Below are 55,597 nucleotides of genomic sequence, written 5' to 3'. Positions count from 1 at the left end.
ACCTCTTGGTCCTGCCCCTGCCATGAGGAGAAGGCAGATAGGGCAGAGATCCAGACAGAAGGGAGACAGCCAGCCCAGGGAGGATGGCAATGGAGTCTGTGGATGCAAAGGAAGTTTCCAGAGTAGGAGAGAGCTTTTAAGGGAGTCCAGACCTCCTGGGAAGGTACAGGGAGTAGCTTCAAGTGAATTCCTTTATGGGTCCATCTCTCCCTTCTCCTCCTTAAGTGGCGGGGGACCCTCCCCCAAAACCTTGCACCAGAAACATTTTTTCTGTGCCTCTCAGAGAGGCATGTGATGTACAGGGGAAATAATAATGGGACATAAAACACATCAAGCAGAAAATTTCTTATACTTCAGCTTCAGTGGAGTGTTGTATCTATGTTAATGGGGAAGTTGAACCCCAGGCTAAAAAGAATTGTGCAGAGTTGCTCCTGGAGAAAATGTAGAGAGGTGGGGGATGTGGTAGGGGGGACCCCTGCTTCCCCGGAATAAGGGAGGATTTTCCAACAGGCCCCACTCCTTGGTTTTCTTTTCAGATAGGGGTAAAGGAGGAGATGAGCGCCCGTGAGTTGATGTGGGATACAATTCTGGTGCCAGTGTTTCAGTTTGGTATAAACTAGAAGATTTTGAGAATCATTAATACACTGCATAGCAAAAAAAGAAAGAACCAGATTGATATAACTTGAGAGAAATAAATTGTTGGGGGGGGCAGGAATTGTGGGGAGAAAGTATTTAGTTAGACACCAGGGATGCTCAGATAGTTTGGTTTAAACTGTAGGTAGAGTTCTTTTCCCAGATGGTACTGATTCCTGATCTCCGAAGGTTCATCATACTCCCATGCTCCAAGCCTTATAACACTAAGAACCATCTCCTTCACAGATACGTATCAGATACTGAAGAAGCATTTTCTTTGCTCCAAGACCCACACTATTAATATTCATTTGATTGGCAGTGTACTCCTACCAAACTATTCTCAAGCTCTCCTGAGCTAAATATAACTCTAAGAGATCTGGGAACACTCCCATGCCACGTATTCCCAAATTCCACTAGCTGTTTACATGCGTGACACTGAAGTGGGAAGCTTGCTGCACACAACTTCTCTGCCTCTGTCCTGAGGGTATGACTGCTGACCAGCAGGTGTGGACGGTGTGTCTGTCCACTGCACAGCCAGCAGGGGCTGGGGACTATTGTGAAGCCATTCTGAGTTCCGCACTCTGGCCAGCTCCACTCGTTAGGGGCTTAAATCGTGTTGACCCCATCTTTACCCATGTTGATCTTTAGAACAGCTAAATCACAGAACTGAAACAAACCACTTACACTGCAAAGCTGCCTTTGAGACAACTCTCCAGATTGCCCGAATGATTTTCAGTTGCCTCAAGGCAATCCCCACCGAACCCCTACCAGCTGTGTTTTTAAAGACTCAGAGCAGGGACAGACCGGCCCTCAATGAGATAAGTGAGGAGGGAGGCTTGCAGAGGTGACTTGGGGGAGGGAGGCGGGGCTCGGCCTCCAAGTCCAGGGAGGCCTCTGGGAAGGATAGGTGAGAAACAGAAATACCCATTCAAGATCCTCTTAGTAAAAGCCAGCAATGGGTATCTGGCATTTCTGTTAAAAAGGACTTGCAGCTGCGAAAGGTAGGCAGGTCAGCTAGTGAACGCACCACCTCTTCAGGGACTTCTGCCGAGAGTAGGGGAAGGCTGCGCTTCACCATCTCTACTATAGTCCTTCATCCTTGTCTTAAAATGAAATTGAAATGAAGCAGAGCGCACACACACACACACACACACACACACACACACACACACACAGAGAAGGGAGCCATTTTGAGTATTGACTCCAGCACTCTGGTACTGGGTTGGCTGAATGGTTTTCTGATGCGTCTGTGTTTAGTTAACAAGTTGCTCCGCCAGCCACTCAGAGTGAATTAAAAGAACTGGAAAAAGGTCCGGAAGACTAGAAAACTGGGCAGCGTTAGCCTAGCAGAGATGGCACAGCCCATACAAGGGCAAGTAGAGTCAGCTCATATCTACACCCTGAAAGGCTTGGTTGCCTCATCAGCATGGGTCGTGTTTTAGCAGCTCCTGTCTCCATCCAAGGAGAGAACACTCTGGGTGTGTGTGTGTGTGTGTGTGTGTGTGTGTTTCCTGTGCGCAGCAGCATAAAGTTAGGAGATGATGAGTCTGGAATCATCTCACCCACTGTGAAGGTCATGGCACCACACAGTACAGAGTGAAGATGGGCGGGAGCCTGAGCCGTAGATGCTTCCTCTCCATGCACAGACAGGGTTCACATTATTGCTAATGCCTGCGACGTGCTCAGGGAAGATAAAATATATTCCAGAGGTTTATTTTCCCTCCACTGAATTGATTCCAATCTACGGTGCTGACCCTGCTTTTGGCTCCTATGGGGAGCCAAACTCTATAAAAACTCTCAAATAAAATATGTCGGCTTCCTCTGCTAAGACAGCTATGTGAATGACATGCTAAGTATTTCAGTTGAAACCAAATTAGTATCAACTCAAAACTTTTTTTCCTTTCTGTTGCTGGAGCAAGGTTTTTTTGGGGGAAAGAAAATGTGAGAAACTTCTGCAAACAACATCGCCATGCCCGGACAGTATTCTCTGCTGGCTCAAACCAGCTCTTTGGCCATGCCCGGAGGGCTAGAGAAGGAAGTGTTGTTAAGCAGCGTCATTCAAACACTTAATGCCACAGTGTGTCTACAGTATCTATAATTACTTCTGCTCTGTCGGTGGCTACCGATTGACAGGAAGCAGATAAGCATAATTGTTTCCCCATTAACCACCCAGATCTCATGGACTTTGCCTGCATTTGAATCTCTCAGAGGGGGAGAGTTTTTGCTTCTCCCCTTTGGCCATTTTAGCCGGTTTCTGCGGACCTGATCCAGGGGTGCATTTTCTCTCTGATGCACCCCAGCTCCTCCCCACCCCCCACTACCTCCCTCCCGCTCACCTCCCCCATCCTCACCATGAGCTTCCCCAGGCTCCTCCTCCACCTGACCACGTGAGGAACGATGTTCTCTCAGTTCTCTCAGCTGTGACCAATTTGGGGGTACAGCTGAGAGTGAGGCACTGCCAGGGCTGAAATGGTGCACAGTACTCCATGCTCTGGGGCAGTGAGGAGCATGGCAGCCAGCGGCTTGGAGCCTAACTTACACTGGGGTTTTGCAACCTTTCTGATGGAGCCTGTCAAAACCATCAGTAATTAGTCAACCTGCACACTCTAGCATGACTAATTGCCACTGTGTCAGAGCAATGTGGGAGAAGGAAAACATACACAAATGAGAGTGTTGGGATGTGCTGGGCAAAAACTCCAAGTGAAGTTTGGAACATGTAACAAGTTAGGGTCTTGGCTTCTTTGTAGGGGAGCTGGAGGGACGATGGGGGTCAGGTCAGGAAGATGCAAGATTTCCCACAGACAGGGCTAGACCTTGCCAAACCGTTCACACTTTACTTCCAACCCTGCAGTTCTAAGCTCCTTCCACAAAACGTAATCATGTCCCCAAGGCAGATCAACCTCAACGTCCCACTGGTTTTGGAGGGGTTCCATGCAGAGCTTTAAACACCAAGAGAGAGGTGAGCCAGGCTCTCAGGAGCTGGATTTCTTTCTTCAGTGCTCTTGGGGGAAGTCTGCTCTTCATGAATGTTTAAACAAGATAATTTTCATGCGATTTCTTAATATATAAATTCATGTATAATACGACCTGCGTCTATAGGTAGCAAACGTGTATAACTCCTTGCACAGACGTGAAATGGATGCAGACTCGTCCCTAATTTGCCTTGTAAACGTCAAATAAAGGTCTGTCATTACTGTGTCCCTTGTGCTCTTCCTTTGGGAGAGGAGGTTTTTTGCAACGTCAACCCAGGTGACGGATGGTGCAGTGGGAAAACACAAAAGATGCCGTTTCCAGCCCAAGGGGGGGAAAAAGCCCTTGCTCATTACTGATTTTCATCTTCAGAGCACTTACCAAGTACTAATTTATCCATCGCAGCCTTTATACAGGGACTGCACTGCCATTTCATTAGAGAAGTTGGGTGGTCGAGTGGCCTAAACAATGACTGGCCGCCAAATGGACGTGTATTTTAATTCCCCTCATTCATTTGATCTCCCCTGTCTAAATGAACTCAGTCCATTAAATCCATTTTTTCCAAAATGTCATAAAAGCACAAGCCTGTGTGCAGAGCAGCCACAGAATCTGAATGGAGCTGCTGTTTAGAGATTCATCTTCAGAAAAAGGAACTTTCCTCCAATTTAAATGGTCTCTCGCTCTCCAGGTTTGGAACTCACTCTCCTAGCAGAGCAGAGCAGAGGGATTGTGGATTCTCCTACTTCCTCCACCACGGCAGCTGCCCTTGCTTGCAGATCCACGTGCTTATCTGAAGGGTTCCCTAAATGACCTCTTCTCTAGACGAGTGTTGGCGTTTGTCTCTTTCAAACCCAATAATTCTTCCTCCTGAGAGCAAACAACAAATACAGCCAGCTCCTGGTATTTGCATCTTGGCTGGTCTGACCAGTCTTGCTTTTGACTTCATTCACTCGCCTCTCCCTGTCCTGACTCCACCACTCAGCAGCAGGAATAAGATGGAGCTCAGAGCTTTCTCTCCCTACCCCGATACCCAGGGAAAGACCTGCCCAAACCAAGAATGATCAGCAGGTTGGTAGGATGTGGAAACCAGACAGATGCAACCTCAGGAAAAGAGGGTGCACTCTGGCCCAACAGGTTGTAACCTCAGGCTGAACAAGGGATAAGGGCAGCTTCCTGCTCTGCTGAAATTCTTGGCTTCCAGACTCACTTGTGTTCATATGTAACATAGAGCCACGTTCCAGAAGCTGATGCCCCACAGATGCGGGATAACTGACCCCCCAGCCCCAACCCCACCAAATCTCTCACCATCCTTTCAAAAGCCTGAGCCTTAAACACGAGCAGTTCAGTGCCTTTCAATACCTCTCTCTCTCTCTCTCTCTCTCTCTCTCACACACACACACACACACTAAGGAGAATACCGAAAATGGTCTCCCTTACCAGAAATAGTGGGGAGAAAGCCCCAGCAGTGCAAACTGGAATAGAAAACAATATAGGCAGAACGTTGGAGAAGATGGAAAAACAGACCCAATATTGGGACAAGGAAGAAGTAGAAACTGAGTGTCTCCAAAGGTGAGGAGGGGTAGATGGGAAACATGATGAGGCCAGAACCTAAGAAAAGTAAATAAGGAAAAATAATACACCGTGTAAATGTGGGAAGGAGCAGTAGTAAGACACAAGGAAACTGCAGAGGTGGGGAAAAAAAAAGGGAGTTGCCAGTGACAAGCCATAGGGAGCCAAGTTAGGAGACTCATCTGTAGCCAGTGATTATTAACCCCTACTTCTATAAATCTGAGCTCTTTCACTGAAGAGGTCTCTAATCCTAGACTGTGATAGAATCTTTTCTTTGGTCCTAAGGCTCATTTTAACGAACGTAATGATTTTAGAAAGTGAAAACGATCACAGCCTAGAGTAAATCCAACCATTTTTTTCTTCCCACTGGTACAGCGCACTAGTGTTAGAATGAATTACTGTGACTCCTCCTCATGTAGGACCAATAGACCAGAGGATTTATCTGTGTTGCAACCTTCCAGAATAAAATCAATAGGTGAGGATTATAAATACTGAGCAGTCCCATGCCACGAGATGGACTGCTCTGGTGCTGAAGCAGTCGGGTAACACCTGGAGGAGATTTACAAGCAACTTTTTTTTTTTTTAACTTTCCATATCTCTAGAGTGAAAGAGCAAGGACTTGAAATAATACATAATGTTTACAGAGACTTTTCAGTTCCAATGACCTAAGGTAGAATCAGAAACAGAGCTCAGGACTTGTGCACGTTAACGACACACATTAAATAGCTACAACAAAGCAGCCACGGTTACTGTACCTGTTAGGTCCAATCTTCAACATTCTCTAACCATTTATGTGCATTTCTGTACAAAAGAGGCAAGTGTTTTATCACCATATATTCTGCCCTCCAGAAAGCTTCAGAACTTTAAAAAATGACTAGGAAATGAAATTTACAGTTTTACAGAAGCTCAACTGGTATCCACCCATTAGATGGCACTTTACAATGAAACCACCCAGAAGTCCATTCACTTTTCAAGTCCTGGTATGGGAAGCGGAGACTGGAGAACCAACATACAGGAGACACAGACTAAAGACATCTCACTGTGACGAAGCTAAGCCAACGTCCTTCCAAGAGCGTCCTTTGGAAAGGTACAGTAAAAAATCAGATGAAAAGACATGTATACTGGGGCACCTGGCGGGCTCAGTTGGTAGAGCATGCAACTCTTGACTTAAAGGGTGTGAGTTCAAGCCCCACATTGGGTGTGGAGCCTACTTAAAAAAATACAATTAAAATTAAAAAAAAAAAGACGTGTACACTCATATAAAAGAAATCAGGCTACCATACAAATTATATTGTGTTGGAATATTCTTAGTAATCAAGAGAAACTTCCATAACACCATACGTTACATAAGGTATTTACAAAAACACCTTCTCAGAAAACGGTAAAGATCACGAAGCCTGCCAACCAAGGCATGATGGGGCCACAACCACAGAAAAGATGTCATATCCATGGAGTCTTGGCATCAGCTGCAACCACATTCTCGCACATTCTCCGGGTCCGGAACTCCACCTGCTTCTCAGATACAGCCCTTCTTTGCCTCTCAGTTTCCTTCATGGACTTAGTCTTGGTCTTCACTCCTCACATAAGAAATGCAACAGTTCATGAGAATACCAGAGACTCTGAGGGTATGCCAAGCCACCTGAAACCCAGCAATGCCCCCAAATTGGAGTCATCCCCATAATGGCATGTGGGGCTCAGGCAGCCTCTGTTCCAGCAGCCCACATGAACAGACCTTCTTCACCTGCTCTCAGAACGTTGCACTGGTGTAGATTTCTAAAGGCTGCAGCAACGAGATCATGCACACCCTGTGTAGACTTTTTGGAATCCAACCACTTTCTCCTCCTTGGGGCTGGATCCCCCAAAGCTGTCATGTCCTAACATCAATTTCCCATTTGGTCAATCTCTCTGTAAGAAATGTCCTCCCAATTACCCTACTCATCCTGCATTTGCCTGCCTTTTATGAGGCATGAGGCTTCCTCTGCTTCTCGGAAATGTACAGATGTCAGGAAATTCTCCTCTTTCCATAAAGAGTTCTTTGAAAATCACAGATAGGAGCAGAACCTGGTCTCACCTGCTAGAAGTGTCAGATTAGTTAAAGACATTACTTTCTCACTGATGAGAATCTAGAACAAAGCAATTCTTTCATATGACTCTGTGCCGCTTCACCACGTGAAACAAGTAGCACTGCTGAAGTCAGTCTAAATCTCGGGGGAAAGTCATTAGAAGAAGCGTGATTAAAACCAACTCTGCATAACAAATCCATTTGTGTCCATAGAGACGGTCCGCTGTAAATCAACGGCTAAATGTATAAAAAATGCTCTGCCTATAAATTCATATGCTTTTCCCTAGGAATCATCAAAATATGACCCATATCATTAGCAAAGCAGTGGGATGAAGTATTCACCATAGGAGAGAGGTAGGAAGGGACATGGACACATAGGGGAGGAGTGTTGTCTGTACAGGGGGGTCAGGGGAGGCCTTTTGGGTGATGCGACATCAGAGAGGCCTGACTGGAGTAAGGAACAAATCCAGGCTCATCCAGGGGAAGTGAGTTCGAAGCAAAGGGAACAGCTCGCACAAAGAATGCGAGCGCAGAGGCTGCTTCTGTGTGTTGGAGGAGGGGTCAGCAAACTATGGCTCACTGCTCAGTTTTATAAACAAAGTTTTATTGGCATTCTCATCTGTCCACATATTGTCTCCCATGGCTGCTTTTGCTCTTTGATGGCAAAGTTGAGTCATTGTGACAAAGATGGTATGTACACTCAACAAAACTATTTACTGTCCAGCCCTGTCCAGAGGAAGGCCAAACCTTTTTTTTTTTTTTTTTGCTAACCCCGTGTCTGATGAACATGAAGGAAGTGAGTATAACTGGGAGAGGCACGTAGGGGCCAGATCACCTAGGGCCTGGTAGGATAAAACCAATAAACCACCAACCAACCACCACACGAAAGATGTGTCCCCCAGGGACAGGAGTTCAGACATCTCTTTGCCAGCTCACTCCAGCGTGCCTGTCTGAACTCTGCCTCCTTGCTGGTCTGTAGGTTCTCGGCTGTTTTCCCCCGGTTGGCAACATGCACATCTGGCAGTCTCCCATGGCCACACCCCCGCTAGGCCCAGGCGAGCCAGCAGGTGTAAAACACAGGGTCTCCTTGCAGACACCTTAATAAAATGGCAAAATGAACATTCATGAATCACAGTAACTTCCTAATATTTTAAATGCGTCACAGGGCACAATGAGAACCACTGCTACGGAGTATGTTTTCTAGCATTTTTTTTTTCATTTGAGCAAAACTCCAGACACAAAGCGTATTCAAAGACCTTGCTACTCAAAGTATGGTCTGAAGACCCATAGCATCAGCAGCCCCTTGGAACTTATTTGAAATGCAGAATCTTAGGCCTTGCTCCAGACCTATAGAATCAGAATCTTCATTTTAACAAGATTCCCAGGAGATCTGAATGGTCACTAGGGTTTGAGACCACTATCATGATTGGTCTCTAATTATTCTTTTTTTTTTAAAGATTTTATTTTATCTTATTTTTACAGAGAGAGAGATGTGTTACAAGTAGGCAGAGAGGCAGGCAGAGACGGGAGGGGGAAGCAGGCACCCTGCTGAGCAGAGAGCCTGATGTGGGACTTGATCCTACAACCCTGAGATCATGACCCAAAGGCAGACACTTAGCTCACTGAGTCACCCAGGCACCCCTCTAATTACTCTTTTCTAAGTGTCTGAGATATGGTTTTAAATTTCAAAGAGGTTAGCTTATTTATACTATTCATACTAGTAAACACTGGCTACAAATTAATGGTTAATAATAATTAAGGATTGGCTAAATAAATAATGATACATTTATCTATACAGAAGTATTAGCGGCTGGCAAAGTCAATATTGTAGAAGGACGTGGGAATTTTTTACAGCTTATCATGAAGTTAAAAAAATATCAATTATAGGCAGGACTGAGACTAAAACAAATGTATACATGATAATTAAAGAACAAAATGTGGCTCTTATTAATCTAAACAATATAGTAATGATATAACTAATAAAATCAAAGAAAAATGGGTGATAGGTGTACAGCGGTGTTGTTATGCTAATTCCCTCATCTTTCATAGCCATAGGTAGCAATCTGTGATTTAAGGCTAATAAATAAGTAATAAGTTATAATTATATTTAAAAATGGGAAGTCGATTAACCAATCAGTCAACAGGATTGAGTATTGAGGAAATGGAGAGAAGTAGGGAGAAGGTGGAAATACTAACTTTTTACACTTGTTTTTTACATGATATGAACAAATACTGGCTAAAAATCCAAAGGATTAAGTAATAAAAGTGTAAAAAAAAAACCTTTGGAACAGAAATCTAAGTTTTCTAAATCATCAAAAGAAACACACACACAAAGGGGAAAGGGGAAAACAAAACAAGGAACAGAGACCAAGTAGTAAAATTACCAATATAAACAGAAAGCGTAACGTGTGATGAGATAAACAAGACTCAATAAATAAAAATGAGCTAAACTCACCTATTAAAAGAAAAATGGTCCCCTAATGTATTACAGAGTAAAATTCAATTATTCCCTACATACAAGCAACACACCTGACCAAAAGGGCTCAGGCTGAAAACTACAGTGTGCACAGAGGCGTGCTTGACAAATTCAAACAAAAAGCAAGCAGGGGTCCCAATCTTAACATCAGATAAGGACGAATTCAGGCAAAAATTAATGAAGAACACAAATATGGCTTTTTATAATGATGAAAGTGGGACAATCTGTAATGAAAAATAGGCTTTTATATATTCCCAAACCTGAGAAATACTAAAAAAATACTATCACCTCATGAAAATGATTGATTAAAAATGGCAAGAGTCTATCAGCACATTACAAGAACAGTCCTTTAAAATCAAGAGTCATTTATTCCAGGAATAAAAGGATGGTTTAATGTAAGTAAATATATAAACTGATCGCATTAATTGGTCAAAGAGAAAAATCACATAATTTATCTCCGCTACACTGAAGGAGATTTTGTGAAATGCAACATCCATTCTGAATTTAAGAAGAAAAAAGCCTTTTAATAACATAAATACAGATGATAATTAGCCATCCACTTACCACAGAGCCAGCAACACGCTTAGTGGGAAAATACTAAAACATGCTCATTAAGGTCAAGAACAAGACAAAGACATCATTGACTATCATTCTGATTTAACATTTTTCTAGATGTTCTAGCCGCTGTTATTAGGTAAAGAGAAAAAACAAGGGCATAAAAGCTGGAAAAAGAGGAGTTAAATTTTACTTTACTGGAAAAGAAAAAAAATCTATGTGGAAAATCCAGGAGAATCAAGTGAAACACCACTATAATTAGTAAAAAAAAATTCAATAAAGGACAAGATCTATAACAAAATTAACATGCTGAAATCAATAGTTTCCATATATATATATGTGTGTGTGTGTGTGTGTGTATATATATTTATATATATATATATATGGAACAACCAGTTGGAAGAAGTAATATAAGTCCTCAGAATACATCACTTTTTCCCAAGCACCCTAGTCTCCCTCTTGTCACCTTTTTCCTAGGTGGTTTCCTGTGACTGAAAGGCTATCTCTTTGCCCCCGCCTCTTTTTCTGGGGAGTACAAGATGCTCCTTCAAACTCAATACAATGTCACCTTTAGGTGACTTTGGCCCTTCCCAACCCCTGAGTGTTCTGATCCCCTTCTCTATGCTCTGATCCACATTTAGCCATCACACCGTCATAGCGCTTACCACAGTAACTATCTGATTATTGGCTGCCTCTCCCATTTGACTGTGAGCTCCTTGAGAAAAGGGACCTTGTCTATGTTCTCTGTGTGCTCAGAGCCCAGCACCAGGTCTGGCAAAGATTAGTTGCTCCATCAACCTGCACAGTAGATACTCTGTTAGGTTTCTGATTCTATTCACAAGAAATGGCCCAAACCTGAAGACAGGACAGACCAACAGATCAATGGATAAAGATGGGCAGATAGATACGGAGAGATATGATATAGTCATAGAAGTTTAAAAAGCAAGTGCTGGTTCATAGATTATTATGTCTCATTTGGTCACATTTACGGATTATAATTCTTTCATTGATGAATGAATTTAGTAAAAAAATTTATTCAGTAAAATGCTGTTAAATTGATGAATGCACAAATGTATTTGTTTTGGAAATAAATGGTTACAGATTTTACTTGGTTCTTTTTCTAAAATATTTGTAATTTTTATTGTGTTGACTTGTAGGATATTTCAATTTAGTTTTTAATTATCATTAATATTATTGGTTTCCCCAAATTTAAACCTTCCACTTTAACATAAAAAATAGAATGTATAAATATACTTCATAATTCAATAATTTTGCCATACTGTCAATATCTGTTAAGAAAAATCTTAAAAGCTAGCTGAATAAAAACATGCGAACATTTTCACGCATGGGAACAAAAAGATCAGGTGCTCCATAAATGAATGGATGAATGGATGGGGTGGGTGGGTGGATGGACAGATGGACGAATGAAGGCAACGGAGAATCCACTTGCCACATGACAGTCCAGGTGATCTCTTAAAAATGAAAGTTGGATCATGTCATTCTCTTACATAAAAATGTTAGGTGCATGTAAATAAAGCCCAAAACCTAAGAGAAAAAAGAAAGCAAAGGGCAGGATGGCGTGCATAGTGTGCTATCATTTGTGGGCTGGACAGAGCACAGCAGGACGTGGGGGAGGGAGATTCTAGTCCAGCATATCTTCTGTGTCTCTTGAACTCTGACATATATGCATGTGAGTACAAAAATAAAAATATTCTTTTCTATAGTTCCAACATGTTTTAAAATGAGCACATACTTCTTTTTGTAATAATTATTTACAAAGAAAGCTTCAAAAATAACACATCTTTATCTTATAGTCTTTGGAGCTAGTTCCTCAGTAGTTTAAAGCCAGGCAGGGGGTTCTTTTTCTCTGTGTGTTCCAGGTGAACAGTTTGAAAAATGGCAAACCTTGTTACCCCTTTTTAAAATACATACCCATCTTTCTTTGCTTGGATCTAATACACACTGTTTCCTTCCTATTTTAACATTTGTAATTAAAAAAAAAATACTTTATTTGACAGAGAGAGAGAGAGAGGGAACACAAGCAGGGGGAGAGGCAGAGGGAGAGGGAGAAGCAGGCTCCCCGCAGGGCTCGATCCCAGGACGCTGGGATCATGGCCTGAGCCAAAGGCAGACGCTTAATGACTGAGCCACCCAGGCGCCCCAACATTTGTGATTTATGTAGTGGCTCTTGATCTTTGGTGAACTGGAGCTTGCCCAAAGGAGGCTGTTAAAATGCAGATTCTCAGGGCACTACTGCCATACATTCTCAGGCAGTGGGGTCTAGGCAGGGCCCTGGAATCTGCATTTGAGCATCATTACAAGAGTTTCTAAAGCAGTTGGTCCACAGTCCATACTTTTCAAAATATTCATCTATGGCTTGTTAAGGAAATAGTATTTTCATTTGAAAGTGACAATCCTATGTAGTCTACAATTTAGATTTGAACATGATCTCTCCTTCTCATAACTCCTCCCCTAACACACACACACTTAGACCTTTAGACCTTTATAAACATCTGTATTATGTTATATGCCTTATAATGTGGTTCTCTGTGTCCTTTGTCTTCTCTCTCAGCTTTCTGAGAGATCCAGATCTTTATCTGGCTTTATCAATGTTCCAATGTTGCAAAATAAAAAAGCATGTGACAAAAGCCAGAGCATAGAGTTCAGATTTTACTTTCTTTGGCTTGGGGGTCAAGTTTCTCTGCCAGCTTGTACGTTTCTAGTATCCCCCTTTCCCCAACCCCACCCCCCTACAAAGCTCTGGTATAAACAAGCACAGTGCTAACCCCAAGTGCCATGCTGCCTCCTAAGTCTAGAGACTGGCTGTTGTTTTATTTTAAAATATCGGTATAAATCACTTCTGGTAGCTTTCTGTGCCTTTCCCAGGACCTCTGATGAGCCCTTTCCTCTGTGAATCTTGAAGTGAAAAGAACTCTTAAAAAGGCAGCACAAGTGGTTCAGATAAACATCCCAGTGGGTTTTCCACATTACATAAATTACCAAGTGTTGGGAAGGGACCAGGATGTATAGCAGCAGCTCTATGCTACCCCCTGGTGGCAAGACGCTCCATGGCATCCCAGCCCCACCAGGTATCCTGGCTCTCAGACCAACTGGCCAAGCTCACTTACTGGTTCCCCAGCAGCGTCAAGCCTAAATACAAATTATTTGCTGGTAGATAGCTAACAGTGTGACTGGCAGGAAACAAAACATGCAGTCAGAATTTTACTTTTTTCTGCCCAGCTGAAGATCATCGTTCTGCCAATTGTATAACTTCCTTTTTAAAAAAATTTTAGCACAAAGCTTAAGAGCCTAATCTTAATGACGAGATCAGTCAAAAGGCAAATGTGGAAGACCTCTCACACTCAAAGTACATCCCTAATAGCATAAGATATATATACGTAAACCATCACCGGTGAAACTCTAGAGCTTTCGAGAAAAGTCACTCACTGCACCCACCAACTGGGACATTGACCCCTGCCCTGACCTCACAGGAAGGAGGCTGGAACCTCACAGCAGGTTGGGGCTAACTTGAAATTGATTGTCCGAGAGATACAACGTGGACAATTTAGCCTGAAGGACAGGGAGGATTGAGAGAGAATAGAGTAACAGTCCACTGGTTGGAAGGATGCTCTGTGTCCCCTGAGATTAGATAAGAAATAATGTGGGTGGCTTAAGTTCTTTCAGTAAAGAATTTCCTAAAAAGTGCCTACATCTTGTACCTGGATTCTTCTTAGAGGGTCACTAGGAAAACAAAAAGAAACTGTCAGGAATAAAGTGCCCAAGGTGAGGGGGATGCATTTGGTGGCATTTTGGGGTTCCTTCCAGCCCTACAAGTAGAGGTTCATTTCAAAGTCTCTGTGAATAGACAAGACAGGATAATGTGAATAAAAGCAAAAACCAATTTTCTTGTAAGATTCGGACAGAAATGACCTCACCCGTGCACACAGCAATCATAGGGACAGAATGCATCTCTGGGATTTCAAGTTCCCTGGTGACAGAGGCGGCCTTTAATGGAAGCTGCTTGCTGAGCTAATGGTAGGGCCCTGAGCAGAAATTCTGAGATCAATAGGCCTTTCTAAATTCAGGAAATCAAGACTTCACCTAAAGCTTAATGGTCTGGTAAGAACAGCAAATACATACACTGTCCCTTCCTCTCTTCCCTGCCATGCATTTAATTGGTTCACACCCCACTTTTCCTAGAAGTTAATGCTGTCATTACATGCAACCTTTGGCAAGAGGTGAGGAAAGAGAGGTGACAGCTTGTGCACAGAAAATCCCAGGAAAGACAGGTTTATGGCAATCAAGCTGTACCTCATTATAAATAGCTACATTTTCAAAGAATGCTAGTGTGATCCTCTCCTAAGTTGAGTCTCTGCTTTGCTTAAGCGAAGTCTCTAGTTTGCTGAGATTGCTAATTGGATCAAATGTTCCCCATTCAGAGTTACAGGCACTTTGTTTTAGGTAAAAATTTGAATCACATTTTTTAAAATGAAAATTCTTCCTGAGAACAAGGCTTACTGAATTGGGCATTGGAGTGTGTCTTTGAGCAGCGATATTTCCTCCTTGTATTTGACTTTCATGAAATGTAAAAGCCCAAATAAAATAGCAGAGAAATGAAGACAGCCTGAAGAAAATAAGTCAGGAAACAATACCAGATATCCTTAAATACAATAAAAACTTGTCGGTTTCATAAAGATTCATGTGTTTCCCACACTTAGATAGAAGTCAAGAAAGAAAAGACTTGTTCATGAGCTAAAGGAAACGTGTGCTTAAGTGTGTCCCTCCGAGGGACAGCTAAACTCCCAGTCAGCAGAGGGAGAGATGATCAGCAGATGAGAAGAATGTTCAACAAGGACTGAAACACATGGGTTAGTTAGCCACAAAGTGTGATTCACGAGAATATCCCCTCTAAATTCTTCCTACTACTGAAACTTATCTCACTCTATTATTTTTTAAATTATTTATTTAGTTTAACTAATCTGTATGCCCAACATGGGCCCTGAATTCATGACCCCAAGACCAAGAGTCATATGCCCTTCCAACTGAGCCAGCAAGGCGCCCCACCTGACTCTGTTATTGATATTGCTTGCTTTACTTTGTCCAGCACCCCACTCCCAGCTGGACCATATGCTCAGAGCAATGAGTGTATGTCTGCTTTTTTCATTATCCTATTTCAAGCACCTACCAGAGTGCTGGCACTCAGTGAATACAAGTTAAATTTAAATTGAGCTACGGTTTTGCTATAATAAGCAAATTAGGCAAGAATGAAACAAGAATTTAGCAACAAGCACCCATTGTTTAGTAACATCTCATAAATACTAAAGTTACTGTCATAATATAAGAATGACTGAATTCTGAAGTTGAAAACCTATTGAGGAATCATTAATTTCTTAAAATCTTAAGTTAAGAAAAAACTATGGCTTTAAAACAAGACTCTTCTTACTTATCAGTGCCAACCATGACAAAGATATTTGATGGTTTGCTTTGCCCAATTTTAATGAATCCAAACTCTAACTTTGTACTGGAAAAGGAAGGACGACTGAATCATGTCTGGTTACCACTTTTTATATAATTTCTCACCTGAGGCCACAGGCGACAGGACTGCTTACTCTACAGCTCTTGGAATGTAAGAAACACATGGAGCAGCCAATAAGTCTGGAGTTCCACTTCCACAGCTCTTATTTGAACACACTCAAGAATTTCTCTCTTGCTGAATTTACCATGAATAACCACTTACCAAATCAACCAATACTGACTTTGTGAAATGCCCCCCCCACACCTGTCACTTAGGACTCTGTCTTCTCATATCTTTCATCATTGAGTGCGTGCAGAATAACTGAGAAGAGTGGAAGACGGTGATGGGCAGTGGGGATCTGTTTCTGAAAAGCAGGTGTTTTAAAGATATTTTATTTTTCAATACCATTAACGACCAAGAAAAGCAAGATTTAAAGCAGGAAGGAAAAAACAAAAACCACAAAACAATGAAAAAACAAACATCATCATCAACAACAAAAAAACCCAAAAATAAAAAGCGAAACTTACAACTTAAACTTTTGGGGTGGAGGGGGAAGTGCTATAAATATGAAAAGACTTTTAAAGAGAACACTTATTTAATACACAGTCCTGATGTACCTCCCCATTCTTTCAAACCATCTCCTTCTCCTCAGTGCCCTTCTAATGCTCTGAAAACCACCTTTCTCAAATAATGAGACAAACATTTCTTTCCTGAGTACGTAACTTTTATAAATTGCATCAGATCCACAGTGAGTGTCTTTCAGAGGGTTTCACCAAAACCAAAGAAAAGTTCAGAGATAAAACTGCAGTAAAAGATCTGGGAAAAAATGTAGAACTTCACAGTCACAGAACTAACCTGCAAGCTGTCCTTAGTCGTGGGCACCTGAAATCAAACCCACAAGCCCACGTCCAAGGGCGAGGAGGACCACGTGGGAGGCCAGCCGCACAACAAGAGAGTTGGACCTATCTCCCCTCCAGGGGTCTGAACTGTAACTCGCGTTCAAACTGCTCTGCAGTCAGGGTGCCCTGGATGGCTTCGCAGCCTGGGTTGAATACAGAGTAGGCACTCTTCTCTCCCTCTCTCTTCTCTTCAGGGCCTCGTGTCCCGACATACATCCAGTAGAACAAGGACAGGACAAAATAGGCCAGGCCAAATTCCAGTTCCACAAACAGTCCCAGCAGGACCAACCAGAGAAGAACCTTCAGGAAGGTGACATTGGTCAGGAAAGACTGGTCCCGGGGTGCTGGCAGAGGAATGGCTGTATTCTGTGGTGGCTGTGATGTGCTGGTCCCAGGCCGAGCCGCTTCCTAGGACACACAAACAAACAAAAGTAAGAATAAAGGGTAACAGGGCTCAGAGGATCAAAACCAATCTGGAGAGACAGCTCTCACTGCTCTGGAAAGGCTTCCGGCTCATTGATTTCTATTTTCTGGCCATGCTCTCTAAAACAATCATCTCCAAGGAGCTCCTGTGCCCTGCTTGGACTGAATCAAAACTGATCTGCACTTAGTGAGATGTGACCTGATAAAAACCTGACGGCATTCGGATGGATTCCCATTTGTGGGAGTCACTTCCTCAGATTAGTCTGCTGCTAACAAGAGCTCATCTGAGCCCCGTACAGAAATTCCCCATAATTGATCATGCAACAACTACACCTAATGCTTCACACACAGAATCGATACGTTTATTGATTTGATTAGATGAGCTACAGTCTTGTGAGTGACATGATTCTAAAATGAGGACTATATCCAAAACAGGAAACAAAAATCCCTTCCACTTATTAAAAACAAATCATCAGAGGCACCTGGGTGGCTCAGGTTAAGCATTTGCCTTCAGCTCAGGTTAAGCATTTGCCTTCAGCTCAGGTCATGATTCCAGAGTCCTGGGATCAAGTCCCACATCCGGCTCCTTACTTGGAGGAGAGCCTGCTTCTCCTTCTGCCTGCCGCTCCCCCTGCTTGTGCTCTTTCTTTCTCTGACAAATATATAAAATCTTTAAAAAATTAAACAAATCATTAGGATAGCCACAACCTTTCCATCCTGGGACCATCCTACTCACCGCCAGGTCCAGGCAGTGTGTCTCCTAACTGGACTCCCTGCCTCCTATCTCTTCCCTCTCCAAACCATCCTATGTAAAGTGCTAAGTGAATTTCCTACAACACCCACCAACCTCCTGTTCACAAACCTTCAACAAATTTTACTGCCTACAAGTTAAAATTTAAACTCCATGGGCTGGAATCCAAGCAATGCCTTCCATTTATTTAATACATAGAAATGCCAGTACATAGGCCCCTGTGTTGGGTGCTAATGGGAGAAACAGGTATTTAGATAGCTTTAGGGAGGCCTGATCTCTAGTCCAGCATTTTTCCAAACTTTTTTGGGTACGGCCCATAATAAGAAGTACATTTTGGGGGCGCCTGGGTGGCTCAGTGGGTTAAGCCTCTGCCTTCGGCTCAGGTCATGATCTCAGGGTCCTGGGATCGAGTCCCGCATCGGGCTCTCTGCTCCGCAGAGAACCCGCTTCCTCCTCTATCTCTCTCTCTGCCTGCCTCTCTGCCTACTTGTGATCTCTCTCTGTGAAATAAATAAATAAAATCTTTAAAAAAAAAAAAAAAAGAAGTACATTTTGTACTGGGACCCAGTGTATAAACATATAAAAAAAATAGAAAAAGTTTCACAAACCAACAAATATTCATCACCACATATGAAATTCTCATTTTCTATTCCATTTTTAAAAATTCATCTTTAGCAGAGGACTAGATCCTCTAAATTGATTTCACCATCCACCAATGGGTCGCAATTTGTAGTCTGAAAAACAATGGTTTAAAAAATTCCCTGTATGACACAATCCACAATCCATTGCTCTATCAATGAACCTCTACTCCAGTTCAACAGATCTTACTACCCAGAAACACTGCCCACCTGTAGCCTAGGACAGGCATGACTGGTGAACTGTGTATGCTTGACCTCCTTGGCCATCAAGGAGGGGTGCCCCCTCTGTCTCCCAGAGCACTGAGTGCCTGTCTTTCTCACTGAGCACCAAACTGTTTGCCAGTTAAGTGTTTTTTCTTTTAATACAGGTCACATGTGTCCCTAGATTGCTACCAGGAGGCCAATGGACTACCATTTACTATCCTTTGATGTCTCCAGAGCCAAACACAGCAACCCACACATAGGTTCTCAATGCAGAGCATAACTTTTAGTTCATTTCTTCAATTATATCCCCCATTTTCGCTATGATCATTTAAAAAGGGACCACAAAACATTATTCGGTCTCGATAAAAAATATAGGTCATCTGATTTATGTTGTCTCAGAAGTTCTATTTCGTTCAAAGAACCTCTTTTAGTGTCAACGTTGTAATGATTACCTTTTCAGTTAGATTGGAAAACCCCCTAACATGCTATCAGCAACACACCCCCTCCACACACACACACATTTGTTAAGTAAATGTGTGCCCCTTGCAGTTAAGTAAATGTGTGTCATTTCAAAAAATGCTCCTTTCAGATTTGACACAATAGGGAAATCACCGAAAGGCTCAGCAGGGAACTAATGTAATCTGATTTATATTTAAGCCAGATAGAGAATGGGCTACCAGAGTAGAAGCAGGGAAACTATGAGCTCACGCAGGAGGCCCAGTAAGAGAAGAAGACTGGGCATAATGGGGGTGATGACATACCACCAGTCAGAGAGAAATGGTGGACTGAGGGGTACGGAATACATTTTGAATGTGTACAACTTGAAATTCACTGTAGACTGAGTTTATTATTGAGGGAGTATAAAAAGAATAATGCTCATGGCCACCATTTTTGAGTGCCTTCAAGATGTCTGATCTCCTGTCATCCAGGAGACAGGCACTATTGATCCCAATTTACTGATATGGAAATGCTGAGATGTGAAGTAACTCCCCTAATGTCACACAGTGAGAGATAGGCAGGGATGAGACTGGTGTAGGATCCTAGGATGGTCTCCCTCCACAGCCCTTTGTACTTAATTAGGGGCCTTTATGGGGGATGGTAAGGGGAAGGGTTAGAGATCTAGAAGGGAGATGGGGGGGTGGGTGGCAAACCAAATGTGAAAGGGAAAAAACAAGAGGAAAGATACAGAAATTCCTTTACCTTATTTGGCATTTGTTTTAGTACTAGTGTGGCTTCTGCTATGAAAGCTGTAGATGGAAGTGTCTGTGGTCGTCACAGCACACAGAGGCATAGCCTAAGGAAAGTACTTACAGTTCTCAAATATCAAACTGCTTCTCACCTCAGGGCCTTTGCACCTGTGGCTCTTGTTGAGCGGCATGCCCCCTTCCCGTCACATCACCTGGCTGGCTCCCTCTGCTCCTATAAACCTCAGCAAACATGTTACCACATGTGCCCTTGGCCTTGTCCTAGGTTTCTCCAAGAGTAGCTCCTAATTATAAAATGCCCACCTCCTCCTGCCCTGCCTCATTGACAGGTGCACCTGTCACCCCCAATTCATTAGCACAGTATCCTGTTTTTTCTGCTTTCCTGGCATTCATTATTCTGTTCTTCCGTTTAGTGACTGTTGCCCCAAATGCAAGTGCAAGTTCTTTGAGAACAGGGCTTTGTCTGCCCTTATCACCCTGTTTCCCCAGATTCGGGACAGAAACTGGAACAGAGTGGGCACGTGATAGAATTTTTCTAAATAAATGAATGATGGTGAGAGAAAGGAAGAAATTAAAAGATGATTCCTGGGTTGGAGGGAGCTGTGCTTAGTTAGCCAGGTGACTCCAAAGAAGGAGGGCATTGGAGCGGTGGGCCAACCTGAGCCAAGGGTAGGGGTGAGGAGTCACAGGATGTGTGGGCACCTTGGGAGCTAGATGATACACTGAGGGTGCTGCGGGATATGCCTGGGGAAGGAGACAGGGATTTTTTTTACAGGACTGAAAAAGTCACAAGCATTCCAGTCTTCATTTGGCAGAAGCTTGTCACAAAAAGTATTTTATCTTGGGGACTGTTTTCCTCAAGCTATATTGGAGAGTGGGGTAAGGAGGATATGGATGCTTCCTTATCAATGACAACCGAGAAGCAATTACAAACAGAAGGCTAAAGAAATGTCTGACAAGCCACCATGTGTCAGTGAAATTATTAAGAGAGATGGATTGTAAATTGGGAGGAAAAGAAACAATTTAATGAGAATTTTCACACCAGAGCAAAGCCAGGAATGATAATGGAGTCAATAAAAATGAGCTTAAGACAGAGTGCCTTATGAAAAACGGAGTAATTAATAAAAACCAACTGTGGGTCTAGCATTTCCTGTCATCGTTTTGTCAGGACATCAGTTTTGGGGCTTTAAATGATGGAAACTTTCTCCAAGTTCAGCTTTTCTAGTCCAATTCAATGATCTCATACTCCTTTGGAAACGAGACATACGGGCAAACACTCATTGTGTGGGTTAGACTTTTTTTTTTAACGGCAGAGAGGAAAGAGCATAAGGAAAGTAGATTCTAAAATCTTAAGCAATTGTGCTCAGTGACTTCTAATCAACAATAAAGTTATCCTGAGACAAACCGCATGCAAGGAAATGGATTGTTTAAACCCTGCTGCACTCGCTTTCTGTAAGTCTGATGGACCCCTGCGTGTCATGGAGAATAATATCTAATCAAAACTGAGTAACAGTGAGTTCTCCTTGGTTTAAAAAATTGGCTAAACCAGATGTTGTGCAGTATAGTAATAAATGAACTAAGATAAATAATTTTAAGAGGAGTAAGGCACACTTCTCCTCCAATACATTTTCATTTTTAAAAGGAATTTTTGGCTCTTATTACACTTTTGAGATACAAAGGCTTTTTCACAGATTGCCTCAAGGCACCCTTGATGTTGTGTCCTGTATTTCAACGTACATAATCCAGTCTCACACCTGCAAGGCACCTTGCCACTCTACCTGAGTGAAAACTAAATGAAAATACAAGATGGGAATCAAGATCATCTGCAAAATAAGAGAATTAAAGGGTGAAAAGTCTGCAATACTGATCTAATAGTCTAAACAATGTTTTCTCCTGAACATTCACTACTGAACTTGAGTAAGTTTCCCTAATTCAGTAGCGATGCCCCAGCATCAGCCACCTCTGGCAGTGAGAGGGATCACACCTGCAAGTCTTGTAGTCAAATGCCATTTCTAAAGCATAGTCTTTTTGGGCTACCAGCTGCATGTGGCCCAGATGCGGAATCAAAGGAAGCCTTAATTACCGCCACTTTTTAGCAGTATCCAATTAGACCTTTGACCCGCCATTAGCGGAGGGCTGCGGCTGAAAGCGGTTGTGGGGAGGTTTCTGGAAGGCACGGGGCATCACAATAACTCAAGAGCAGAGGTGTTTTCTTCCAGGGCCCTAGACCCTCGCTTCCCGACTGGCATCGGGAGCTGCGTGGGTGGCAAGCTGGAAAGAAAATGTTAAAACCACGGATCAGTGCTGACATGAGTGACCGGAGACGCCCAGCCCAACCCCGGAGCAGGCGGGAGGCGCCAGCGCGCCAGCACGCCAGCTCCGCCACCTAAGGTGGAAACCAGAGGAGGGGGCGGGGCCCGCTCCTCGGCGGGGGCGTGGCCTTTAGGCTACCACGCGGTGGGCGGGGAGTGGGCGGGGCCTCGGCCGCAGTTTCCCGGGAGGCCACGACAGCGTCCCTGAAGCCAGGTTCCCGGGGCGAGGCCTCCCTCTCACCTGAGCGAGGCTGGGCTGGGCCTGGATACTCGCAGGCCTCGGTTTCCACACCAGGAACCGTTTTAGCCAGCCTGGGGCTGCCTTTGGAGTCGCAGCTGCTTCCGCCTTCTCTCCTGAGGTTTGTGCACTCGCCCTCGAAGTGCTAGGTTCGGCCGCCAGCCCGGCCCGTTTCCTGGCCGCCCGGAACTCGGCTAACCGCTGTTCCATGGCGCGCGCCTCGCTCCCCGCTCGCCGGGAGCGCGCATCCGCCGGCCGGGCCCCAGCCCTCGGCTGTACCTGGTGCCCGGCCGCACTGCGCCTGCGTAGCGACGGCTCTGTGCCGCGCCTGCGTGCTGGCGGCCTGGCGTCGAGCGCGGGGTTTGTGACGTTCTTTGAGCGGAATATGCAGTTTGTGTCCGTTGTAAGTGCTCGTGGTCGTAGGGTCATACTCTCAGGCGAAATGGTTAAGCATTGAAGCATAGGAGCATCTGGCTGGACCAGTCGGAAGAACGCAGGACTCTTGATCTCGGGCAACTGGGTTTGAGCCCCTGTTAGGGGTAGAGATTACATGAATAAATAAAAACTTAAAAAAAAATCTAAAACATAAAGACTTATATTGTTCCCCCTCTCGCTTGGGGGCTTTTCCGAGGAAAGTTCTTCAGAGGTCCATCTCCCTTTAGGGATCCCCTCCCCACCAGATGGTGCCTGCCTTTAGCTGTTAGGCACTACTATTGCGCGCCAGTTTCAGAAGGTCCCCGGGCATTGAGGAAGCCCCATCATCTCTGGGAGGTTCTGGATCAGTAGAAACAGGACAGTCTCCCCTTCCCTTTTAAACGAGTCTGCGATCTCACTCGGAGTCACTCGGAGGGTGACTGTCAGGGCTCACTCAGCAGCAGGCCGTGCAGACCCTCTATCATTGCTTTTGCCACAATGCAAACTACCCCTTCGCTGTGTCTAGATGGCTCAGAAACTAAAAACAAAACGAAAACGTTTATTGGGGTGCAACTTAAAATACACAAATCTTAAGTGTACCGCTGAATGGGTTTATAACGATGACTACACTTATATAAGTACTACCTAGAAAAAGAACGTTTCTGGTGCCCTGAGGGCTCCCTTGTGCTCTCTCCTAATCCTTACTCACCCAAAAGGTCACAATTCATGTGTCTGTTAGATTATTTTTTGTTGTTGTTCTTGTTAGGTAGATAGATTTTTAAAGCTCTAAGCATCTAGCTAAGTGTCACATAATTGAGACTCAGATATCTGTTGCATCTTGCTGAGTTGGAGTCAAGGAACTAGATAGAGTAGAACGGAGTCTTGCATTCATTTAACAGATATTTATCAAGACACTTCTGTGTCAAGAATTGTACCTGACATTAGAGATGCTAGAGTGACTAGAACGAACCCATTTTATCTGCGCTTACATTCTGAATAAACCGACAAATCTGAACTACATATTTATATTTAATGTACTGTCAGGTACTGATTAGTGCTGTGAAGAAAAATAAAGTAAGGGCTAGGATGGTGGGACTACTTAGAGCTAAGGGAAGACTTCTCTGAGGAGTTGCCATTTCCCCAGAGACCTAAGTGAAATGAGTGAGCCATGTAGGTATCTGGAAAAGAATGTTTCAGTTGTAGGAAACAGTAAGTGCAAAGGTCCTGAGACCTTAAGTTTATGTTTAACTTGCTCCTAGAACATTAGGGAGGCCACCATAACCAGAGCAGAGGGAGGGAGAGAATTGAAGAAAATAAAGGTTCACAGATATCCAGATGTAAGGCCTTACAGGTCATGGTGAAGACTTTATATATTGCAGTCTGAGTGATGATAAGTGCTTGGAAGATTTTTGAATAGAAGACAACAAGATACGACATATTTTTAAAGGATCACACTGGCTACTTCAGCTGGGGCCCCGGAAAAGTGCAAGAGTAGAAGGAGGAAAACCAGTTAGGGGTGCAGTAGGACAAGAGAGGCTGACTGTTGGGCTAGAGTAGTCGTGATGGGGGTGGTGAGATTCCCAATATATTTTGAAGATTAGAGCCACATGATATGTGGATGGATTAGATGTGGAATGTGCAAAAAAAGGAATAGAGCATGATAGATTTCTGCCGTCCTCTCTCCCCCCTCTAACACACCTAGTGAAAGGTGCTGGGGCCTTCTACTGAAATGAGGGAAGACTAGGAAGAGAGGACTATGGAATGAACATGGAGAGTTTTGTTTAGGATATGCCAAGAGTCTGAGAAGCCTGTTGGATATACGGTGTAGCCAATTGGATGGTGAAAATGAGTTCAGGGAGAAGGCAGACTAGAGATGCCTACTGGAAATCGTCAGCATTTATATATTTAAAGCTATGAAACTAGATGAGATCAATTAGAGGGTGAGTGTGGAGAAGGAGGGAAGATACTTGAGGACTGAGCCCTGAATGGTTTGTAAGACAGAAAAGAATGGGGTCATCCTACTACAATGGCCTCTTATAGAGCAACCACAGGGAAAATTTCTTGCCTATCTTGGTGTCAGGAGTAGGTCTACTTCTCTCAAGGAACTGGAGGTTCTTTTATTGAATGTGTTTCCTACTTGATAATCACACTGAGACCTGAGAGCTGTATCTATGGTCTACTTATAGTGTGTAGTTACCCTTAAGGCATGTGATCTTTGGGCTCTTGTAATCAGGGTCCCTGGCGGGAAAAATGACACTTTCAAACAGTGAAGTAAGGAGAGTTTCACGAAGGAGTTATTACAAAGGTGTGGCAGGGTGAAGGGAGCCAGCTGGGGACGGTTCACAGGCAGTGCTACCGGCCTCTAGGCCTCCAGCAGCAAGAGGACACATTGGTCATCAAACCCTGTGAGACCTATAGTGTAGGAAAAACCCAAGACAGCGGATCCCTTTAAGGAGGACAGACCAGGTAGGGAAGGAGGGAAAGAGGATCAGGAGGAGCAGACGGAGACCATCCAGCCCCATCTTGCTCTGATAACCTTATTTTCCCTTTGCCTTGTTTTCTGATTCATTACACATTTACTTTGTCTCAGTGCTTTGTAAACCTCTTTAAATCCTTTTTGGAAGAGGTTGAAAGAATGAAAAAAAGTAAAGATAAAAGAGATGAACAACTGCTCACCTACATTTCCCTTTTGGATAAGATTATGAGACTAGTAAATAAGAAAGGTCCCAAAGTGTACTTAATGTGTGAATTTAACATTTGTTACGAAATAGTTTCTACATACCAAGTTCATAAACAGACACACGCACGTATATACATATACAAACCTGGGGTGAATTTGTATATGTATACATACATATCATATTTGTAAGTTAAAAGTAATAAAATATTCACAGGCCCGTGATATATTAAATCCTTGGCCTCAATTCCTCACTCCTTGTATCTGTGCCATAGAAGGCAGAGTATACTTTCCCATCCCTTGACTTTGAACTCAACCATGCAGGTTGCTTTGGCCACCAGGATAATGGCAGACATTATGCAAGCAGGGCTTGAAGTGTCTTTATCCCCTTGGGTGCACCCTCTCAGTACTCCGTGCTGCCGCGAGATGAGCTTGCATGGGCTGGCCAGCGGGTCTAAGAATAATAAGTCATGTGGACGTAGCCACCCGGCTGACCCACAGACCTTCAATTTAAAGCGGAGCCCAGCCTCAAACAGCTGACCGTAGCTTACAACCCCAAGATGTATTTAAAAAAAAAAAATGTGTGTTTTATGTCAAAGAAATTTGGTGGGTTTTGTTACCCAAAAAAAGCTACTCAAGGAAAAGATGTCTCTGTGTGCTCATGGTCCATTCCTGACTCTGTCCTCTTCCATCTATTAATGTAGTGAGTTACATTAATATATTTTCTGTTAAAACATCCTATATTCTTGGAATAACCCCAATTCAATCACGTTATAAAATATAAAATTCAAAGCTAAATTCAGTGTAGTGATTTTTTAAAAGGACTTTTGCATCTATGTTCATTTAATGAGATTTTTTTTCCTGTAATTTTCTTTTCATGCACTGTACTTGACAGATTTTTGGTTTTAGGATAATACTAGCTTTATGAAATAAACAGAAGTGTGCCTCCATCTTTGCCCCCCCCCTTTTCTAGAAGAGCTTGATTGAAATAGGAATTAAATTAACTGTTTCCTGAATGTTAGTAGTAGAACCTTCTAGACCTAGTGTTTTCTTAATCAGATAAATAAATGTAAGCTACTGTTAAGTGGAGTCATAGCTGGTCAACAGGGTCTTACCCAAAAAGTGTTAAGAAAAGGCTCAACGTTAGTCTGTCCTGTCTGATGTTTTGGGGAGTGGCCTGGATGAAAATTTTAAAAGCCAGGGGTGCCTGGGTGCCTGTGCCTTTGGCTCAGGTCATGATCTCAGGGTCCTGGGATAGAGCCCCTCAGCGGGGAGCCTGCTTCCCCCTCTCTCTCTGCCTTCCTCTCTGCCTACTTGTGGTATCTCTCTCTCTCTCTCTCTCTCTCTCTCTGTCAAATAAATAAATGAATAAATAAATAACCTTTAAAAGCCAATTTCTATTTTCAGATGACAAAAATGTAATAGGGAAACCTATAATTATGTCTGTAGGGCAAAAAAATAAATAAACTGAAATGAATCTGATTCAGTTTATCATGATGAGAGGATTGTGGAGATACTAGGAGGGAACACTACCTCCTTCTAGATTTGCATTTCTGTTTTTATATCTTCATTCCTTAGTCATTGGCCCTGAGAGCTGTTTGTTTCAATAGGACTCAGAGCTTTTTGTGACTATAGACTAGAGAGGAGGGGGCGTATGTTGCAGGCACTTCAGCTGCTTCGGTCTGTCTGGTTGTCATAGTGAGAGAGGATGCCCCCCATGTTCCATGCTTTTTGGGGTCCTATCCCTATTCCTGCATGGTCTGAGCACTGTGCTTTCATGACAAGCCACAGTATGTGCAGAGGAGAATGACCTGAATAATATTTCTAGAACAGAGTTTCCTCACCTTGGCACTTCAAACCTTTCGGGTCAGGTAATTCTTTGTCGTGGGGGCTATCCTGTGCCTTTGTTGGATTTTTTTAAAGATTTTATTTAATTTGCTTATTTATAGAGAACACACACATGAGGTGGGGAGGGGCAGAGAGAGAGAGGGAGGGAAAGAATCTCAAGCAGACTCTGTGCAGTGCCTGATGTGGTGCTTGATCTCACAACCCTGAGACCATGACCTGAGCTGAAATCAAGAGTCAGGCACTTGGGCGCCGGGGTGGCTCAGTGGGTTAAGCCTCTGCCTTCGGCTCAGGTCATGATCTTAGGGTTTGGGGATCGAATCCTGAGTCGGGCTCTCTGCTCAGCAGGGAGCCTGCTTCCCCTCTCTCTCTCTGCCTACTTGTGATCTCTCTCTCTCTCTGTCAAATAAATAAATAAAATCTTAAAAAAAAAAAAAAAAGAGTCAGGCACTTAACTGCTTGAGCCACCCAGGTGCCCTTTCTTATAGAATTCTTAGCAACCTCCCAGGCCACAACCCATCATTGCCAGTAGCACACCCTGCTAGTTTCAACAGCCCAAAATGTTTCCAGACAGTGTCACAGGTACCCTGGGAGGCAAATTTACTTCAGGTGGAGAATGACTAGTCTAGAGACCATATTGTGGTCAGAGTGGTAAAGGCAGTGGATGATTTGGGCCAGAGGAGAGGACTCATAGTGAAAATGTACCAGTTATTTTGGAAACTATTAAAAGGGCTATTGTAAATGGGGGAGGAGACTCATTCTGTGGGGCTCCAAAAGGCAGAATTAAGACCAACAGTCAGAAATTACAAGGTAATGTATGTGGAAACTTTAAAAGAAAAAAAGGATTTTTCAGCAACTCTCTTACTTTAGCAACAGCATGGGTTGCCTTGGAGCAGTGAGTACCCCGATACTAGCAGTATTCAATCCGAAGCTGACCAGCCCCCTCTCAGGGATGTTGTAGAGGGGCTTTCTGAACTGAAGAGAGATTTGGTTAGCTCAGATGACTACCAAATGTCTTCCAACTGGAAAACTTCATGTTAATGCAAGTAGAGCAAACCAGGAGGAGAGAATGGAAGACTTTGGGGCATCAGGCTAAGAATATGTCATGTAAGGTGTTGGTACCACTGTCCCTATCCCATCAGATCTCACTGTGGCTGCACCTGCTGATGGCTTGTTTCTCTAAGCACCTGGGGGCTTGCTGTGGCTGCTCCACTGTGTTCGACTAGTGCATGAGGCAGACTAACGGTGGTGGGTCTTATTTCCCCCCACCCCCCCACCCCTGATAGCTTCCAACCACAACTGGGTGTGAGTTGGTGGATAAATACTCCGGCTCCCTCACCCCTTATGGGGATGACTCCGAGGTGTGTTCCACTGAGTCTCCTAGGGTCATCAGGAGGAGCGAGCCTCAGTTGCCCACAGCAGTACCTGCTCATTAAAGCATCCTGTATCACTTTTCTTCCCTTTCCTGTCTCACTTCCCTGCTCCACTGTCCGTGCTCCCAGGACCCACTACCCCAGTAAATTTCTTCCATTCAGATTATTATCTCAGGATCTTCTTCCAAGACCCATGCAAGACCTAAGCAAGGCAGAAAGGGAAGTCAAGCAGTGGGCCAGTTGGTAGTTTAGGTTTACTAGACCCCTGTCTTGAAGTTTGAAGCAAGCAAAACAGGACTTTTAGACTGGCACAGTCTAAGCAGAATGATATTTGGAGATGGGAATAAAAAAGAGAAAGGGAGAGGAGGGGAAGGCCACAATGCCTCCACTGAAGTAGCCTGGGCCAGCTTCTGGGAAGACGAGTTGGCCCACATATTATGTTGAGCCCTGAGGATGACGGGTCCAGTCATGCTATGATTCAGTCCTCCAAGGACTTCAGAGACCAGTCAGTCAGCAAATGTTGACAAAAATCTTGTTATAGGCCAGGCCCTCTGCCAGGCTTTGAGGATGCAGAGAGGCATAAAATACAGTCCCAGCCCTGAGGAGTTTAAGGTCTAGTTGAGACTCATTAGAAGACAATTACATGTGAAGTTCTGAGGGAGCAGAGAAGGGTCACTGACTCAGGTTGGGGAGTAGTATGACTTCTTTAGATTTCAGTATGGGGAAACTGATGTCCACAAAGGCAAGCTGATGAAGTTGTATGTTCCTGGACATTGCTGTAGACAACAGATATTTCTGGAGTCCGTTCTTTTCTTGATAGCACTACCTTTTGAATTTACATTGGAAAGTGTTGCCAGATGACCCCTTGGACCACTCCCTCCCACCCCGCCACCACCTGTCCTTGGCTTGGTGGTCATAACTGCTTTAGGCTGACTGCTACTGCTGGGGTTTTTTTTGCCTTTTTGTGTCCCCTACCCAATTTACAGGGATCTCCTGTTCCGAAAGAGCCAAGGCGTCTCTGCAGGTGTTTCCCAGTCAGCCCGACCTAATCCAATCATCTGAAGCTTCCTCATTACCCTCTTTTCCCCAGTCTTTAACTCCCTTTCGCTGGAGACCTCAGATTGTGACAGCTTCCCCGCCCACCTGACTTGGCTGGCATTGTTCTGTTTTGAGTCCTCTTGTGCTTAGCTCTGATGCTCAGAGAAATGCCTCCCGTGGCCTGTAGGACAGATGATCAGACAAAGCCCACAGAATTATAACAGAGATCATCTACATGTAAATCCCATCCCCAGACTCTCCTTAAAATGATCTGAAAGTATTTGGAGAAGTACCTCTTTGCAATTTGAGGATACACAGAGAGCATAAAGCATTAGGCATTGTGTTTCTGATAAGCTTGCTCCTCCCTGGTTCTGTATGGGGTTAAAGTCAGGAGGAAGGCAAGCTTTTGCCCTTTAAAGTCCTTTGAAGAAATGGGCTATTTGGGTAAAATACATACACAGGCACTCACAGTGGTGTCTTTCCTGATTCTTGACCAAATTGGCTGCTCAACCTCTTCTCTGGAAACTCCTGCATTTCTCACTAGCTGTTGACCTTCTAGAGTTTCTTGCTTGAAGACAGGGGTTTGGGGCCCAAATGGACCCATCTTTCATCCTAATAGCATTAGCTGCTGCTAAGGCTTGGAGGGAAAGCTGGTCCCTTCTTAGCAGCAGGAACACAGCCAGGCGCCTGACTGCTCACTTGTCGCCTGCTCAGCTGTTAGTCATTTTAATGCCCTGCACACTTGGGATCCATTCTTGCTCCAGTAGTAAGGTGGACATGATGGAGGGGAAGTGAGGCAATCCTTACCCAACATTTGGTTTCCTTCTAACTTGCGTGTTACTTTTTTAGGCTTGTATCCCATGAAAAGATTTTTCTCTCTGAATTCTTCCTTAAACAAACAAACAAATTTTTTTTTAACCTTGAGGACCAGTTGAGTAATTCGCTATCAACAATGGATACTTGTTGGGCTCCAGTAGTGGTTGATCTTTGTGGAATGATTCATGTGTGCCAGGCACTGTGCTAGGCCCTGCAAATTATTATGCGCTTTAGTTTCCTCAAGGACCCTTCAGGTATGCACTTGGACGGAGATTAAGTAATTTGATATCACACAGCAAGCAGCTAGAAGGGCCAGATTTTGAACCTGAGTCAGGAATCCACTCATTCTGCCTTTTCCTCTGTGTAGACCACTTTCAAAGTTCTACAAATACAAACAGGTTTAAATTGTGATCCCTGGCCTTCAGAAATCCAGAATCCAGATTTTGAACCTGAGTCAGGAATCCACTCATTCTGCCTTTTCCTCTGTGCAGACCACTTTCAAAGTTCTACAAATACAAACAGGTTTAAATTGTGATCCCTGGCCTTCAGAAAACTTACAAACTCGGTGGGAAGACGAAACAAGAATGTGAAATGCTAAATAATGCCAGGCACTATCTGTTCAGGGTTCTTGTCAGTGGAACAGACAGGCAGGAACTTATTGGGCAGAGGAAAAGATCAGTGAAACCAAGGTGGTCTAAAAGGCTCCATGGAGGTGGATGGCATTTGATTGGCCTTGAAAGAGAGAAGGGACTTAGGTAAGCTGAGAGGACTAAATTAGCCAGGACATGGAGGACTTGGAACACACCGGTTCAAGTCCCAGCTCTGACATTATCTCTACAGTCCTAGGAATGTCCTTATCGTCTTTATTGCTCCATTTCCTTTACTACAAAGAGAGAGGCTCTGGGAGGTAGCATGGAATGGGGGAGAAAGCAAAAGTTTGGAATGAGAAGAGGCCTCAGAGAGGTGGGGAGGGAGGAGGTAGTGATTTGAGGCGGGGAGGGGTGTTGACAAAATTCTCTCTTGACTTAAGTGGTGATTCTCTGAGTAATCACTGTGATAATCCATTGAGCTGTAAAAGTCAAACAAACAAAAACCCCTAGCTTCTAATTTTTATTTTGCCTTAGGTAAGGCAATTGTCCCTCTCTTTCTTTATCTATAAATGGAGGGATAATACCTCACAGGAGGATATCAGGATGAGCTGAGCTGATAGGGGGTGCCTGGCAGTACCTGGACCATTGAAGATGCTTAGTCAACATGGACAGCTTAAGAGAGTAGGAAACCAAGCATGGTCCTTACTCAGTGTGTAACCAAAGGGCTGGGAAGAAACAGAAGGAAGAAAAGAACATCTTCCTAAGCCAGACAAATTGGAATGCATGTGGAGAATTGGTATGTTGGAAGGTGTTTAGACTGAAGAAAATACCATTCACCTGAGATAGTTGAATTCAGATTGTTGTCAAAACACTGACATATGGCTTCTGTTTCTGCCTTCTTCCTAGACTCCTTTCACCCTCCGGAACTTATTTGAACTAAAATAAGCCTCTTCTTCCTATTTCCTTAATAGGCTTGGCTTAAATTTACTCAGCCATTGATCTCACTTAGAGGTTGGTTTGAGGTGGTATTGATAGGCCTGTCAATCAGCCAGCCTCCCACAGTCTGTTTGTAGGAGCCCCTGGGGAGTCCTTTCTGCCTCACAAGCAATTGAGCTGGCAAGGGCACCAGACTGAGCCCTCTGTGAATCTGGGATTTCCATCAGGAAGCTACTCCTAGGGGAAACTGTAGAGCACTTATTGTTGGCTTTCAGTCTCCTGCCTTGCCAGGAGCTGCTCAAGACATGGTGGGATTCCATAGTGAGGGATTCTCTGATTAGAGTTTTCATCACGACACTACACCCTCTTTTCTTCCCTCACACAAAATCCAGTCCCAAACTCGACCTCCTTACTCCCCACCGCCCATAGGAACCCTCTTTTTAGCTATGCTAATTTATAATTCCTCAGGCATGCTGCGCTTAATTCATCCTGTCTCCATAGCTTTGCCCACACTTTTCCTTGTTATCTGGGCACCTGGTCCTCCTTTCTTCACCTATCAAGTGTTGCCATCTTACATACTTGACTTAAACATCTCCTTCTCTAGAAACTATCCTAGACCTCATTCCCTCAGATACATTCTCCTAGCATCAGCTGCATCCTCTGTAGCAGCCTTCATGACCCTTATTAAAGTGCCCTTATTAAAGTACTAGTTAGTAGGATATAATTTAAGATTTTTGATTAAGACCAAAAATAATAGTAGCTTGAACAAGATAGAAATTTATGTTTTCCTTGTAGGCATCACTGGAGAGTCCCATTGGACAGTGACCCAGGCTTCTTCTCTTTTGTTGCTCTGGCATCCTTAGGGCATTGACCAGTATGGTATGAGTGGTTCACTACCACACCAGAATTCTAGCCTGCCTTAATTCCAAAGCCAGCCTCTTAACCACTAGGCCATATTGCTTCTGTTAGTGAAATTGAGCTCATTCCAGATTGGGGAAGAAGATGTGAAAAATGTTAGGAAAGTTCAAGGTATATTGGGAGACACTTTGAGTGCCTGGTGGGAGTGGAAGGAGATGAGATCATGAAGGCAGGACTTGAGTATCAAAAACACATCTGATGCTGTCAGTGACCTTCATTGTCAGATAGTGTCATTTCTCAAGCACATACTCCCAAATCACTGCCTCTGAAGTGAGAATCAGCCCCAAGTGCCTCTCCTAAATCTTTCTCACATTATTTTGTAGAGAAATGGGTCGGATCTTTACAAAGGGTAATGGAGAGGAGAAGCTAATACTTGGTGAATCACTTCGAAAGCAGGAGCCCAGGACCTGATCCATCTACCTCTGAGCTATTTCCAAACCTGACTGATCATCCTCATAAACTTGTCTCTTTAACAAAAAAAAAGAAACAGGATCCTGAGCCCCTCAATGGCTCTTGAATCTCTAGGATGGGGCTCCAGAGTCTATATATTTTTGTAAAATTCTTTCAGTGATTCTGATGAAAAGCTGGGTGTGGGCACCCTTGCATTTAGGAGACCTATAACTACCGTGTATTTAAGTGAGATTCACCAATTGAGCTCTGTTTTTTTGTTTGTTTGTTTTTGTGTGTTGTTTTTTTTTTTATGGTGATGTTTTTCTTTCTTCGGATGTTTGGCAAGGTAATTCTTGTTTGATGTTCTCTTTGAACTCTAAGTAAGCCCCAGGTTGTTGCAATGTCTTAAAATTTTAGACCTTCTCCAAGGTCTGCTCAATGACAAATCCATTCTCTAGAAATTTTGAATAAAGAGCTGAGCAATTCAAAATTTTAGTTAACTCCCAACCCAGCATTTTTACATCTTGTAAGGGGGTTTGGAAAATCATTAGACCTCAAAACTTCAAGTGAATCCCTGCTAAGTTTTTTTTTTAAATTCTTTTTTTTTTTAAAGATTTTATTTATTTATTTAACAGACAGAGATCACAGTAGGCAGAGAGGCAGGCAGAGAGAGAGGAGGAAACAGGCTCCCTGCTGAGCAGAGAGCCCAATGCGGGGCTGGATCCCAGGTCTCTGGGATCATGACCGGAGCCGAAGGCAGAGGCTTTAACCCACTAAGCCACCCAGGCACCCTTTTTTTTTTATTCTTAAATTTGACCATCCATATCCATGATTCCCATCTCATGAGTCCCCCTGGACCAAACTTTCTGTCTTTAGAAAATTACCCAGGCAGAGACTGAACTCACTAGTGATAATAGAACATTTATTTAGTGCCTTCATGAGCCATGTGTTTTATATAGATCATCTCATGAAAACTTCCTTGACAAGCTGGGGATATTAATATTATTAGTCCAGGGGCTCCTGGGTGGCTCAGTCTGTTGGACATCGGCCTTCGACTCAGGTCATGATCTCCAGCAGGATCCTGGGCTGGAGCCTTGCACCAGGCTCCCTGCTCAGTGGGGTGTCTGCTCCTCCCTTTCCCTCTCCCCACCCCCCACTCATGCTTTCTCTCTCTCTAAAGTAGATAAAATCTTTAAAAAAAAAGATTATTAGTCCAAATTTATATGTGAAGACTCAGACTCAGTAAAGGAGCAGAACTGAAATTCAAACTCAGATCATTTGAGTCCAAAGTCTGAGTTAGTAAACTACTTCTCCCCAATGTGTGTTGGTGGGAGCAGCTGTGTGGGGACAGGGAAGAGGAAGAGAACAAGGGATAGAGGTGGTGAGATAGCATTTCCTTGTTGGAACTGATGCTTATTATCCTTTTCTGTCTCCATCCCACCCCCTGTAGTCCCTTCACATTCTCATGCTAGAAGCAGCTAATACAGGAAAAGCTTTTCATTCTCCAAGGCAAACTTTAGCAAAGAAAGTTGATCTCCTTTTACAGAATCTAGCTTTCTCTGTGCATCATTTCAGAGCCTCAGTAGGCCCACAAATATCATTTCCAGCTAATCACATATGCACCAGACAGTTATGATATACAATAAGTGATTAAAACATTCAGCTGATTCCCTTGAAGACAATTCACCAAATTTATTGGAACGCACTTTTATTCAAGATGCCACACAGATTCTTTTTTCCACATTTCCTTCCTTTGCTGATTCACTGTGTATTGTGCCTGAATCATTTGGCCTTTTTAAGTCAACAGGGCCGAATGGGAGAAGCTAAGGCCTATGATTAACTGCTGGGAAAATGGCAGATTTGGCTCATGAGAAGAATGTGTGGGGCACTCTTTGGGATCAGGAGCATTCTAAATCCGAGGCACTTGAAGAGGAAGATAACCATCAAATTTGGTTCAGAGCTTCCCTTGGAGATTGCTATTATTTGTTGATAGGAGGAAAATTATACTGGATCCCCTTGGTCTGTGGCAGTTAGAGTGAATTCTCCTGTGGAAGCCTGGGCCCTCTAGAGCTTTAATGGATTCTAATGCAGAGCGGCTTAAAATAATTCAGTCTTCCACAAGCTAATCTCTCATTTCCCAGAGCAGATGAATTGTTCAGAAATGAGCCATTGAGAGAAATCTTCCCACTCAGTCCTAGATTTGTGGCATGTCTTTCCAGAAAAGAGGGGCCGATGTAGGTGGGTAGGGGATGGGATGAGGCTGGCTCTGCCTGTTCTGTGACTAACATTTTTTTCTCCAGTCTGAACAGGCTCATCCTTTTCCCCCAAACCTGCCTGATGAACCCGGGATAATGTGCATTAAAAAAAAAAAAACAAAAAACTATTCTGTTCCTACACAACATAGAGTACTGGATGGTTAAAAAATTGTTAGCCAGTGCACCTGTTTGGAAAGAGTGCCATGGTCTAAGTTCTTGCCCTGACCTTATAACCAACTAGCTCAGTTTTTTCATTTGTAAAATGAGCCAGATGGATTCCCCGCCCTCTGAAGACTTGAATGTGATAAAATCCATTTCATTATTCGAAAACAGGGTTTCCTAACCTCTGCATGAATAACATTTGGGGGCAGATAATTCTTTGTTATAGGAGCTAGCTTGTGCATAGTAGGATGCACAAGAGAAGCATTTCTACCTACCCCACTGAGTAGTACCCACCCCACTGAGTTGCAACAACAAAAACTATTCCCAGACATTGTGAAATGTCCCTTGGGAGGCAAAATTACCCCTGGTTGAGAACTACCTTCAAAAGCTCCTATTGCCTATAAATAATGCATAATTTATTAAATATTGAAAATTATTTGTTGGTGCTTACTAAGGCCAAAGAATAACTGAGTCTCAGTCCCTGCCCTCAAGGAATTCAAAGTCTAGTTAGGAGGGCAGACAGACAGTTGTAATCTAGTATGGTATATATAATGATCAGGATGCAGAGGAAGGCAGGAGAAACTTTTTTGAGGGAGAAGACAAAAAGAGCTCAGAAAGCTTTTTGAAGAAACATCATTAAATTGAACATGAAAGGATGAGTATAAATTAACGAGGCCTTCTTAAGGGAACAGTATGAAAAACAGGCCTAGTGGTTAGAAAAATGACCTATTCCCACAAAGCTGTTTGAACTGGAGAGTAGTGAAGTCGAGTCCCTCAGGGACAAAAAAGATCCCCAATCCCAGCTCTGTGTGTGTGTGTGTGTGTGTGTGTGTGTGTGTACTGTTTGTTTTGTTTTTAACATTTTATTCTGGAGAAGCAGTTCAGAACCCTAGAGAACTCCAGCCATTGTTCTCTTGGATCCCCAGTACAATGTGATGATGTGGAGCTCTCCAGGGTACTGAACCGTATCTGTTTAAATTGCCCTTAATCAGCAGCTCTCTACTTAGGGATCTGCCCGGAACCCTGCTCTTTCCTGATCCTTACCCCTGTCCATACCTGCTGAAGATCTTTGAAGCTATGTAGTGGAAAGAGCAAAGGTTTACCAGCCTAAATGATTCTAATTAGGAGATAGTCAAAAAATGATTAATTTATTATTATAAATTATGGCATGTCCCTGTGAAAGAATGTTACACATTGGTGGCCTTATATATATATCATTAAATTATTTGGAAATTTACATGTTTTCTAAGATACCTATAGTGGCATGTATTTCTTTACTCAGAAAATATCATTTAAAATAAAGTAAAAATAAAGAGCCTTGGGAATCATAGGATGGGGATGTGAATCCTCTTGTCACTTAATAGCTGTATGACCTTAGGTCAGTTAATATAATCTTCACTGGCCATTGTTTACTCAACTACAAAATGGGGGAAAAAAAACCAAACTGTCCATAAATCCCATATGCCTATAATATAGGTCTCTTGTGGATAATTAAATAAGTGCAAGTGCATGTATATACTACTTAAAGTGTTGCTTAAAAAAAAGAAACAAACACGTGGCAAGTGTTTTTTGCCATCACTTAGATGCTCAGTTTTCTACTATAGCAAGGGCAAGCTTGGTGTATAACAAGGGTGGCAACATGTTTTGCATGCATGGACTGACAGTGTCCTTCCCACTTCTCATTCCTGAGGACTTCTTTAAAAGCAGAGCTCCGCAGTAGGACTAACTCTATATAGGTTTATATTATTTCCACACTTGGCTCCCAATACATTAGCATCTAGCCCCTTACTCTCATGGCAGGATACTGGAAGATCATTTCCTGGGTAATCTAACTATCTGAAAAGTATATGCCTATTTTTGATGTTCTCCCAACCAACAACTGAGCCAGATCACCCTACCTTGAATCACAAAGTTGTCAGGGCCCCATACCCTGCTCAGAACTTCTAATTAGTTTTTTACTTTCCCATTCATTATCATGAGCATAGAGCCAAATTCACATCTAAGGAGTGCCCGTGTTATGGGAGATAGAGATCAAAAACAGAGGAAAAAAGCAATTTGTAGGAAACAAAAACTATGCAGGGAAGAAAATTTCCCAAACAAATTTTATGATTAATATACTTTGAAAAATAAAAGAACTTCCATGAAACAAAAACTGGATGCTATATATTTTAAAAGAATGTTCAAGGAACATTATAAGGCTCTTGAAAATGAGAAACTTGATAGGAGAAATGAAAAACTAACTGGGTAGGAGATAATACTGAGGTAATTTCATCTCATTCCCACCTTCTGACTAAAAGAGCAAACATGCATAGAAGGAAAATAAGAGAAAACATTAAAAAAGAAGAGAGGACCATCATAAGTGTCCAACATTAGAATAATGGCATTTCTAAAAAGAGACGACAGAGAAAATGGGGAAGAGTAGAAAATTCTTAAAGAAATAAAACAAGAAGTTTCCCAGAATGGATTGAAAGGACCCACCAAGTACCCAGCCTAAGGAATGAAAGAAAGAAAGAAACTTAAAAGGCGCATAAATCATTGTGAAATTTCAGATCACTAGGGACAAAGAAAAATTCCACAAGCTACCAGCAGCAGGGGATGTGATAAATACATATTTTTTCTTACATTCTGTGATATATAATATAATAATATATAATGTAAATTTTATATTATATATAAAATCTCAAAGATCTAGAATCAGAATGACTTTAGATTTCTTTTTTTAAATTTTTTTTAAAGATTTTATTTATTTATTTGACAGAGATCACAAGTAGGCAGAGAGGCAGGTAGAGAAAGAGAGGGAGAAGCAGGCTCCCTGCCGAGCAGAGAGCCCGATGCGGGGCTCGATTCCAGGACCCTGAGATCATGACCTGAACCGAAGGCAGAGGCTTAACCCACTGAGCCACCCAGGTGCCCCGACTTTAGATTTCTTAACAGCAAATTGTGAAATAAGAAGACAATAGAGAAATTCAAAATACTGATGGAAAAATTAACTCCCATTGGGAATTCTATACCCAGCCCAAGTATAAATCAACTACTGTGGAATAAAAACATTTCTAGACCTGTACAGATTTCTCTCCCCATGTGCCCTTCCTCAAGGAGTTACTAGAGTATATCCTCCACAAAAAAAAGAGTGCACCGAAGAAAGAGAAAGACATCAAGTAGAGGAAACATATGCTCCAGCACTGGACAGGGTAAAAGAAATACCCAAGAGGATGGTAAATGGTAGTCTCAGAATGACAGCTGTGTGACAGGCATTAAGGACAACCAGGCCAGGTGATAGCAGAGTGCCTTGAAAGAGATGTGTTGACAGCTGTCATCAAGACTCTCACTGCTGTTAATCATCATCATCTTCTTCTTCTTCCTCCTCTTCTTCTTCTTTTAAATATTAAGTACAGAATTCCCAGGTGAGTCTGGCTGAACCCTTGATGTGTTCTTGACTTAATTATTTCTAATGTGGCTGCTGCTTTTCCTACTATGGCCTATTTTCTGATCAGCTGAGCATGCTCTTTTCACCCCACAGAGGTACCCTGCTTGGATCTACTTCAGAAGCTGAAAATAGGCTGTGGTAAAGCAGAAAATCCAGAGGAATCCACACTCTGGACCATATTTCTTTTGGATACCCAATGCCTGGCCCCCACTATAACCCTACCAGATGTCCACTCTGCTTTCCCAAGACCCATTCATGACCTTGTCCACCTACTTCCCCAGAAGAGGCTCTTGTAATTAAACTCTTGAGGAAACTGAAACCAGACTGACCCAAGGACTGTTTAGCTTCTCTCGCTCCTGGATGCCTTCCAGCATTGCCCTTTCATTCTTGGCTAGATTTATGCTTCTATGGAATACACATTGTTTAGAAAAATATACCTAGGTGGTTAACCTATCCAGAAAAATCAAGAGAATGATTAGCACAAAAGTCAAGATAATGGTTACTTCAGGGGAAGAGGTTGGAGGTTTTCTTTGGGAAAAGACATTTTGCAGACTTCTGAGGTACTGGTTAATGTTCTATTACTCTTTGTGGTAAGTGCATAGGTGTTAAACATACTATATTTTCACCTTTACATGTATTTTAAATACTCCTCCATACATATAATACACTTTACAATTAAATTTGCATACCAAGCAAAGCCACCCTGTGAAATAATGAAATCATATGCTCATATGTACCTTCTGGGCCTTGAACAGAAGAAACTATGAAGAGGAACATAAAGTTCTCCCTCTCTCAGAGCCCTAATCAAGATGCAGCAGGAATAACAAAATACCCAGCCAGCAGCACAGAGCTGAGGTTTTTCAGACCCGTTTAATAAATTGGTTTCATAGTATTTGGAATCCTGTTGTAATAACCTGCATTCCATGAAAGACATCTCAGCATAGAACAGCAATCCAGAACCACCCCTTTGGCTGTTAGCAAGGGAGTAGGAGGTAGGAGGCTGTGTATTCTTCCTTTACCCCTCCTGATCCATTCACCCTGATCCATGCCCTGTCCACCTTGTGTTGTGCCCCAGAGGCTGACTTCTATGGACTACATCACCCAGGTGCCTCTGTTCTTTAGCGTTTAGCAGATTCTGCCAATAGGAAACACTGTCAGGAGAAAAAGAGAGGTCAAGGGGATTTGTTCCCCTCTCCCTCCCTACCTCACCATCCCTTTTTGCTTCCTTAATTCCACACACACCCCTTTGAATAGTTCCATATGAAATTTTCTTCACTCAGACCACTTTGAGTGTCTCTTCCATTTCTTGTTGGGATTCCGATACTTTATTTTAATATTATTTACTTGTCCTTACTGGGTGGCCGACTTTCGTATTAATATGGATTGTGAGGGTCCAGGTAGCCTTATCCAAGGGAAGACGCACACATAAAAATCTCTCCTGGGGGGTCCGCAGCCATGGCTTTTTGAGGAAAGGTTACGTGTTGATTTATTATTCAGTGATTGTTAACTGCTAGCTAAGTGTAGAAAGGCTTAGGAGACCTTGCTTCTGGCTTGTGGAATTTTTATTCCTTTTCCAACTCTGTCCCGGAAAAAAGGAAGCTCTTCCATGTAGGCCCTTGGCAGGAATGGAGGTTTCACCAGCATCCTTGATTTGCTTGAAGTGAGGACTTCCCCCCCCCCCCGCCCCGCCGCCTCACAGGGTGAGTCAGATGCTGACAGACTCCTAGCATCTCTCATCATCTTCCTGTTGCCCCTTCCCCTCTGAAGATCAAAGCTCACCTCAGGAGAACTTCCAGAGAGAAGAAATAGCCAACGGAACCCCCAGGGCCAGGCAGGAAAACCCAGTAAACAAGTGATTGACGCACTTTGTAGACAAGCTGGAGGGGCCTCCACGCAGTCCCTGCTTGAGGTGAGCGTGACTGGGGGGAAGTTGAGGAAGCGGTCCAGGATGGGGGCGGAGCCCCAGAGGACTTGGGTAACAGCTCATTGTTCCTCCGGTTCCCAGGGAATAAGGCAGGCCTCCAACAAAACAAACGTGCCAGGAGGACAGGCTATTTGTGTTAAACACGGAAAGAAGGGAAGTGACTAGCTGGAGGGAGCATGGGTTTGAGTGCCTTATCCCAGGCCCCTTGGGACACAAAAGGAAGGAGGAGAAGGAGCCTGGACAAAAGGAGGCAGTGCTGGGTGTTAAACACGTGGAACCTGGAGGTCAGCAGACCTGGGTTCAAGTCCTAGGGCCTCAGTTTCCTAACTCCATAACTTGGCCCTATTATCAATTTTCTCTGGTTTTATCATCCTTGAAATGGGTTAATACTTCTTATCCATAAGGTTTCCTTGAGATGTAATAAGGGAATGCACTTTAAGTGTCTGACACATAAAAAGTTCTTGTTAGGCGATGCATCAGGGAGCAACTGGAACGCAGGGTGGAGGCAGGGTGCTGCTGCATCATCAAGCACCTGGGGTGTAATCAAGGCTCTGGCACAAATCCCTTGTGTGAACTTGAGCAAATTACTCTCCATCTTGGTGCGGAGTTCTGCCTCCCTGGAATGAGGGTGCTGAGCAAGATCTCCAAGGTTTGTTCTAGAGCCAACATCTAGAGTTCTAAGGAACGTTCTCCAAGGTGTGGCTAGGAAGTTCCTTGACTTGAAAGAAAAATAATGCAGAAGCAGCCATGTGAGGTGTTTGCACCCATCATACTGGTCTCCTTGGGAATTTTATTCCTACTAATATGATGCTGCCCTTTCTCAAAACATGTTCAAATTCATTGGTTTAAAATTATCTGCAGAGCTAGTTGTTGGAGACAAATGGGAAGATGATCTCTTTGCTTTATGAATTTCTTTTTTGTTTGTTTCTTTAGTTTTTTGACCAAAAAAAAAAAAAAAGGTTTTCATTCCCTTCAACTCTACTTCTAGAGTTGCCAATAACTGGTGGAAAATTATAATTTGATCTCTTCTGACCTTGAAGATGTGGATAATATTGCCCACCTCGTACTGTGGCCACTAATAAGCTGAGGACTAGGACAGCAGCACCAGCCAGGGTGCATGGTTCAGGGTAGGCAGCAAAACCCATCAACACATCCATCTACACACACCCTCACTCTGCCACTCCCTCCTCATCCCAGTTACCCACTTTACCACTTTATCCACTAAATAAATTCACAGCTCACTCAATCCACCACACTACAAGGCTCTGTAGAGGCAGAACCTGAGGCTTTTTCCTCCTTTGGGTTTCCGTTTCACACAAAACACTTCCGACACTTCTGGTCACCAAATGTGTGCTGGTTTCTCTGTGACTTCCAGCTGGCAATTCTCTGTGACCAGGTGTCCTACAATTAAGGCCAATTCTGACACTCTTCCCAGGTAAAGTCAGCTCCCAGACCATCCCAGAGACAGTGCCAGTTCCCACAGGTGAAGGGATCAGTCCCACGAGACTTTCCTCTACTTCAGATGCCAATCCCAAGCCATAGGAGCCAGGTTGACCACAACTTCTGTCTGCCTTGGCTATAGATCAGAGGTTCCCATGACCTCCCATCTTGGGTTTGATTAACTTGTTAGAACAACTCGCAGAACTCAGGGAAACACTTACTTGCCGTTACCAGTTTATGAAAGGCTATGATAAAGGATTCAGATGAAGTGATGAATAGGGTGAGGTCTGGGACGGAGCTTCTGTCTCTGTGAAGTTGGGGTGCTTCACTCATCTGGTACACAGATGCTTTCACCTACCTAGAAGCTTTCTGAACCCTCTCCTACTGCGATTTTAGGCAGATTTCCTCACATAAGCATGATTAATTATTAACTCCATTTCCAACCCCCTCTCCTCTCTAGAGAAGTGGTGAGGGGCTGCTGAAAATTCCAAGCTTCAAATCCTGGCTCGGTCTTTCTTGTGACCAACCCCAACCAGGAGCCATCCAGGCCCCTGGATCCAGGGGCTCCAGAGTCCCCTCATTAGCACAAAGGATGCTCCTAGGGCTCGTGCTCCTATTACTTAGGAATTCGCAAGGACTTAGGAGCCTGTGTCAGGAACTGGAGACGAAGATCAGATCTGTAGTTCTCGTTATAAATCACAATATGGGGACGCCTGGGTGGCTCAGTTGGTTAAGCGGCTGCCTTCGGCTCAGGTCATGATCCCAGTGTCCTGGGATCGAGTCCCACATCGGGCTCCTTGCTCAGCGGGGAGCCTGCTTCTCCCTCTGCCTCTGCCTGCCTCTCTGTCTGCCTGTGCTTGCTCACTCTCTCTCCCTCTGTCTCTGACAAATAAATAAATAAAATCTTTAAAAAAAAAAATAAAAATAAATCACAATATGATAGGCTCCAAATGATTTTTTTCCCTTTCCAAAAACCCAATAGAATTTCAGAGGTAAAAATGTGCTACCATGAAGGACATTTCAGAGGAATGTGCTCAGATTTTGAATATTTCACTTTCAGATGATATACTACATTTATGTGTGTGTGTATGTGTGCATTTGGTGTATAGTAAAATCCTCAAACCCTGTGAGAGCAGCAGATAGACCTGCAGCCCGCGCTGCCGTGCTTAATCTACTCGGCTTCAGAAAGCCAGGGCTCAGGGTAGCACCCAGAGACAGGGAGATGTTGAGGGCACTCTGGAGCCAGCCAGGCCTGGCCTACAGGCCCAGGGCAGCCTGCTTTGGCTGGGTGACCGTCTGTCTGTCAATCACATCACCCTTTGAAGTTTCCGTTTATTTACCCGGAAAATGGGGGAGTTAACCCAAGCCTCATAATGTTCTTTTGAGGATTCTAAGTACGAGTTTTGTGAATGACCAAGGAAGAGGCACCAGTAGGCAGAATGTTAGTTCTGTGTGAGGCAGATTACACCAGACCCCATGTGGCAGGGAAAGATGGAGAGAAAAGGCAGACAGCAACCTTAACTGTGTCCAGTGCAGCTTCTGGAAAGAAAAGTACTCTCCCCAGTGAAATCCAGTTCCCCACCCACCCCCGTTTCCCAGTTGGAAGAGTGGTGCTTTATTTTCTCCTTCTCTCCCAAGGAAGTCATTCCTCAGCCTCTAGCCTAAAGCTGCCAGACAAGTTTCAAACATGTTTATGAATGCCTTCACCTGAAGTCACTTGATTGGTTTATCAGCCCTGGCCCTGGACACATTTCCTTACAATGAGCAGTGACATTTAGAGCTCCAAGAAGAGTAAGGGAAACATTTTTCTTGCTGACTCCTCTCTCCCTAATGAAGCTGTCATTATAGTCTTTCAAAGGTGGACCCTGTCGGTCAAAATGTGCCATAACTTCCCACAGGAGAAACGCTGTAAATGTCACAAACCTGATAGTATTGTTGAAAGTGCATAAAATCAGCTGCTTGAAAAGTGTTCAACAAAAGCCGTGTTTCTTCCTGTTCTGCAGCCCGGGGCCAGGTTCACGGGCATGCAAGCCTGGCAGCCACACGGAGTCCTATGCTCACGAGGGCTCTGCTCTAGGTTTAATATTGAAAACTGGCATTACCACAGGATAAGGAAGAACAGTAAAATTCATGCTACTAATTGAAAACCCTCAGTTTTCCTTACGTAGAATGACTTTACATAGCAAATAAATAATACCATCACCAGCAGAGAGACCCCAGAAGAAATGAAAAAATTCTATTTTTGGACATCAAACAACATTGTTTTCCTGCCTTTTGAACAAGGAGCCCTGCACTTTCATTTTGCAAATGAGGTAGCCGGCTCTGTCTGCAATAGTGTGGAAACAACAGATGTTTCCATTGTAAGGACAGAAAGTAAAAATAAACACAAATCACAGGCACCTTGGCATAACTCACCTAATGAGGACCACTTTTGGGCGAGTTTTCTCTTCCCAGTTTGTAGTCTATTCACGCTATGTATGTATTCTTGTTTACGCTAAAAAGCTGTCTCCTGCTGGACACACAAATTTCTCTCTGTTTCAGTTGCATGGTATTTTGTCTGGGGTGGGATGTGGAATACTTTCCTAGGTAACTACAGTTCCTAGGTATCTATCTATGAACACTTGTGAAAACAAGGCTCTGCTTTCTCCCTCCCCCTCTTTCAATGGCTCTCTCTCCCATCAGTCAAAATAGTGTATTAAAGGCTCAGAGAAATCCTGCAGCAAAAACAGACAAAACATCCAACCTATTTGATTTCCGTTAACCCAGAATTTTGGAAACTTGCTCTTTCCCAAGCTGGTTCCGGTCCCCTTCTTTGGTATGACACCCCTGATCATTCTCTCCAAATTAACAATACAGCACAGTGTTTACAAACCTAGTTCTGGGCTTGGACTCTCTAGATTTTTTTTTTTAAGATTTTATTTATTTATTTGAGAGAGGGGCAGTGAGAGAGAGCATGAGCAAGGAGAAGGTCAGAGGGAGAAGCAGACTTCCCTTGGAGCTGGGAGCCCGATGCGGGACTCGATCCCGGAACTCCAGGATCATGACCTGAGCCGAAGGCAGTCGTCCAACCAACTGAGCCACCCAGGCGTCCCTGGACTCTCTAGATTTGACTCATGCTTCCACCAGTGTCCTAGAGGAAATCTCTTAATCTTTCTAAACCTTAGTTTTCTCGTAAGTGAAATGGGGCTAATAATCCTCTCTCATAGGATTGCCGTGTGGATTAAAGAACATCATATTTGAAATATACACATAAGCACTTGATAAAGGTAAAAGCTACTGTGATTTTAAAATCTTAAGGAAGTGCTTCCCTGCAAAGCCATTCCCACCCTCAGCAGTTATATACAGTCTGTCTTTATGTTCCTGCCTCCCTGTCTTTCCCTGTTTTCTTAATCCTCAACTTTGGGCTCCTTCAGTCAGCACTCCCCAGCCCCCCAGTGTGTCTGAGGTTCTCACCAGTTTTATGAATCCCTCATCTCCCCGTCCAGGGCTGCAGTTGGGGATGGGGCAGGGAAGAATGCAAGGCCGCTTTTACTACCCTGTGATGAAGAATTTGTGGTCTGGGTCCTCACTTGGGAAATGTGATTTTGTTGCTGGTTTTTGTTTTGTTTTTTGTTTTGTTTTTCTGGAGTATTCCTTTAAATGCACACAAGTGTTTATTGCTATAAATATTACAATGCAGTACAGTCTGGCTGCAGAGAAACAGATGCCCAAGCTTGGTCTGAGCAACATCCAGAGGCAGAACATGATGTTAATGAAAGATTCCAGTTAGCAGAGTTGTCTGTTCTGTGCTGAGGTCTTAATGCCAAGCAAGAGCACCAGTGTAGTTATTAAAATGCCCTGTGGCAGGGTTGGTGGTTCCTGATGCTTTCTCTGTTTAGATCATTATGAAAGCTGTCACCATGGAGCTCTCTGACAGTGCCTGCTGGGGAGGACCCAGGGAACCTTCCTGGGCCTAGAGCCTTCCAGATACAGGGCAGAGAGCATTATGAAGTGACCTTCAGTGAAGTCTTTTGTTAGCACTCGGGATTTAGTTCAGTAAACAGAAACCACTCTTGATTTTTCAAGCCCAAAGCAATTAGACTTAATATAAGCGATTAGGTATGGGATCAGAAGTCAGGGGCCTAATAGTTCAAGGTCATACATCCACAGCTGCAGCCAGCGGTCAGGAAACTGCTGTTTCTGCTGCTGCTGTTGCCGTGATGTGAACCCACAAACCTGGTGACCAGGAAATTGGACTTGGTCTCTGGCAGCTGCAAACACATCTGTCCAGTCTTCCTTACTTCCTCCTCCTAAATCTTGCCTGAGTTTATGTCAGCCTCAGATCTCTACTGCGAGGGAGTCTGGCCTTTGAAACTTCCAGCCCTTGGAATAGAGACAGAAAGTGGAGGGACATGGAAGAGAGTCGGCTGGGTTCTGGGAGACCATGTCAGGCACATCTTCTAGACAAAACAAGGTAGCTTTCACTTAGCAAGTGTGTATGATTTGCCAGACACTATGTTAGGTGGCTTGCATATTTATCCAATTTGATTTTCACAGTGGTCTTCTGAGGAAGTTGTAATCACAGCGTCACTTTGCAGCTGAGAGAACTGAGGATCAGTGAGACCGAAAAGATGACTCAACGTCTCTGGTGGTTAATTGTGTGTGTCTGCTTGGCTAAGCTACGGTGCCAGTTGTTTGGTCAAACATCAGCCTAGATGTTGCTCTGGAGGTATTTTTAAGATGTGATTGACATCTACATCAAGAGACCTTAAATAAAACTGATTATCCTCCATAATGTGGTTGGGCCGCATCCAAACACCTGAATGCCTAAGAGTAGGAGGAAGGAATTCTTCCTTCAGACTGCCTTTGGACTTAAGACTGCAGTATCCATCAACACCTGGCAGAATTTCCAACCTGTGGCCTGACCTTCCCTGAAGATTTTGGACTTGCCAGCCCTTCTGGTCATATGAGCCAATTCCTTAAAATCTCTCTCAAGATAGGTGGGTAGGTAGGTGGATAGGTAGAGAGATGATATAGTTCAATAGATAAATCAATGGATAGTTTCTCTGTCTTTATCTATCTAAATAACCATATTCACCCATTCTGTTTCTCTGGAGAACCCTGATGGGTACAATGTCCAATAAGTGGTAAATGTTGGAGCCGAATTTCAATCTCAGATTGTCCAACTCAAAAGCCTATGCTCTTGAAAGACAGAGTCAGACAGTCTCATGTTCTTAGACTTTCCTCAGCTCTCTCCATGCTTGGGGAAGCTCCAGACTCCTTGGGGGAAAGATGTCCATGCATTCTGGGACATCTCAGAGAGGAAGCAGAGGTCTGTCTCAGTTATGTAGACCCAGGTTATGAGGGGATCGCTGTATCTGTCAGCTAGTCATTCTTCCAGCATTTATTGACTCCCTGCTAGGGATCAGAGACTGTGTCAGGCTTCATGAAGATGCAAAAGAATGGATGCAAAACAACCACCATGACGGTATGGTCCCTGACTTCCAGTTGAAAGATGAGTGTCTCAAGTAGATGTGTCCCTGTTCTGGAAATCACCTACAAGCAACAAGGCCATACAAGAAACAGAAGTTCAAACTGTGCCTCTGTTCCAGCTCTAAGAAAGTCAGAACTCTAACTAGGGGGAGAGAGTGTCAAAAGATGTAGAAATACATCAGGAGCTAGGGAGGGAAGAGCAGAGAAGGCAAAGGCTGCAGATGTCCAAGATTTTGCCAACCGCGCTTACCTGAGGTGAGGGGTGCCCCTGAAGGGTTAGAACCTCAATCCTTTGCTTAGAAGAGTGGGAAATAGGTGCCCAGAGCTGGAATCAGAGCTTCCCTGCATCTAGCTTGGTCTTGAGGAAGGAAGGAGATGGGGAAACTCTCAGTGTGACAGTGGGGAAAAGAGAGGTTTTCCTTAGTATCAGGCCACTGGCTGTCTGTACCTAGTGTCTGAAGAGAAGTAGAAACCAAACTTCCAGGGTGCCTGGGTGGCTCAGTCATCAAGCATCTCCCTTCAGCTCAGGTCATGATCCCAGGGTCCTGGGATCGAGGCCCACATCGGGCTCCTTGCTCAGCGGGAAGCCTGCTTCTCCCTCTCCCGCTCCCCCTGCTTGTGTTCTGTCACTCTCTGTGTCTCTGTCTGTCAAATAAATAAATAAAATATTAAAAAAAAATAAAAAACCTTCTATTCCTGATGTGTAAAGAAAATTCTCGCTGATTTGGATCCTAACTTCCTGGGTGAACTCCTGCAAGTACCAGATGAAGGAGAAACACGCCTCACTTAGTTTATCCATCAGAAGTCTGTATAACAGTGACTTCTGCTTTGGAACCAGATGGCATAATAAGGACTAGATTTACACTCTGCCTGAAGAAAGAAAAAACTGAAAATCAGACAAAATATTTAAAGCAAAGATGTTCAAAATATTGGGTGTCATTCCGTGGTATTCACTGGTTTCAGAGAGATGGGAAGTTCATGAGGCGAGCCCTACAGTTGCCCTAGCTTACTCTTTAGAGTTTTTAGGTCACGGCACCGAGAGGGAAACCCTAGTCAGGGCTGGTGGTCCCTCGGTTCAGTAGAAGGAGCTGGAAGGCCTGAGAGACTAAGGCGACCAGAGTTTTCAGAGAAGAATATGTAAGAGGAAGAGAGAGAAGTGTGTGTGTTCTCCAGAGATGTACCGAAGGCCCTCCTGAGGCTTCAGCTGAATTCTGATAAGTACACGCAGGTGAGGAAACCACCTGAGGGGGCCAGGGGAGGAGGCTGGGGAGGATGGGGAATGAACCACCTAAAGGAGTAGAGGAGAGATTCTCACTTACGATCAGGCAAGGATGTCTGCCCTCACCACTTCTACTGATACATGCAACGACATGGATGTCTCACTCATTATGCTGATTTAGAAGTCAGACCAAAATTTTAGAAAATGCACACTAATCCAAAGTGACCGAAAGAAGATCAGTGGTGCATGGGAATGGGGAAAGGGTGGGAAAGGACCCAGGGAGGGATTATAAAGGGTCCTGGGAAATTTGAAGGGTGATAAATATTCTCACTCTTTGTGACAATGGTTTCATGAGCGTATATAGATGTTAAAACAGATCAAATTGTACACTTAACTATGTGCAGTTTCTTGTATATAATTATACCAGCAGAAAAATATGACCAAAAAAAAAAAAAAGGGCAAGAAAGGTCAAGGAAATACAACATACCAGAAAAATGGGGTGGCCCTGGAGGGGACTAAAACCCCCAGAAATCATGAATAGAACAAATATTTAAAGATACAATTCATCAAAACTTCCCAGAAACCAAAGAAGATTTGAACTGAGCTATTGAAAGGGGACAGCTAATTCCAGGGGGAAAAAAAACAAAAACAAGGATTCTCATCATCAAGATCTATCCTAGTGAAATTACTGAACTGCAGAGATAAGGGGGTAAACATATTTTAAAAAAACCAAGATTAGGGGCATTTGGGTAGCTCAGTCTGTTAAGCACCTGACTTCTTGTTTTGGCTTAGGTCATGATCTCAGGGTTGTGAGATCGAGCCCTGTGTCAGGCTCTGCACTCAGAGCAGTCTGCTTGAGGATTCTCTTTTCCTCTCCCCATTCACAGACACGCTATCTTTCTCTCTAACTCTCTAAACAAACAAACAAAAAACCAGGATTAGTGACTTGCTGATTTCAGGCCTCTCTAAGTCAATACCCATTGCTGGAAGATAATAGAACCAACCCAAATCATCTTTCAAAGGAAAGAAAGTATGCTCTAAAATTTTTATTTACACATTTCCTTTAAAATCATAATTCAATGACTTTTATTTAAAGTCATTTTTTTATTTAAAAAAATTTTTTTATTTATTATTTTTTTATTTAAAAATTTTATTTTTTTATTAAAAAAAACTGAAGTCTCAGTCTTTTTATTTAAAAGAAATCAAATTAAACATTTTATGAACATGCAAGAATTTAGGAAAAATTGTTCTTATGAACTCTTCCTGAAGAAATTACTAAAGGACCAACTTCTACCCAAATGACACTCAGAATGGAAGGATGAAAGGGAATTATATGGGGAGCATTGCCCGGGAGAAGAGTCTGTTGTTAAGAATTGAAATGACTGAAAGTGATTTAAATATGTTAGAAGAGTCTGGAAACTTAACTGTACATGAACTTGGAAGGCTTGATGCCTTGGAATGTGGCCAAGAATAAATGCAGAAAAGCACCCATCTCTGACAGCAGCGGAGATGATAAAACCTAAGTTGATATGCCAACGGTAGCCAAATGGCCACACCACCTAAGGAATTCAAGCCAGGCTAGATTTTTATCCTGTGCCCTTGGAACATGGAATTTTTACTGCCTTCTTGAGAGTGGTGAATTTGCTCATTTCTTTTGGGGAGGACACTCATTTCTAAAAAGAGTAGAAGATATCAAGTGATCAAATAACAGGTTGCACAGTATTTTTAAATGATTTTGGCAGAATTAAAAGAAGTGATTGAAAAGTCCCACTCATTTTTGGTACAAATAAGGAAATTTTCCATATAGGTCATATTGTAGATTTTGGAACTATTAATTTTCTGAGATGCGAACGTGGTATTATGGTAGGAAAACGTTCTTATTTACAGGAGATTTATGCTGAAATATTTAAAGTTGGAATGTCCTATCTGTGATTTGCTTCCAGATTATGCAGCAAAAAATACATATATCATCATAAAAAGAAAATATAGCAAAATGTTAACAATTACTGAATCCTGGCAAGGAGTATTTGTTCATTACACAAATCTTCAATTTTTCTGTAAGTGTGAAATTTCCAAAATAAAAAGTTATCCAATTAAGAACAGAACATCAAAACAGCAAAAATTATCTTTTAGGGAAATCAAGATCTAAAAAAGCATCTCCCTAAGGAAGTATCAGGGCTTAAAGATATAATTCAGATACACAGGAAATGTGCTTGCTGCTTGGAGGACTGAGAAGGGCAGAATAGGAAGAATTCACTGGAAACCTGGCACTCTTTGGGAAGGTTGCACATTTTTGTTCATGATTTTAGAAAGCTTCCAGAGAGCGAAAAGAATCCCTAATAAAGATGAGCTAAATAAAGTGAAGATGATGTCTGCACACTCTTCAGTTCAGGAAAAGAAAATCTCAGGCCAAACCTGGCTTCTCTTAGGGAGGAGATTGGGATGAATGAAACGCTGAGCTCAGGAAATGAATCAAATTTTACCCGAAGTCTCAGAAAGTCCTTAAAAGAAGCTGTGCTGCACCAAGAGGATGAAACGCCCCTTCTGAAAAATGGCACTGGGAGGCAGAAACACCTGATGGCCGGGAGTGAGAAGAGCAACGGTCAAAGGAGACAGGCAGTAGCTACCTCTCATCAAAATGAAGAGCGGTTGAAAACACAGAGTCCACTTCCCATCCAAACTGAGTCACACGGTATCAACTAGGCGTAGGCTGAAAGCACAGGGAAGCTAGACACTGACGCTGGGACACAGCATTCCATCAAGGCTCCCCTGGGAAAGTGATGCACAGCCTTGCAGCCAAAGCCCAAGTTCTCCACTGCCCTGGGCAGGTGGAGAGGCATGGCCCTGCGGGAGCAGGAGCAGGAAGACGGAGAGCAGGTGCTCTCAGCTGCAGAGGAAGTAAAACTTTCAAGCAGAGAATTTAGGAGCAGGGGGATGAATTGAGGGGGAGGAGAGGATAAGAGGTAATGAAACCTAAATTGCTGTTTTGGATCAGAAAGTCTGTGACAGCAGGTTCCCTGCTGGTGCTTTAGAAAAAGAGTTCTTGCTGGAGGAAAAGGCAAGCTGCTAGCTGGGACAGAAAGGAATACGAGTAAAACCCAGGCACCAGGGCCTCAAATATTCATGACTAGAACTCCAGGAAGACATGATCATCAAGTCCTACTACAGAGAGATCCAAGCTTCTTCCAGAACTGCAGGTGTCCTCTACCCAGGGCCAACTACATAATTTGCTGTCTTCGTGCAAAATGAAATTTCGGGCCCCTTGATTATTTCCCATTGGAAAATGCTATTAAAGGTACCAGAATACATGCTCTTTCTTTTCTTCTGGAGTCTTTTGATGTGGCGTGGTGTTGGTCATGAATTTTATCATTCATCTTTCTATCATCCTGTGGCACTTTTACATGCAAATAGAAGAGCCTTTATAACATCTGCAGAATCACCAGAATTATAAGGTTCTCATTTTGTAGCTTTTACGTGTATATGTGTTTAGTTCTTACCAGAATAGTGGAAACACTGCACCAAACGAACAAAACTTTTAAATTTCACTTCTTGATTCATATGCTTTCTACCAACCCTCTCTCCCTTTGGCAGCCTGAGGAGTAAGAAAGACTGAAGGAAAAGGAACTGTTGTCACCCTGTCTTTGCCTTCCCTTCCATGTCATTATTTCAAGGGTCAAGTGGTTGGCAAATACAGGGAATTTGCATGAGCGAAGATGATATGACAGTTGCTTGGTCATTCGTGTTTCTTAGACCATCACTGCCTTCTGGCTGTGTTCAAAGCAAGTTCTAGTTCTAAGGGAAAGTGTGGCCTCTCCAGGCTGTGAACAGCTCTGCTCGGTCCTCAAACACTGCGTATCTTCTACTTGCTGTCCCCCTAGCTTTATTCAACTCCCACACATTGTGGGTCCACCAGAATTCTCTGCTCATGAAGCCAAAACACAAGCTCAAAGAGAAAATTAGTAAGAATTTCAAGATGGCAGGGTGCCTGGGTGGCTCAGTTGAAGAGTCTGCCTTTGGCTCAGGTTATACCCCCAGGGTCTTGGGATCAAGCCCTGTATCGGGCTCCCCACTCAGCTGGGAGCCTGCTTCTCTCTCTCCTCCCTGCTTGTTCTCTCTCTCTCCTCTTTCTGTCTCAAATAAATAAATAAAACCTTAAAAAAAAAAAAAGAAGAAGAAGAGGAAATTCAAGATGGCAACAACAGAATATTAAAACCAAGCGTGGGGCCTTTCTAAGAGGCATGCCCACAAAGCCAACCCTGATGCTTACCTCCCAAACTATGATTTGTTTCCTGGGGGGAATCCTTTGATCTTTAAGATCTGGGTCTAGACGGGAACTTGTGGCTGTCAACCAGCCTCTACCCAGTTCTAGAAGCCTCTCTCCTTAACCATGATGGATGATATAGTTGATGATGTCCCAGGAGTGCCAGCATGATCTTGCCAGTAAGAGGATGCCACCACCCTGGGTGACTGGATCACTTCCTAACCTGGGGCCAACCACCTTCCTTAGGGACCTCCACCCATTTTCTTTGTCAGATTCCCAGCACTCTTCCAGACCAGGAGAAGAGTCCCTAGACTATCACCAAGAATAAGGTCCTTCAAGCACTTCACGGATATCCATCTTCTAGGTCCTTGGTTTCTTGGTGTAAACTCATACATTCCTTCTGGCCCCACTTACCACTTACCCTCTCACTGCCATCCGACGGGTGGCCTTCACATTTTAGCATAGTCACAGCCCACGCACAAAAATTGCTTTCAACATCACACAAGAAAATCCAGAGGCTTCTCTTGGCCTTTTAGCCTGAATCAGTGAAAGGAATTTTTGGAACATTTCATATTTCAGAACAAAATATGTATTCGCTTTGAATACGGGACTTGTGCTTTCCATTTAAAAGTTCTTTTCCTAGTAAATGAAGCAAGATGGGATTGGGAGGGAGATAAACCATAAGTGACTCTTAATCTCACAAAACAAACTGAGGGTTGCGGGGGGGAGGGGGTGGGGGGGGGGGGGGGGGGTTATGGACATTGGGGAGGGTATGTGCTATGGTGAGTGCTGTGAAGTGTGTAAACCTGGTGATTCACAGACCTGTACCCCTGGGGAAAAAAATATATGTTTATAAAAAATAAAATTAAAAAAAAAAAAAAAGTTCTTTTCCTTTGTGCCTTAGCCTGACCAGGAAAGTCACCCCTGAGTTTTGTAGTTGGGGAAAAAAATTATACTTATTCAAATAAAGATCACCCCCTAAACATTACCCTGCTACCTGCTTTAGTCCTAGTTCCTATAGTTTGGGTAATTGATGGATGTTTTTAAATGTTATAAAAATGTAACATATTTAAATACTTTTCTTTTCTGAATTCCAGCAACCTGGTCCCATCCTAACAGTAGCAGATGAAGAAAGGCCACAGGCAAGTCTCACATAGGGAGTACTTTGTCTACTCTTCTAAGGAGCCCCCAGATCGTGGTCCATCCCGCACACCCTTCTCCGAGCTCCCTTGGCTCCTCATTTTCCCATCTGATCACCCTCTGCCTACTGCTGAACTATTGATTTTTTTTTTTTTCAGAGAATATCCTTTATTTAGGGTATCTGGTCCAGAGTTTTTCAAAATGTGTCCAGAGACCCAGACATCAGAATCCCCCTAGAGGAGGAGATCAGGAGACTATTGAAGAATAGAATCCAGAGTCCTTTGCAGACATTTGAAAGAATCTCTGGGAATCTCGGGAATCTTCACCTTTAACAAGTTCCCTAGAAAATTCTAATGTTTACTGACCTAGTCCCACCCCTACTTTTGCATTTGAGGAAACCGAGGCCCAGGGACTCACCCAAGTCAGAAGCAGGGAAGTGAGGACTAAAAGCTAGGTCTTTTCTCTTTTAGCCCACCCCGAGTTTCTACACCAGGTTATCTAGTACCCCTCCCCAACTTTCTTAATATACAACCTGAGCTTCAATCATCTTGTAAACTCCTCAATGACAAGAACCATATGAATCACAGTAAGTCCCTGGCCCAGGGCTGCTGTGATGCAGTGAGTTACTATTTCAGCCAGTAGACCAATGAATGGGGGAATGAATTACTCCCTACAGTAAGGCTTTAGAGTTTCCTGCTTCATTTTAACTTCACTTGTAAGTGTGTCTTTATTGCTAGCCATTGCAAATCCTCTTTGGCAGAGGGCTGGGTTTAAAAGAGAAAATCAGGTGGACGAAAGGAAGTGGTTCTGGTGGAATGGAACCCCCTTGGCCTGTCTGCTCTAGTACCCA

At 43.4% G+C, this 55,597-nt stretch overlaps 1 protein-coding gene across 4 annotated transcripts; it reads right to left on the bottom strand.

The window, feature by feature from the left end:
- Nucleotides 1-8,313: 8,313 nt before the first annotated feature.
- SAYSD1 (SAYSVFN motif domain containing 1) lies at nucleotides 8,314-22,743 on the bottom strand. 4 transcript variants are annotated; one of them, XR_004383234.1, is made up of 3 exons: nucleotides 22,454-22,743; nucleotides 16,636-17,087; nucleotides 8,314-8,331 (listed from the first exon to the last, which is right to left on the bottom strand). XR_004383234.1 is itself a non-coding variant. In XM_032862298.1 (2 exons), the coding sequence occupies exons 1-2, from the start codon at nucleotides 22,658-22,660 to the stop codon at nucleotides 16,743-16,745; spliced, it is 552 nt and encodes a 183-aa protein (XP_032718189.1). In that variant the 5' UTR covers nucleotides 22,661-22,743; the 3' UTR covers nucleotides 16,487-16,742. The 4 variants fall into 4 exon arrangements, 2 of the variants coding, with proteins under 2 accessions (XP_032718189.1, XP_032718190.1); XR_004383233.1 differs by lacking the exon at nucleotides 8,314-8,331 and adding an exon at nucleotides 15,198-15,207; XM_032862298.1 differs by lacking the exon at nucleotides 8,314-8,331 and having other exon boundaries at nucleotides 16,487-17,087.
- Between the last annotated feature and the right edge of the window lie 32,854 nt (nucleotides 22,744-55,597).

The sequence above is a fragment of the Lontra canadensis genome, unplaced genomic scaffold (assembly GCF_010015895.1).
Source record: "Lontra canadensis isolate GAN:19392208 unplaced genomic scaffold, GSC_riverotter_1.0 scaffold23, whole genome shotgun sequence".
Lineage (NCBI taxonomy): Eukaryota > Metazoa > Chordata > Mammalia > Carnivora > Mustelidae > Lontra > Lontra canadensis.
The sequence above is the reverse complement of the archived record's forward strand: the minus strand, read 5'-3'. Positions and strand labels throughout refer to the sequence as shown.

What these genes read in the sequence shown, in the direction of transcription:
- SAYSD1 (XM_032862298.1), bottom strand. Translation starts at nt 22,660, where the DNA reads ATGGAACAGCGGTTAGCCGAGTTCCGGGCGGCCAGGAAACGGGCCGGG. An exon ending in CCCAGCCCAGCCTCGCTCAG is followed by an intron (nt 17,088 to 22,453) that starts GTGAGAGGGAGG and finishes TGTGTGTCCTAG; the next exon opens with GAAGCGGCTCGGCCTGGGAC.